This window comes from Gossypium arboreum, chromosome 4 (assembly GCF_025698485.1).
Source record: "Gossypium arboreum isolate Shixiya-1 chromosome 4, ASM2569848v2, whole genome shotgun sequence".
NCBI lineage: Eukaryota > Viridiplantae > Streptophyta > Magnoliopsida > Malvales > Malvaceae > Gossypium > Gossypium arboreum.
The window spans coordinates 56,725,512-56,797,600 of record NC_069073.1 but is presented as its reverse complement, the minus strand read 5'-3'; positions in this window follow the sequence as shown (position 1 = coordinate 56,797,600).

Below are 72,089 nucleotides of genomic sequence, written 5' to 3'. Positions count from 1 at the left end.
GTAGCTAGGTCACATGTGTGATACGAGATGTATCCCATGTAGACAAGAGAGCTACGTGAAAGATAAATGTAGCTAGGTGCATGCGTGATTCCAAGTGAAGGACACCATGTAGACAAGAGAGCTACGTGAAAGATAAATGTAGCTAGGTGCATGCGTGATTCCAAGTGAAGGACACCATGTAGACAAGAGAGCTACAAGACAAATCGGTTGGGTCGCATGAGTGGTACTAAGTGTTCACCATGTGTACAAGAGAGCCGAACTAAGCGAAGTATGATGGTGGGGTGTGTCTTTGAAACCATTAAATATCGAGATTGATCCAAATTGTTCAGCAGGATGGTTTTGTGGTGATATTGTGGTTTGGACCTACACTTATGGTGAATGAAATGTGGTGAAAATGATTTGTGGTATATACATATATAAGATAAAATGAGGTTAGCATAAAGAATGTGTGAAAGAGTGAAATTAGCATTAAAACTGTTTTTAGATGGTAGCAGTGATGTGATTTTGAAAAATCACCAAAAATAGGAGGAATATAATTAGAGGTTGAATGAGATGTGAAATTAAAGTTTAATGAGTCTACTTTCATATAAAAGAAACAGAGCAAGCAAAGGAATTCTATATTTTGAGATATTTACAATTGTATGTGACTTGCTCAGGATGAATACGTGATCCCCTGTTCCAACTTTGAAAAATCATTAAAAATTGTACAAAGCAAATTAATAAATATAGTTTACATTCCTAAATTCCTTATTGAGACTAGTTTTAAATGAAACAGACTTCAGGGTTGTTTGAATTGGGTATTGAGAGAAATTCAATTTGTAGTGAACAGAGGTCAGATCAGTCGAGCTGTGTAACAGAAACTTTAACTAAAAACTGTGCTAATCGGCTGAACCAAAAATTATAGAAAAAATTAGCAAAAAGCTTTATGAGTCTAGATTCAGGAAATTTTACGGATTTGAATTTCGAGTTTTGTAACTCGAGTTATGATTTATTTAGTGAATATGACGCAGCAGAGACAGCTTAAACAAAGTGGAATGAATAGTGAAGTTAAAGTAGATATACTTGAATTGTTGTGTAAACATGTTAGATTTTTTTAATTAGTATTTACATACTTACTTACTAAGCTATAAGCTTACTTTGTTTCTCTCTTTTGTCTTATAGTGTTCTTGACTTGCTCGGGAGTTAAGGATCGTGAAGATCTACCGCACTATCATACTTTAGGGTATTTGAACTAAGCGTTTTGAATTATGGCATGTATAGTAGGCTTAATTATTTTGTTACGTGTCATATTTGTCTAGGTTTAAAATATTAGTTCTGATACTCGACCAGCTAATTTGTACAAGCCATTAAAGTTGGCTAATATTGTTCAAGACATATATTATCGATGCACTATCAAATTGGATGACATATTTATATTTCGGTTATGTTTAATGGTATGTGTTATGTTACGGTAATACCTTGTATCTGTTCGGTGATGATAGCGGGTAAGGGTGTTACATTTAGTGGTATCGAGCTATGGTTTAGTCGGTTTTCGGACTAATAAAGTGTGTGTAAAAGTCTAGCTATACATGCCATAAAAATATTGTGATAGTGTGGTGACTCTGATTATTCTAAAGCGTGTTTTGTTTTAATATAGTAATGGATCTGAAGGGCTGCGGTGATGATCTTGCTAGTAATGTGCGGCTCCCACAAGGACCGCGCTTTGTGGAAAATAGACTGAGACATTGAGACGAGGAGATGAGGCTCGGGATGCCTTTCTCCAAATGATGAACAATTGGTATCTTGAATTTATTGAGCAAATCCAAATGCTCAACCTCCTCCACCCCTCCTATGCCTCGGGCGATTCTCAGGCTGCTCAAGGTATAGATTTGGTAAGAATGAACAAGCCTCCGGTTGACAAGATTCGAAAACAAGGGGCGAAGAGTTTAGAGCAAAGGTCGATGATGATCTGAAAGCGGAATTCGGCTTGAAAATTCTACCCGTGTATTTGATGAGCTCTCATGTACACCCAAGGAATGCTTAAAGTGTCTTTGTATCACTTTTGAGAGATTGACTTACTTTGGTGGAAGACTTTGGTTGCGATGGTGCCAAAAGAAAAAGTTACTTGGGATTTCTTCGGGAAGAATTTAGAAAGAAATACATAAGTCGGCGATTTATTGATCAAAAGCGGAAGGAGTTCCTTGAATTGAAGCAAGGGAAAATGTACATAGCGAGTATGAGCGAATTTGTAAGACTCGACAAGTATGCCCGAGAATGTGTGTCCACCGAGGCCATTATGTGTAGAAGATTTGAAGATGGGCTGAATGAGGACATTAAAGTGCTTGTAGGAATTTTGGAGTTGAAAGAATTTGTAGTATTGGTTGATCGAGCTCTTAAAGCGAAGAATTGAACAAAGAAAGAAGAAAAGCGCTATTGAGGCCGAGATGTCGAGAAAAAGCGGATAAGCAAGCCATTTCAATCTCAACCTAAGAGGTCCAAAGAGACAAACCCTCGAATGACAGTTTCAATTAGGGATTCACGAGAGATCGTGGTAGAGCATATTCGGGGTCTAAAGCTCAAGCTACTTGGTGGCAAGTGTGGGTAATGTGCGACCTAGAAAGCCGAGTGTCGACAATGTGGCGAGCAACATTATGGTGAGTGTTGGGGACCGAAGCGAGCTTGCTTCAGTCTTGTTCTCATGAGCATTTTATTAGAGATTGTCGGAGAAAGTTAAAGAAGAAAGATTTGAGTGCTAGAGAATACCACCGCTAGTAGAGGTAGACCACCAAGAAATCTTGGAGGTGGGACTAGTAGTAAAGCGTGATGAAAGATTTAACGGCAAGATCGAAGCTAGAGCACTGCTAGAGCTTATGCTATCGTGCGAGAAGATGCATCATCTCCGATGTTATTCTTGGTACATTTTCTCTCTATGATACTATTGTTATTGCATTGATTGATCCGGGTCCACTCATTCCTATATTTGCATGAATTTAGTATCCAATAAAAAGTTGCTGTTGAATTCTTGAGTTTACGATTAAAGTGTCGAACCCTTAGGCCAATATGTGCTAGTTGACAAGGTTTGCAAGAATTGCCCATTAATGATTCAAGGTCCTTTTTTCCGGCCAACTTGATCTTGTTACCATTTGGTGAGTTTGGCGTTATCTTGGGAATGGGTGGTTAACATTGTATGATGCTAAGGTAGATTGTAAACAAAAGACACTAGAGTTGAAATGTGAAAATGGAGAAATTACGTGGGTTGAAACGGATGAATCAAATAAATTGCCTATGGTGATTTCGCACATGTCTGCGCGAAATACATGAGAAAAGGGTGTGAAGCTTATAAAGCTTATGTAATGAATATTGAGTTGCCTCAACTGAAATTTGAATCGATCCGATAGTCTGTGAGTTTCGGATGTATTTCTGAGGAATTGCACAGGTTGCCTCCGACAGAGAGATAGATTTTGCCATTGATTTGTTGCGGGGTCTGCACCGATCTCGATTGCTCCATATAGAATGGCTCGTGAATTAAAAGAATTGAAGGCTCGATTCGGGAGTTAACGAGACAAGGGATTTGTGAGACCGAGTTTCTCTCCTGGGTGCTCTGTATTATTAAGTAAAGAAGAAGGATGGTTCAATGAGACTTTGCATTGATTACCGTCGACAATAAGGTGACTATAAAGAACAAGTACCCGTTCGAGGATTGATGATTTATTCGATCGGTTAAAGGGGCCACAGTGTTTTCAAAGATTGATTTGAGGTGCGGTTACTACCGGTGAGAGTTAAGGAGTCGGATGTGCGAAAATCGCCTTTAGGACAAGGTATGGACATTATGAGTTTCTTGTGATGCCTTTCGACAACAAATGCTCGACTATATTTATGGACTTAATGAATCGGATCTTGACCATATTTGGATAAGTTTGTAGTAGTGTTTATAGATGACATTTTAATTTATTCTCGAGATGAGTCCGAACATGCGAACACTTGAGAACTATATTGCAGATCTTGAGAGAAAAAGCTGTTTGCCAAGTTTAGTAAAAGTGAGTTACGGCCGTGAAGTCGGATTTTTGGGGCATATAGCCTCGGTGATGGTATTGGTGGATCCAAGCAAGATTTCTGCGATCGTTGATTGGAAACCGCCCAAGAATGTATCGAGGTTAGAAGCTTTTAGGCTTAGCGGGTATTATAGGCGTTTTGTTGAAGGATTTTCGATGATTGCCTCTCCTATGACTAAGTTGTTGCAAAAGAATGTTAAGTTTGAATGGGTGATAAATGTCAACAAAGTTTTGAAAAATTGAAAGCACGATTAGTGAAGCACCAATTTTAGTACTGACCGAGTCGGGAAAGGAGTTAAGTAATTTATAGTGATGCATCATTGTGGGCCTTGGATGTGTGTTGATGCAAGAGGGTAAAGTGGTAGCTTATGCTTGAGGCAGTTAAAACCGCATGAGAAGAACTATCCTACACATGATTTGGGCTGGCATTGTTGTTTTTGCCTTGAAGATTTGGCGACATTATTTATGCGGTGAAAATGCGAATTTTCTTGATCACAAAAGTTTGAAGTACTTGATGAATCAAAAGGATCTGAATCTGCGGACGGCGAAGATGGCTTGAATTATTAAAGGATTATGATTTAGTGATTGATTATCATCGGGAAAAGCAAATGTAGTTCTTGCGCCTTGAGCGAAAATTTCTTTTTACTTTGTGAGCCATGAACAGGGGTTAGCATTGTCGATGATGGGTCAATCTTAGCGAGAGATGAGAGCTAAACCGTTATTTATCCGATTGATTTGTGATGCTCAAAAGAATGATAGTGAGTTGCGGATCAAGAGAACTCAATGCGAATCGAGTTCGACTCAGATTTTTGAGTTGGACGGATGAGTATTTGATGTTTGAGACGGGATATGTGTCTTGAAAAGCGATAAATTGATTGAGAAAATATTACATGAGGCGCACAATGGCATTTATCAGTTCATCTGGTAGCACAAAATGTATAATGATTTAAAGAAGTTGTATTGGTGGCGGTATGAAAAGGGACATTTTGAATTTGTAACCAAGTGTTTGATCATCAACAAGTAAAAATTTGAACATCAAGTGCCTTGAGGATTACTTCAACGGTAATGGTGCACGAGTGGAAATGGGACAAGATTACCATGGATTTTGTAACCGGTTTGCCTTTAACTCCTAAAAGAAGGATCTTTGTTTGGGTAGTGGTTGATAGATTAACAAAGTCAGCCCACTTTATACCGAGACGTCCGATTACTCACTTGATAAATTAGCGAATTATATATTCTGAAATTGTGAAGTTGCACGGAGTACCTATGTCTATAATATCGAGATAGAGATCCAAGATTTACCTCGAGATTTTGGAAAAAGTTACAAGAAGCTTTGGGTACAAAATTGAACTTTAGTACCGCATTTCATCCACAAGCAGATGGTCAAGCGGAAAGAGTAATCCGGTACTCGAAGATATGCTTAGATCTTGTGTTTTAGAATTTGGAGGTAGTTGGGAGAAATATCTATCTTTGATTGAGTTTGCCTACAATAACAGATTATCAATCAAGTATACAAATGGCACCGTCTGAAGCCTTGTATGGTCGTAAGTGTCGAACTCCTTTATATTGGACCGAGCTTAGTGAGAAAGCAGATTCATGGAGTTGATCTAGTTAAAAAAGCGAAGAGAAAATAAAAGTAATTGGGATTGCTTGAAAGTCGCTTCGGATCGACAAAAGTCATATCTGATTTAAAAGAAAAGAGATTGAATTTCGGTGGGTGATAAAGTGTTCTTGAAGGTGTCACCATGGAAAAAGATTCGAGATTTAGTCGAAAAGGCAAGTTGAGTCCGCGTTTTATTGGGCGTCTGAGATTCTTGAGAGAATTGGACCGATGGCATATCGGTTGGCCTTACCGGTAGAGTTAGAAAGAATTCATAACGTGTTTCATGTATCAATGTTGCGGACGTTATCGTTCGATCCTTCACATGTGATTTCCCCAACGAAATTGAGATTCGATCGGATATGACCTATGAGAAGAAACCAATAAAGATTTTGGCTCGAGAGGTTAAGCAGTTAAGAAATGAAAGTATAGCTTTAGTGAAAGTATTGTGGCACGGACATGGGATAGAAGAGGCTACGTGGGAACACGAGGAAGCTATGAGGAAGCAGTACCCAAACCTCTTTCTAGGTAAGATTTTTGGGACGAAAATCTCAAAAGGGAGAATTGTGACAACCGAATTAGGGCCTAATCGAATAGTGGTTTCGTGACCACAAATCCGAGATAGAAATAATTGTTTTATAATTATTTTGGGGTTTATGATATGATTGCATGATTGTGTGAAAATTTCGTGATGAAATTCTATGCCTAAAGTGCTTAAATTGAAAGTAGGGATTAAATCGAATAAGTTGCAAAATTTGCATCCCGAAGTTTTAGTATGAAATTGTTTTGGAATATTAATTAGGAGGTCTTAAATAGCAATTTGACCAATTTTAAGTTCATGGACAAAATTAGGACATGGAAGGAATTTTTGAAAGTTTAGTAAGGAGGGCATTTTGGTCATTTGGATATTAAATGAAATAAAATGGGAAAAATAACACAAAATTGATCATCATCCTCCTTAGTTGCTGCGAATTCTCCCTCTCTCCATAGCTAGGGTTTCTTCAATTTTCAAGCTCCATAGTAAGTGATTCCAAGCCCGTTTTAATGTTCTTTACGTTTTGGAATCCGGAAGCTCGATTAAGCTTATGCTAGTAATAATTTAACCTAGGGTTCACATTTGGAAAAATACCCATAGGTGAAATTTGTGTATTTTGATGTTTTATGATAGAATATGAGGTTTTAAATTATGTTAAATAACTTGTGCTACTCGATTTTAAGTGAAAGCGAGTAAAAGCAGCATAATCGGTAAAAATACCTATTGTTCATAACTATATGATAGAGTGAGAATTTGATGTTGTTGTAGAGAGAAAAATGTTCAGCATATCATAAAATATAAGAATAAGGGCTGAAATTAAATTCCGAGCCTAGGGGCAAAATTGTAATTTTAAAAAGTTAGGGGCAAAATGTAATTTTTCCATGATGTGATTTTGGATTGAAATAAATAGTATGAGTATTAAATGAGCTAAATGTGTTATTATAGATCAAGAAAGGCGCGAATTGATCTCGAGCAGGGGAAGGAAAAAGTTTTGGACTAAATTGCAAAATTTCCACATTTTGCACCAAGGTAAGTTGTATGTAAATATTACAATAATTTCATGTACATTCTTATATTTCAGCCTATTATATAAATATGCTAGCTGATGTTAAAATATAAATCGACTATTGGAAGAATGGAAATAAATATAGAGAGAGATCCGGTTGAACATTGGAGAGATCGAATGAAATAGTGGGGCGTAGCTAGGTCACATGTATGATCTTTGAGTGCACATCATGTACAAGAAAGCTACGAGACACCTGTAGTAGCTAGGTCACATGTGTGATACGAGATGTATCCCATGTAGACAAGAGAGCTACGTGAAAGATAAATGTAGCTAGGTGCATGCGTGATTCCAAGTGAAGGACACCATGTAGACAAGAGAGCTACGTGAAAGATAAATGTAGCTAGGTGCATGCGTGATTCCAAGTGAAGGACACCATGTAGACAAGAGAGCTACAAGACAAATCGGTTGGGTCGCATGAGTGGTACTAAGTGTTCACCATGTGTACAAGAGAGCCGAACTAAGCGAAGTATGATGGTGAAATGTGTCTTTGAAACCATTAAATATCGAGGATTGATCCAAATTGTTCAGCAGGATGGTTTTGTGGTGATATTGTGGTTTGGACCTACACTTATGGTGAATGAAATGTGGTGAAAATGATTTGTGGTATATACATATATAAGATAAAATGAGGTTAGCATAAAGAATGTGTGAAAGAGTGAAATTAGCATTAAAACTGTTTTTAGATGGTAGCAGTGATGTGATTTTGAAAAATCACCAAAAATAGGAGGAATATAATTAGAGGTTGAATGAGATGTGAAATTAAAGTTTAATGAGTCTACTTTCATATAAAAGAAACAGAGCAAGCAAAGGAATTCTATATTTTGAGATATTTACAATTGTATGTGACTTGCTCAGGATGAATACGTGATCCCCTGTTCCAACTTTGAAAAATCATTAAAAATTGTACAAAGCAAATTAATAAATATAGTTTACATTCCTAAATTCCTTATTGAGACTAGTTTTAAATGAAACAGACTTCAGGGTTGTTTGAATTGGGTATTGAGAGAAATTCAATTTGTAGTGAACAGAGGTCAGATCAGTCGAGCTGTGTAACAGGGGAAACTTTAACTAAAAACTGTGCTAATCGGCTGAACCAAAAATTATAGAAAAAAATTAGCAAAAAGCTTTATGAGTCTAGATTCAGGGAAATTTTACGGATTTGAATTTCGAGTTTTGTAACTCGAGTTATGATTTATTTAGTGAATATGACGCAGCAGAGACAGCTTAAACAAAGTGGAATGAATAGTGAAGTTAAAGTAGATATACTTGAATTGTTGTGTAAACATGTTAGATTTTTTTAATTAGTATTTACATACTTACTTACTAAGCTATAAGCTTACTTTGTTTCTCTCTTTTGTCTTATAGTGTTCTTGACTTGCTCGGGAGTTAAGGATCGTGAAGATCTACCGCACTATCATACTTTAGGGTATTTGAACTAAGCGTTTTGAATTATGGCATGTATAGTAGGCTTAATTATTTTGTTACGTGTCATATTTGTCTAGGTTTAAAATATTAGTTCTGATACTCGACCAGCTAATTTGTACAAGCCATTAAAGTTGGCTAATATTGTTCAAGACATATATTATCGATGCACTATCAAATTGGATGACATATTTATATTTTGGTTATGTTTAATGGTATGTGTTATGTTACGGTAATACCTTGTATCTGTTAAGCGATGATAGCAGGTAAGGGTGTTACATTTAGTGGTATCGAGCTATGGTTTAGTCGGTTTTCGGACTAATAAAGTGTGTGTAAAAGTCTAGCTATACATGCCATAAAAATATTGTGATAGTGTGGTGACTCTGATTATTCTAAAGCTGTGTTTTGTTTTAATATAGTAATGGATCTGAAGGCTGCGGTGATGATCTTGCTAGTAATGTGCGGCTCCCGCACAAGGGACCGCGCTTTGTGGAAAGTAGACTGAGACATTGAGACGAGGAGATGAGGCTCTGGGATGCCTTTCTCCAAATGATGAACAATTGGTATCTTGAATTTATTGAGCAAATCCAAATGCTCAACCTCCTCCACCCCTCCTATGCCTCGGGCGATTCTGTAGGTTGCTCAAGGTATAGATTTGGTAAGAATGAACAAGCCTCCGGTTGACAAGATTAGAAAACAAGGGGCGAAGAGTTTAGAGCAAAGGTCGATGATGATCTGAGAAAGCGGAATTACGGCTTGAAAATTCTACCGTGTATTTGATGAGCTCTCATGTACACCCAAGGAATGCTTAAAGTGTCTTTGTATCACTTTTGAGAGATTGACTTACCTTTGGTGGAAGACTTTGGTTGCAGTGGTGCCAAAAGAAAAAGTTACTTGGGATTTCTTCGGGAAGAATTTAGAAAGAAATACATAAGTCGCGATTTATTGATCAAAAGCGGAAGGAGTTCCTTGAATTGAAGCAAGGAAAATGTACATAGCGAGTATGAGCGAATTTGTAAGACTCGACAAGTATGCCCGAGGAATGTGTGTCCACAGAGGCCATTATGTGTAGAAGATTTGAAGATGGGCTGAATGAGGACATTAAAGTGCTTGTAGGAATTTTGGAGTTGAAAGAATTTGTAGTATTGGTTGATCGAGCTCTTAAAGTAGAAGAATTGAACAAAGAAAGAAGAAAAGCTGCTATTGAGGCCGAGATGTCGAGAAAAAGGCGGATAAGCAAGCCATTTCAATCTCAACCTAAGAGGTCCAAAGAGACAAACCCTCGAATAGCAGTTTCAATTAGGGATTCACGAGAGATCGTGGTAGAGCATATTAGGGTCTAAAGCTCAAGCTACTTGGTGGCAAGTGTGGGTAATGTGCGACCTAGAAAGCCCGAGTGTCGACAATGTGGCGAGCAACATTATGGTGAGTGTTGGGGACCGAAAGCGAGCTTGCTTCAGTCTTGATTCTCATGAGCATTTTATTAGAGATTGTCGGAGAAAGTTAAAGAAGAAAGATTTGAGTGCTAGGCGAATACCACCGCTAGTAGAGGTAGACCACCAAGAAATCTTGGAGGTGGGACTAGTAGTAAAAGCTGTGATGAAAGATTTAACGGCAAGATCGGAAGCTAGAGCACTGCTAGAGCTTATGCTATCGTGCGAGAAGATGCATCATCTCCGATGTTATTCTTGGTACATTTCTCTCTATGATACTATTGTTATTGCATTGATTGATCCGGGTCCACTCATTCCTATATTTGCATGAATTTAGTATCCAATAAAAAGTTGCTGTTGAATTCTTGAGTTTACGATTAAAGTGTCGAACCCTTAGGCCAATATGTGCTAGTTGACAAGGTTTGCAAGAATTGCCCATTAATGATTCAAGGTCCATTTTCCGGCCAACTTGATCTTTGTTACCATTTGGTGAGTTTGGCGTTATCTTGGGAATGGGTGGTTAACATTGTATGATGCTAAGGTAGATTGTAAACAAAAGACACTAGAGTTGAAATGTGAAAATGGAGAAATTACGTGGGTTGAAACGGATGAATCAAATAAATTGCCTATGGTGATTTCGCACATGTCTGCTGAAATACATGAGAAAGGGTGTGAAGCTTATCGGCTTATGTAATGAATATTGAGTTGCCTCAATGAAATTTGAATCGATCCGATAGTCTGTGAGTTTCGGATGTATTTCTGAGGAATTGCACAGGTTGCCTCGAGCAGAGAGATAGATTTTGCCATTGATTTGTTTTGGGTCTTGCACCGATCTCGATTGCTCCATATAGAATGGCTCATTGAATTAAAAGAATTGAAGGCTCGATTCTGGGAGTTAACAGACAAGGGATTTGTGAGACCGAGTTTCTCTCCACAGGTGCTCTGTATTATTCGTAAAGAAGAAGGATGGTTCAATGAGACTTTGCATTGATTACCGTCGACAATAAGGTGACTATAAAGAACAAGTACCGTTCTTGAGGATTGATGATTTATTCGATCGTTAAAGGGGCCCACAGTGTTTTCAAAGATTGATTTGAGGTGCGGTTACTACCAATTTGAGAGTTAAGGAGTCGGATGTCGAAAATCGCCTTTAGGACAAGGTATGGACATTATGAGTTTCTTGTGATGCCTTCGACAACAAATGCTCCACTATATTTATGGACTTAATGAATCGGATCTTAGACCATATTTGGATAAGTTTGTAGTAGTGTTTATAGATGACATTTTAATTTATTCTCGAGATGAGTGCGAACATGCGAACACTTGAGAACTATATTGCGAGATCTTGAGAGAAAAAAAGCTGTTTGCCAAGTTTAGTAAAAGTGAGTTACGGCCGTGAAGTCGGATTTTTAGGGCATATAGCCTCGGTGATGGTATTCGGGTGGATCCAAGCAAGATTTCTGCGATCGTTGATTGGAAACCGCCCAAGAATGTATCCGAGGTTAGAAGCTTTTTAAGGCTTAGCGAAGGGTATTATAGGCGTTTTGTTGAAGGATTTTCGATGATTGCCTCTCCTATGACTAAGTTGTTGCAAAAGAATGTTAAGTTTGAATGGGTGATAAATGTCAACAAAGTTTTGAAAAATTGAAAGCACCATTGGTGAAGCACCAATTTTAGTACAGCTAGAGTCGGGAAAGGAGTTAAGTAATTTATAGTGATGCATCATTGATGGGCCTTGGATGTGTGTTGATGCAAGAGGGTAAAGTGGTAGCTTATGCTTGAGGCAGTTAAAACCGCATGAGAAGAACTATCCTACACATGATTTGGGCGGCATTTGTTGTTTTTGCCTTGAAGATTTGGCGACATTATTTATGCGGTGAAAAATGCGAATTTTCTTGATCACAAAAGTTTGAAGTACTTGATGAATCAAAAGGATCTGAATCTGCGACAATGAAGATGGCTTGAATTATTAAAGGATTATGATTTAGTGATTGATTATCATCAAGGAAAAGCAAATGTAATTCTTGGCGCCTTGAGCGAAAATTTCTTTTTACTTTGTGAGCCATGAACACGGGGTTAGCATTGTCGATGATGGGTCAATCTTAGCGAGATGAGAGCTAAACCGTTATTTATCCAGTTGATTTGTGATGCTCAAAAGAATGATAGTGAGTTGCGGATCAAGAGAACTCAATGCGAATCGAGTTACGACTCGATTTTTGAGTTGGACGGATATTTGTTTGATGTTTCGAGACGGGATATGTGTGCGAAAAGCGATAAATTGATTGAGAAAATATTACATGAGGCGCACAATGGTACATTTATCGGTTCATCTGGTAGCACAAAAATGTATAATGATTTAAAGAAGGCTGTATTGGTGGCGGTATGAAAAGGACATTTCGAATTTGTAACCAAGTGTTTGATCATCAACAAGTAAAATTTGAACATCAAGTGCCTTGAGGATTACTTCAACCGGTAATGGTGCACGAGTGGAAATGGGACAAGATTACCATGGATTTTGTAACGGTTTGCCTTTAACTCCTAAAAAGAAGGATCTTTGTTTGGGTAGTGGTTGATAGATTAACAAAGTCAGCCCACTTTATACCGATGCGTACCGATTACTCACTTGATAAATTAGCGAATTATATATTTTTGAAATTGTGAAGTTGCGGAGTACCTATGTCTATAATATCGGATAGAGATCCAAGATTTACCTCGAGATTTTGGAAAAAGTTACAAGAAGCTTTGGGTACAAAATTGAACTTTAGTACGCATTTCATCCACAAGCAGATGGTCAAGCGGAAAGAGTAATCCGGTACTCGAAGATATGCTTAGATCTTGTGTTTTAGAATTTGGAGGTAGTTGGGAGAAATATCTATCTTTGATTGAGTTTGCCTACAATAACAGTTATCAATCAAGTATACAAATGGCACCGTCTGAAGCCTTGTATGGTCGTAAGTGTCGAACTCCTTTATATTGGACCGAGCTTAGTGAAAGCAGATTCATGGAGTTGATCTAGTTAAAAAGCGAAGAAAATAAAAGTAATTCGGGATTGCTTGAAAGGCGCTTGGATCGACAAAAGTCATATCTGATTTAAAAAGAAAAGAGATTGAATTTCGGTGGGTGATAAAGTGTTCTTGAAGGTGTCACCATGGAAAAAGATTCGAGATTTAGTCGAAAAGGCAAGTTGAGTCCGCGTTTTATTGGGCGTCTGAGATTCTTGAGAGAATTGGACCGATGGCATATCGGTTGGCCTTACGGCGAGAGTTAGAAAGAATTCATAACGTGTTTCATGTATCAATGTTGCGGCGTTATCGTTCGATCCTTCACATGTGATTTCCCAACGAAATTGAGATTCGATCGGATATGACCTATGAGAAGAAACCAATAAAGATTTTGGCTCGAGAGGTTAAGCAGTTAAGAAATGAAAGTATAGCTTTAGTGAAAGTATTGTGGCACAGACATGGGATAGAAGAGGCTACGTGGGAACTGAGGAAGCTATGAGGAAGCGATACCCAAACCTCTTTCTGGGTAAGATTTTCGGGACGAAAATCTCAAAAGGGGAGAATTGTGACAACCGAATTAGGGCCTAATCGAATAGTGGTTTCGTGACCACAAATCCGAGATAGAAATAATTGTTTTATAATTATTTTGGGGTTTATGATATGATTGCATGATTGTGTGAAAATTTCGTGATGAAATTCTATGCCTAAAGTGCTTAAATTGAAAGTAGGGATTAAATCGAATAAGTTGCAAAATTTGCATCCCGAAGTTTTAGTATGAAATTGTTTTGGAATATTAATTAGGAGGTCTTAAATAGCAATTTGACCAATTTTAAGTTCATGGACAAAATTAGGACATGGAAGGAATTTTTGAAAGTTTAGTAAGGAGGGCATTTTGGTCATTTGGATATTAAATGAAATAAAATGGGAAAAATAACACAAAATTGATCATCATCCTCCTTAGTTGCTGCGAATTCTCCCTCTCTCCATAGCTAGGGTTTCTTCAATTTTCAAGCTCCATAGTAAGTGATTCCAAGCCCGTTTTAATGTTCTTTACGTTTTGGAATCCGGAAGCTCGATTAAGCTTATGCTAGTAATAATTTAACCTAGGGTTCACATTTGGAAAAATACCCATAGGTGAAATTTGTGTATTTTGATGTTTTATGATAGAATATGAGGTTTTAAATTATGTTAAATAACTTGTGCTACTCGGTTTTAAGTGAAAGCAGTAAAAGCAGCATAATCGGTAAAAATACCTATTGTTCATAACTATATGATAGAGTGAGAATTTGATGTTGTTGTAGAAGAAAAATGTTCAGCATATCATAAAATATAAGAATAAGGGCTGAAATTAAATTCCGAGCCTAGGGGCAAAATTGTAATTTTAAAAAGTTAGGGGCAAAATGTAATTTTTCCATGATGTGATTTTGGATTGAAATAAATAGTATGAGTATTAAATGAGCTAAATGTGTTATTATAGATCAAGAAAAGGCGGAATTGATCTCGAGCAGGGGAAGGAAAAAGTTTTGGACTAAATTGCAAAATTTCCACATTTTGCACCAAGGTAAGTTGTATGTAAATATTACAATAATTTCATGTACATTCTTATATTTCAGCCTATTATATAAATATGCTAGCTGATGTTAAAATATAAATCGACTATTGGAAGAATGGAAATAAATATAGAGAGAGATCCGGTTGAACATTGGAGAGATCGAATGAAATAGTGGGGCGTAGCTAGGTCACATGTATGATCTTGAGTGCACATCATCTGTACAAGAAAGCTACGAGACACCTGTAGTAGCTAGGTCACATGTGTGATACGAGATGTATCCCATGTAGACAAGAGAGCTACGTGAAAGATAAATGTAGCTAGGTGCATGCGTGATTCCAAGTGAAGGACACCATGTAGACAAGAGAGCTACGTGAAAGATAAATGTAGCTAGGTGCATGCGTGATTCCAAGTGAAGGACACCATGTAGACAAGAGAGCTACAAGACAAATCGGTTGGGTCGCATGAGTGGTACTAAGTGTTCACCATGTGTACAAGAGAGCCGAACTAAGCGAAGTATGATGGTGAAATGTGTCTTTGAAACCATTAAATATCGAGATTGATCCAAATTGTTCAGCAGGATGGTTTTGTGGTGATATTGTGGTTTGGACCTACACTTATGGTGAATGAAATGTGGTGAAAATGATTTGTGGTATATACATATATAAGATAAAATGAGGTTAGCATAAAGAATGTGTGAAAGAGTGAAATTAGCATTAAAACTGTTTTTAGATGGTAGCAGTGATGTGATTTTGAAAAATCACCAAAAATAGGAGGAATATAATTAGAGGTTGAATGAGATGTGAAATTAAAGTTTAATGAGTCTACTTTCATATAAAAGAAACAGAGCAAGCAAAGGAATTCTATATTTTGAGATATTTACAATTGTATGTGACTTGCTCAGGATGAATACGTGATCCCCTGTTCCAACTTTGAAAAATCATTAAAAATTGTACAAAGCAAATTAATAAATATAGTTTACATTCCTAAATTCCTTATTGAGACTAGTTTTAAATGAAACAGACTTCAGGGTTGTTTGAATTGGGTATTGAGAGAAATTCAATTTGTAGTGAACAGAGGTCAGATCAGTCGAGCTGTGTAACAGGGGAAACTTTAACTAAAAACTGTGCTAATCGGCTGAACCAAAATTATAGAAAAAATTAGCAAAAAGCTTTATGAGTCTAGATTCAGGGAAATTTTACGGATTTGAATTTCGAGTTTTGTAACTCGAGTTATGATTTATTTAGTGAATATGACGCAGCAGAGACAGCTTAAACAAAGTGGAATGAATAGTGAAGTTAAAGTAGATATACTTGAATTGTTGTGTAAACATGTTAGATTTTTTTAATTAGTATTTACATACTTACTTACTAAGCTATAAGCTTACTTTGTTTCTCTCTTTTGTCTTATAGTGTTCTTGACTTGCTTGCTCGGGAGTTAAGGATCGTGAAGATCTACCGCACTATCATACTTTAGGGTATTTGAACTAAACGTTTTGAATTATGGCATGTATAGTAGGCTTAATTATTTTGTTACGTGTCATATTTGTCTAGGTTTAAAATATTAGTTCTGATACTCGACCAGCTAATTTGTACAAGCCATTAAAGTTGGCTAATATTGTTCAAGACATATATTATACGATGCACTATCAAATTGGATGACATATTTATATTTGGTTATGTTTAATGGTATGTGTTATGTTACGGTAATACCTTGTATCTGTTAAAATGATAGCGGGTAAGGGTGTTACATTTAGTGGTATCGAGCTATGGTTTAGTCGGTTTTCGGACTAATAAAGTGTGTGTAAAAGTCTAGCTATACATGCCATAAAAATATTGTGATAGTGTGGTGACTCTGATTATTCTAAAGCGTGTTTTGTTTTAATATAGTAATGGATCTGAAGGAAGGCTGCGGTGATGATCTTGCTAGTAATGTGCGGCTCCCGCACAAGGACCGCTTTGTGGAAAGTAGACACTGAGACATTGAGACGAGGAGATGAGGCTCGGGATGCCTTTCTCCAAATGATGAACAATTGGTATCTTGAATTTATTCGAGCAAATCCAAATGCTCAACCTCCTCCACCCCTCCTATGCCTCGGGCGATTTCTGTAGCTGCTCAAGGTATAGATTTGGTAAGAATGAACAAGCCTCCGGTTGACAAGATTCGAAAACAAGGGGCGAAGAGTTTAGAGCAAAGGTCGATGATGATCTGAGAAAGCGGAATTACGGCTTGAAAATTCTACCCGTGTATTTGATGAGCTCTCATGTACACCCAAGGAATGCTTAAAGTGTCTTTGTATCACTTTTGAGAGATTGACTTACCACCGGTGGAAGACTTTGGTTGCGATGGTGCCAAAAGAAAAAGTTACTTGGGATTTCTTCCGGGAAGAATTTAGAAAGAAATACATAAGTCGCGATTTATTGATCAAAAGCGGAAGGAGTTCCTTGAATTGAAGCAAGGAAAATGTACATAGCAGTATGAGCGCGAATTTGTAAGACTCAACAAGTATGCCCAGGAATGTGTGTCCACCGAGGCCATTATGTGTAGAAGATTTGAAGATGGGCTGAATGAGGACATTAAAGTGCTTGTAGGAATTTTGGAGTTGAAAGAATTTGTAGTATTGGTTGATCGAGCTCTTAAAGTAGAAGAATTGAACAAAGAAAGAAGAAAAGTGCTATTGAGGCCGAGATGTCGAAAAAAGCGGATAAGCAAGCCATTTCAATCTCAACCTAAGAGGTCCAAAGAGACAAACCCTCGAATAGCAGTTTCAATTAGGGATTCACACGAGATCGTGGTAGAGCATATTCGGGTCTAAAGCTCAAGCTACTTGGTGGCAAGTGTGGGTAATGTGCGACCTAGAAAGCCCGAGTGTCGACAATGTGGCGAGCAACATTATGGTGAGTGTTGGGGACCGAGCGAGCTTGCTTCAGTGCGGTTCTCATGAGCATTTTATTAGAGATTGTCCGGAGAAAGTTAAAGAAGAAAGATTTGAGTGCTAGAGCAGAATACCACCGCTAGTAGAGGTAGACCACCAAGAAATCTGGAGGTGGGACTAGTAGTAAAGCTGTGATGAAAGATTTAACGGCAAGATCGAAGCTAGAGCACTGCTAGAGCTTATGCTATACGTGCGAGAAGATGCATCATCTCCGATGTTATTCTTGGTACATTTCTCTCTATGATACTATTGTTATTGCATTGATTGATCCGGGTCCACTCATTCCTATATTTGCATGAATTTAGTATCCAATAAAAAGTTGCTGTTGAATTCTTGAGTTTACGATTAAAGTGTCGAACCCTTAGGCCAATATGTGCTAGTTGACAAGGTTTGCAAGAATTGCCCATTAATGATTCAAGGTCACTTTCGGTTTTAAGTGAAAGCAGAGTAAAAGCAAGCATAATCGGTAAAATACCTATTGTTCATAACTATATGATAGAGTGAGAATTTGATGTTGTTGTAGAAGAGAAAATGTTCAGCATATCATAAAATATAAGAATAAGGGCTGAAATTAAATTCCGAGCCTAGGGGCAAAATTGTAATTTTGAAAAGTTAGGGGCAAAATGTAATTTTTCCATGATGTGATTTTGGATTGAAATAAATAGTATGAGTATTAAATGAGCTAAATGTGTTATTATAGATCAAGAAAGACGCGGAATTGATCTCGAACGGGGGAAGGAAAAAGTTTTGGACTAAATTGCAAAATTTCCACATTTTGCACCAAGGTAAGTTTGTATGTAAATATTACAATAATTTCATGTACACTCTTATATTTCAGCCTATTATATAAATATACTAGCTGATGTTAAAATATAAATCGACTATTGGAAGAATGGAAATAAATATAGAGAGAGATCCGGTTGAACATTGGAGAGATCGAATGAAATAGAGGGCGTAGCTAGGTCACATGTATGATGCTGAGTGCACATCATGTGTACAAGAAAGCTACAAGACACCTGTAGTAGCTAGGTCACATGTGTGATACGAGATGTATCCCATGTAGACAAGAGAGCTACGTGAAAGATAAATGTAGCTAGGTCGCATGCGTGATTCCAAGTGAAGGACACCATGTAGACAAGAGAGCTACGTGAAAGATAAATGTAGCTAGGTCGCATGCGTGATTCCAAGTGAAGGACACCATGTAGACAAGAGAGCTACGAGACAAATCGGTTGGGTCGCATGAGTGGTACTAAGTGTTCACCATGTGTACAAGAGAGCCGAACTAAGCGAAGTATGATGGTGGGGGCGTGTCTTTGAAACCATTAAATATCGAGGATTGATCCGAATTGTTCAACGGGATGGTTTTGTCGTGATATTGTGGTTTGGACCTACACTTATGGTGAATGAAATGTGGTGAAAATGATTTGTGGTATATACATATATAAGATAAAATGAGGTTAGCATAAAGAATGTGTGAAAGAGTGAAATTAGCATTAAAACTGTTTTTAGATGGTAGCAGTGACGTGATTTTGGAAAATCACCAAAAATAGGAGGAATATAATTAGAGGTTGAATGAGATGTGAAATTAAAGTTTAATGAGTCTACTTTCATATAAAAGAAACAGAGCAAGCAAAGGAATTCTATATTTTGAGATATTTACAATTGTATGTGACTTGCTCAAGATGAATACGTGATCCCCTGTTCCAACTTTGAAAAATCATTAAAAATTGTACAAAGCAAATTAAGAAATATAGTTTACATGCCTAAATTCCTTATTGAGACTAGTTTTAAATGAAACAGACTTCAGGGTTGTTTGAATTGGGTACTGAGAGAAATTCAATTTGTAGTGAACAGAGGTCAGATCAGTCGAGCTGTGTAACAGGGGAAACTTTAACTAATAAACTGTACTAATTGGCTGAACCAAAAATTATAGAAAAAAATTAACAAAAATCTTTATGAGTCTAGATTCAGGGAAATTTTACGTATTTGAATTTCGAGTTTTGTAACTTGAGTTATGATTTATTTAGTGAATATGACGCAGCAGAGACAGCTTAAACAAAGTGGAATGAATTGTGAAGTTAAAGTAGATATACTTGAATTGTTGTGTAAACATGTTAGATTTTTTTTTAATTAGTATTTACATACTTACTTACTAAGCTATAAGCTTACTTTGTTTCTCTCTTTTGTCTTATAGTGTTCTTGACTTGCTCGGGAGTTAAGGATCGTGAAGATCTACCGCACTATCATACTTTAGGGTATTTGAACTAAGCGTTTTGAATTATGGCATGTATAGTAGGCTTAATTATTTTGTTACGTGTCATATTTGTCTAGGTTTAAAATATTAGTTCTGTGACTCGACCAGCTAATTTGTACAAGCCATTAAAGTTGGCTAATATTGTTCAAGACATATATTATACGATGCACTATCAAATTGGATGACATATTTATATTTCGGTTATGTTTAATGGTATGTGTTATGTTCTGGTAATACCTTGTATCTGTTAAGCGATGATAGCAGGTAAGGGGTGTTACATGAGAGATCATATTAAGTTAGATTTTGATATGTTGGTTGGTGTTAGATTGTGTTACAGGGTGGCAAAGGCTTCGTAGATAGCCTTATATTGTCCACAAGGGTAGACACACAGGCATATGTCTAGGCAGTGTGTGACACACAGTCAGTTCCATGGGCGTGTTATTCCGCCATGTGTCCCCCGCACGTAAAATTTGCAAGTCAGTATGCATGGTAGTAAACACATGGGCAGAGACACAGCTGTGTGTCTTAGCCGTGTGGAGGACACGGCCTCTGGCTACGGGTGTGTGCCTTCACCGTGTGCCCCTTATTGGATGCTAGTGTTAGAAACAGAATGTCAAGGTTTTTAGACACGGGCTAGAACACGGGCGTGTCATGGCCGTGTAAGGGACACAGGCCTTAGACACGGGCGTGTGTCAGGTCATGTGGAAACCCCTGTAGGTTCGAATTTAGAATTTAATTCACACGGGCATGGGACATGGACGTGTCCCTAGATCTTAGAACGTGTGTGTCACACGGGCCATCAATACGGCCTTGTTATAATGACCACACGGGCGTGTACCTTGTTTCAAGGATCATTTTTATTAAGTCATTTTAAGGACCTGAGTTGGTTCCGAATGGCTTCCAATGAATGTTTGAGGCCTCGTAGGCCCATATTAAGGAGATTTAACAAAGTTTAATTTTTTTTTTAAATTTGATCATGTCTTGGTGGCTGGAAAACATTTAACTGCATGTGTTTAAGTTTAGTAACGCCTCGTATTCCGTCCTGACGTAGGGCACGGGTGTGGGGTGTTACATGTATAGCTAGACTCATACTCATGCTAGGCTATCCCTAGAAGTGACTAAACCATAACTCTGATACCACTAAATGTAACACCTCACACCCGTGCCCTATGCCGGGATGGAATACAAGGCGTTACTAAACTTGAACACGTACATATCACATTCTCGAGTCACCAAGTCTCGCTCAAATTTAAAACTTTTTCAAACTATGTTTAAAATTCCTTAACATGGACTTACGAGGCCCCAAACATTTATTGGAAACCACTTGGGACCAACTTGGGTTCTTTAACCAATCATATAAAAATGACTTTTGAAACAGGGCACACGTCCGTGTGGCCACTATGACATGGTCGTGCTGAGGGCCCGTGTGGTTCACACAGCCTAAGCATAAGAGGACACGCCCGTGTACGAAGTTGTGCAAATTAAATTCCAAATTTGAACCTACAGGGGTTTTCACACGGCCTGACACACGCCCGTGTCCATGGCCCATGTCTCTCACACAGCCATGACACGCTTGTGTTGTAGCCCGTGTCTAAAAACCTTGATATTCTGTTTCTGACGTCAGCAACCAAATAGAAGCACACGGCCAAGGAACACGCCCATGGCCAGAGGCCGTGTCCTCCACATGGCTGAGACACACGGTCATGTCTCTGCCCGTGTGTTTACTACCATGCATACTAACTTGCAAATTTTACGTACAGGGGACACACGGCCGAAAAACACGCCCTTGGGGCTAACTGTGTGTCACACATGGCCCAGACACACGCCCGTGTGTCTACCCGTGTGGACAATATAAGGCTATCTACCAAGCCTTTTGCCACCCTGAAACACAATCCAATACCACCCATCACACCAAAGTCTATCTGTAACATTCCTAACTCGTATCCGTCGCCGGATTGGGGTTACAAGGTATTACCGGACGAGGCACAAATTCTGAACAATCGTATGCATGCACTTGCTCAAACTTTTAAACCAATCAAATGTTAACATATATAACTAATTTAAATTCTTTATGAATCATAACATAACAATTTAAATATATTTTCAAAGAACACCAAATAATCTATCCATTAAAATACATACAAAAATTCACAAATCAATTCCATAAGGAAAGTCAAATTTCACATATAAATAATAAAAGTGATATTCTTATTTGACTGAATAATAAGCTTAAAAATCAATCAACTTATACTCATCATTTAACGACTAACCTATACACTACTCAAATATCAAATTTTAACCAAGTAGGACATATATACACCACATAAAACTCATATAATCCTTTTGTTTAACCAATGCAAGACATATATACACCACATAAAACTCATATAATCCTTTTGTTTAACCAATGCCCAAATCATTATTCATTTGGTCATTTTTCAATATATTAGCCGAATGTAATCATGCTAAAACATAGCTTTATTCAATGCTTAAATTTTCATCATTTTCAACCTATCACTTTATACACATAACCATTCATAGAAACAAATCAGTATACATATATATATCAACCATAATTTGCACATTAAGTCAAACATATTACAAATATATTTCAACTAATGTATACTTATTAAATCACTACATAATCGAATGCCAATTCATACATGCTAAAATTTCACAAGAAAACCTTGCTTAATTTTATTTTATTTTCAATGAAATCCCTAAACTTAAAATCATTCAAAATTACTTAACAAAATATTTCTATTTAACAACCAAACATGGTAATTCACTATTACACTTTAAGAACACACAAAATTCATCAATGGTATCTACCAAAACGTTTAACAATTTTATAAATTAACCCTGGGTTAGTTAGATATGACTAAAACGATCTCAAAAACATAAAATTTGTGAAAAATGGGTATTAAATACACTTACATGCTAGAGAGACAAGTGACCAAATCTTCAAGCTATAACAATAGGGTTTCGATTGATGGAAAGGCTAAATGGAGAAGATGATCACTTGTTTTTCCTACTTCTCTATGATTTTATTTATTTATTTACCATATTACCTTAGTAATTTAATAAGAATTTCACTAAAAACATGCATGAACCGTCCACCCAGTACAAAATATGGCTAATTTCCATATAAACCCTTCCAATCAGGTTTTTATATTCATTTTACACTTATAGCTTAATAACAATTAAGTTTTATAACTTTTATAATTTAGTCCTTTTTCTTTAATTAACCTAACAAACATTAAAATTTCTAAACCAATTTTTAACACGACAGTAATTTCCTCGTAATTAATAAATAATAATATATAGGGGCTGAAATGTCAGAATTATGGTTTTGAAACCACTGTTTTTGACACCACTGGAAAATGAGCTGTTACATTTTTCTTCTTTTTGTTATTTGCTTTAGCTTTAAAGATTTAAATATTCTCTTCTTCTTTGCTAAATTTGAAGATATGGTTTCTGGGATTATCGGTGAAAGTTTTAGCCTCGTGGTAAGTCTAGTAACTCTACAGGTTAGGATTTTGAAAGAGTAAGGATGTAACCAGTATATAAATAGTATGATATGAATAAGAGGCCCTGTATAGGGGTCGTCTAAAATTGAGATGTTAGAATTTTGTTTGTAAATGAGTTTTTAATGGTTATTCCCTATTTCTTTAAACATTTGTTGCTATTTTTTGAGAACGAAGATCGAGTTTTGATCTTCGAGCTACAATATGGTGAGTATCAGGTGAGTCTTTATTCTAGCTCCTGCGTGTTAACTGTTCAAGTAGAAATTTGTGTGATGATAACATCTTGGAAACCTGGTGAGTATATATGGGTTGTAGTATCATAAAGATGGTGCATGTCTATAAATGAGAATAAGATAATGTATGGTAAGTTGGCATGAAAATTTTGATATGAGAGAGTATGGATCTATTAATCAGGCATGTGACCAAATTAGGGTGAGTGCATTTTGTGTTAGTTAAACAAACATACATTTGTGATAACTCAAATATGGAAGGTATATTGCTAACCAAATAAGAAGATCACGGTGACAATAAGAACACTCACGGTGTGACCTCTGATGAGATGTAAATCAAACTGGAAGAATGCGACATGAGGATGAAGTGTGTAAAGACCATGTGGTAGAGACCCATGACATTATACGATAAAAAAAATACTAATGGTGATGCATCTAGTGAGATGTGGACTAGATTGGTAGATCACAACATGAAAATATGCATAAGACCATGTGGGAGAAATCCCATGGAATCTTCTAAGTTAGTCCGATAGGACAGTAAACACGTAATTCTCTATGACGCCTTTGTGGCATGTTCTATAAGGCCTTTTTAGCATATACGGTGGAGTTTGTGTGGCATATTCTATGACATTCATGTGACATATTCTACAATGCCCTAGAGGCGTAGTCTAGAGCAATATTTATGGATCATGATTAGGATAAATTCTTAGACTTTTCAACTAATTGATACTATTATAAAGATGTGGTAAGTGTAAAGGTATCTCTATTTGGTTAGCCTTATGGCAGAATTTGAATATGACCTAAGGGGTACTTCTGAGAGAGTTCTTAAGAGCGTTATCTGAAGGGTGAATCTACCATAGTAGTCTATCAGGATAAGTGATTTGGTGTGTTCAAAGTCATGAATAGTCTAATAGTTGCCAGATTTGAATTTGCCTATGATATGTAAGAATGTAATTTGAGTTATCTTGATGTGATCATGTCTTTTAAATCAAAGGACTTAAGATTAGCCCAAGTGAGAGGGCCCAAAGTTAAAATAAACTTCTTTAAACGAGTGTTTTTTCTAATATTTTAATGATTTGATGTTTTAACATGACTGGGTGTCGAGTTACTATTATTTTGTTTTATCCACAGATTTTTCATGCATTATATGTTTATATGTTTCATAAGTTTTAGCATGAGTTGTGTTCGTATTTACATGCGCATGGAGTGTTTATCTTATGTTATTGATTTTATAGTATGATGTAAATTATTTTAGCATTCGTTCATATGTGTCATATGCATATGTGTCTAGAGTCTAATTCGAATGTCTAGTTTAGTTAAATGTCTTAACTGATTGTGGATGGTGATTATAGCAAATGACTAATTTCTATTTATATGTGTAGGTCACCATTCATATGGACCATTAAGTGACCATTCATTTTCCAAATTCATGCACAAAAGAAAGCTCCTAGAAGCTCCTAGAACCTTCAAGAATCAGCTTTCATTGTGGGTGCATTTTGACCATTCAAATGGTGCTCAAGTTCATGTTCCATGAATTTGTTATGACGGAAGGATTTATGAACATCCAATGAGGGAAATGCTAAATAAATTCAACATATTGAATTCTTAATATGCATGAACAAAATGGAAGACGAATTTCCAAGATACATGCTGTAAATTCATGAACAAGCCAATCATTAATAGACATAATTAGGGGATGCATGTCCCATGCAAGAAGCATTCGACCAAAGGGGAATGGAAAACATTAATCACCGAACATTCAAGGAACATGGAGTTTTCTTCTTAACTAAGCAAGCATGAATGCACCAAGGGAAACAATATGTCTATTCAGCCAAAGCATGCACCAAACCTTAAAAGCATGAACCGAATTTATTAATTGTGTGTAAACATATTGATTTTAAGTTTGAACATTTTTATGATGTGTGTGAACACAATATGTAACACCCCTCACCTGTATCCGTCGCCGGAGTAGGGTTAAGAGGTATTACCAATCAATTCACAACATATAGCATACATTTATCAAGCATAAAGCATTTATTCTCATAAATCGTTCAACACAATCACATTGCCTCTTATAAGGGCCTACGAGGCCTTAAACATGATTCAGAAGTGATTCGGGACTAAATCGATAAAAAATGAAAATTTTTGGAAACTTAGAAAAATTTCAACCATACAGGGGTCCACGCCCGTGTGAAAAGGCCGTGTGCCTACACGGCTCCAGACACACCCGTTGCACTGGCCCATGCCAAACCTTTAGGGTATACTGACTTATGCAACACGGCCAAGTCACACACCCATGTGCTAGGCTGTGTGCAAATTAGGGGGTATACTGACTTGTACCACACGGCCAATCACACGCCCGTGTGTGAGACCATGTGAAACATACTAACTTCTATTCAATTTCAACACCAGGGGACACATGGCCATGTAACATGACAGTGTGTCACACATTGTTGAGACACACGCCCGTGTAGACAAAAATAGACCATTTACCAAGCCATTTTGCCACCCATTTTGGACATACCTATGCAGGATCAATTGGTACCATTTCAAGACACAAATATGCAGCCAAAAGTCATCAACCGATACACAATCATACTATATCCATTTCAAACATTTCAATACTCAATTCAATCTCATTTACCTATTCAATTACCTATCAACTTAACTTGTTTTACCACACATAATTCACATATATAATTCATATGGTTAAACCATTCCAACATGCATTATCAATTCAACTTCATTAACTCAATATAGGTCAATTACCTAAATCAAAACAAAGCCATTTACACAACTTAATACGTTAACAAATTCATTATCACAAGCCAACTCAAATGGCCTAGAAACACAAGTTCATCAAACATACTCAAAATGAATCAAGCCTATGCATGCCATATACCATATATACATAACTTCAAAAGTACCAAAATAGATGTTCGATAGTACGATGAAGTCTCTGACGATCCCTGAATCTGAGCTAGCTTCGATGTCACTATAAAACACAGGAAAATACACAAAGTAAGCTAATAAGCTTAGTAAGTTCGTATGATATAAACTTAACAAATCACAAATACAACATTCATCAATATAAACATATTATCATGTACTTTATGATTACTAACAAACCTTTCACCTGCTTATTCATAAGCTTATATACAAACTTTATAACTTCTTCAATTTTAAGCTCATAATATGCAGGTACATACCTGTACGAATCTATAACAAGTTTATACATACACAGAATGTCGTTGAATACTCAATGCCTCGCACACTAAGTGCCATACTTGATATCTCGCACATTAAGTGCCACATTCGATATCTCACAAACTAAGTGCCGTACATAGCCGATGCTATCTCAAATCGCACTCTAAGTGCCATATATAGCCAAAGTTATGTCGAATCGCACACTAAGAGCCACAAATAGTCGATTTGTCATCAAACATAACTATAGTCCCGTATATACAATTTATGCAATATCAAAGCACTAAAAGCATAATATTTAGAATGCTTAATACATACGAACTTACCTCGGATGCTAAAACAGCGAATTGAGTCGATTAGTTGATAACTTTATCTTTTCCCGAATCCAAGTCCGTATTCCACTTTTCTTGATTTAATTATATTCAAAATTAACTTATTCAATCATCTATTCATTCAATTTAGTCCAAAATACACTTTAAAACACATTTACACTTTTGCTCCATAGATTTCACGTTTTTACAATTTAGTCCTTATTTCACAAAATCACAAATTAATGAAATTCAAGACTAACCCATGCTAGAAGAATTACCATAGTGCCCCTAGTAGCTCATAATTTTCATTTATTAACACTTTTAACCACTACATTTCACATTTTCTCAATTTAACCCCTTTTTGGCATTTTTGTCCAAAATCGCTTTACAAAAACTATTAATCTAACATTAAACCTTCCAAATCTATCATCAATCATCAAATTACTCAAACATTCAACAATGGAAACATGTTAAATCTTTAACAATTTCAAAATTTAGGGTACGAGCTAGCTAGAATATGAAGCAATGATCTCAAAAACGTAAAATTCATTAAAAACCGAACAAAAATGGACTTACTTGCTTGAGATTAGTGTAGCCGAATGTTAAAGCTCGTTCAATGGAGTTTTCCACCCTTATTTTTGGTAGAAATATGAACAAAAAAAATTGATTCTTTTGTTTTCTATATTTTATTATCTTTTATTTATAAACTACCATATTAACCTTAATTAAAAACCACCAAATTTCATGATATTATGCCCATTATTGTTCACTCAATTTAATTATTGTCTAATTACAACATAATAACCTGTAATTTAATGATCCATAGCTATTTAATGCCTTTATCTAATAGAACTCAAGTTTTACACTTTACACAATTTAGTCTTTTTTACTAAATTAACCATTCAAATAGTAAAATTTCTTTACGAAAATTTCACACATACATACTATCATGCTGTAAACACTTGAAATAATATTAAATTATTTTTTTCAACCTTGTATTTTTGGTTTCAAAACCACTATTCTGATTTAGCTAAAATTGAACTGTTACAATTCTCCCCCTTAGGGATTTTCATTCCCAAAAATCTTACCAATGAATAAGTTTGGGTACTATTTTCTCATAGCATCCTCGTGTTCCAGTGTAGCTTCTTCAACCCCGTGTCGATGCCATAATATTTTCACTAATATGATTCTCTTATTCTCAATTCTTTGATCTCACGAGCTAAAATTCGAATATGTTCTTCAGCATATGACATACCAAACTGAATTTCAACCTTGGTCAGGGAAATGACATGTGAAGGGTCAGATCGATATCGTCGAAACATCAACACATGAAAAACATTAGGTATCTTTTCTAACTCAGACGGTAAGGACAGCCGATATGCCAGTGGTCCAACTCGCTCAGCAATCTTATATGGTCCGATGAATCGCGGAGTCAATTTCCCTTTCCGACCAAATCGTAATACCTTTTTCCACGGTGACACTTTCAAAAACACTTTATCCCCGATCTAGAACTTAATATCTTTTTGTTTCAAGTCTGCGTACGATTTCTATCGATTTGAACCTGCTTTCAAACTATCGTAAATTACTTTCACTTTTTCTTCAGTCTCTCTGATCAGATCAACCCCGTGAATCTTATTTTCGCGAAGCTCACTCCAGTACAACAGTGTTCGACATTTACGACCGTATAGAGCTTCGTACATTCCATATTTATACTCGATTGGAAACTATTATTGTAAGCAAATTCAATCAACGGTAGATATTTCTCCCAACTACCTTCAAACTCAAGAATGCAACAACGCAACATATCCTTAAGTATTTGAATAACTCTTCGGATTGATCATCCATTTGTGGGTGAAATGCAGTGCTAAAATGCAACTTTGAACCCAAAGCTTCTTACAATTTCTTCCAAAGTTGCAAAGTAAATATTGGATCTCTATCCGAAACAATCAATAGGGGAACACCATGTAATCTCACAATTTTGGAAATATATAACTCAGCTAATTTATCAAGTGAGAAATCTATACGTACTGGAATGAAATGAATTGATTTTGCTAATTTGTCAACAACAACCCAGATCGCATCTTTCCTTTTCGGAGATAAGGGCAAACCCGATACAAAATCCATTGTTACTCTATCCCACTTCCACTTAGGAATCATAATAGGCTGTAATAAACCTGACAGCAGTTGATGCTCAGCTTTGACTTACTGACAAATCAAACATTTCGAAATAAATTCTGAGATATCTCGTTTCATACCGTACCACCAATAAAACTTTTTCCAATCGTTATACATTTTTGTGCTTCTAGGATGTACTAATAAATAACTATTGTATTCTTCATTTAGAATTTACCGAATAAGTTTAGAATTTCTTAGTGCACATATTCTATCACGAAACCTCAAACAGTAATCAAACCTTACTTGAAACTCTAAATCTAAAGTCAACTCACACTGAGCTCATTTCGCTTGTAATTCATTATCAAATTTTTTAGCCTCACAAATCTGCTGTAAAAATAACGGTCTCACTTTCAACTTAGCTACTATCAAACCGTTGTCAGACAAAGCTAATTATGTGTTCAAAGAACGTAAAGAAAATAAACTTTCGACTCAAAGCATCAGCAACTACGTTCGCTTTCCCTGGATGATAGTCAATCACTAATTTATAGTCTTTTAACAATTCTAACCATATCTGCTGTCACAAATTCAAATGTTTCTGAGTCATCAAATATTTCACGCTTTTGTGGTTGGTATAAATATGGCATTTCTCACCAAGCAAGTAATGACGCCAATTTTTCAATGCTTATACTATCGCGGCTAACTCTAGATCATGCGTCAGATAATTCTTTTCGTGCGGCTTCAATTGTCTCGAGGCATAAGATACAACTTTGCCTTCCTACATCAAAACACAACCCAGGCCATTTAACGATGCATCACTGAAAACTACGAATTCTTTACCTGACTCAGGCTAAACTAACACTAGTGCCTCTGTCAATAGCGCTTTCAATTGTTCGAAGCTCTGTTGACACTTTTTTTACCACTCAGATTTAACATCTTTTTGAAGTAATCGTGTCATTGGAGTCACAATCATCGAGAAGCCTTTCATAAATAGTCTATAATAGTCAGCTAGTCCCAGAAAACTATGGACTTCGGATACATTTCTCAGAGACTTCCAATCTATAATCGCAAAAATTTTTCTCGGGTCAACTCGGATACCCGCGGCTGAAACTATATGTCCTAGAAAACTAACCTCTCGTAGCCAAAACTCACATTTTCTGAACTTTGCAAACAACTGCTTATCTCTCAAAGTTTGTAACACAATTATCAAATGCTCGGCATCTCAGATTCATCACGAGAGTAAATCAAAATGTCATCAATAAATACAACTACGAACCGTCTAAGTACGGCCTGAAAATCCAGTTCATCATGTCCATAAAAACAACAGGTGCATTTGTTAGCCCAAAAAGCATAACAAGAAATTTGTAGTGTCCGTACATTGTTCTAAATGCAGCCATTAGTACATCTGAGTCTTTAACTCGCAACTGGTAATAACCCGATCTCAAATCAATTTTCGAAAACACTGTTGCCCCTTTAAACTGATCAAACAAATCATCTATTCATGGAAAAGGGTATTTATTCTTAATTGTCACTTTGTTGAACTATCGATAGTCTATACACGTTCTCATCATGCTATCTTTCTTTTTCACAAATAATACCTGTGCACCCTTGGTCTAGCAAAACCTTTATCTGTCAACTCTTGCAACTGAGCTTTCAATTCTTTTAACTCAGTTGGAGCCATTCTGTACAGAGCTATCAGCATTAGCGTTGTTCTCGGAAATAATTCAATACCAAACTCAACCTCTCTGATAGGTGGTAAACTCGGTAACTCTTCGAGAAATACATTTGGATACTTGCACACAACTGGTACTAATTGAATCTTTGTTTCTGTCACTTTCATATCAAGTACATAAGCAAGATAAGCTTCACACCTATTTCTCACAAATCTTTAAGCTAACATGGACGAGATCACAACTGGCAAACTATTCAAATCATCAAATTCAATTCTAATAGTCTCATTATTCTGATATTTCAGTTTAATTGTCTTTCATCTACAATTCACTATAGCATCATGCATCGTTAGCCAATCCATACCTAGAATCATGTCAAACTTATCACATGGTAGAAGCATCAAGCCGACCAGAAAACAATAACCTCGAGTCATCAAAGGATAATTCTTACAAATTTTATCAACTAAAACAGACTTGCCTAAGGGTTTCAATACTTTAATTACAAATTTTGTAGACCCGACATGTAAACTCTTTTTAAATACTAAATTTATACAAATATATGAATGGGTTGATCTAGGATCTATCAACGCAACTATATTAGTATCAAAAAGAGAAAAAGTACCAGTAATAATGTCTGGTGATGATGCCTCCTCTTATACACGAATAGCATAAGCTTGGGTAGGAGCTCTTACCTCAGATCTCACAACAGAATCTCTCATCACACCTCTACCACTAGATACATTTCCTGTATTTCTTGGCGGTCTCCCTTTCATTGTTGTATTGCTCGATCTTGCATGCTAAGATTTATCTTTTTCATTTAGCTCGAGACAATCTCTGATAAAATGATCTCACGAACCTCAACTGTAACAAGCTCTATTATTATTTTTCATCCAACAATCTCCAAAATGCCTTCTTCCACACTGTTGACGTTTGGGTTTAACATCTTTCACGTTGCCAACACTTGATACCGATGTAGCTTAAGCTTTAGGGCTGGTGTATTTCTTTCCACAATCTCTATTTGAATATCCCATTGAAGTGATCTGCCAATTAAAATAATCTCTGGGTTTCTTCGACGAGGAATGATAAGGTTTACTTATCGATCTCTTTCTAGAATCTCTTACCTCTGAATCAGCCTTTCTCTTTTCTTTGCTAAGTTCCTCAGCTTTGCAAGCTCCGTCTACTAAAACAACAAATTTCTTCAATTCTAAAATTCCAACGAGAAGTTTAATGTCTTCATTCAACCCATCAACAAACCGCTTGCACATTATTTCTTCAGTAGACACATACTCTCGAGCATGCTTGCTTAACCGTAAAAATTCTCTTTCATATTTGGTGATAGTCATGCAGCCCTATTTTAACTCTAGAAGCTCTTTATGCTTTTGATCTAGAAACTGTTGACTGATGTATTTCTTTTGAAATTCAATCTGAAAGAATTCCCACGTAACTTTCTCCCTCGACACCACCGATACTAATGTACTCTACCATTGATATGCGATATCTCTCAAAAGGGATATAGCACACTTTAAACATTTAGTTGGTGTGAAAGAAAGTTCATCAAACACTCGAATCATATTTTCAAGCCAGAATTTAGCTTTCTTAGCATCATCATCAGCATTAGCTCTAAACTCTTCAACCTTGTGTTTGCGGATCTTGTCAACTGGAGGCTTATTCAACCGTATCCAATCTATAACTTGAGGAATAATAGGGATTTGCTGAAGAATAGGTGGGGTGGAGGTTGTTGAGCAGCCCGGTTCGTACGAATGTATTGACTGAACCATTCGTTCATCATTTGGAAGAAGGCTTATTTAACCTTTCTTCCCTGGCTACCAGTCGCGAGCCTAGAATCAGATGGCACTGTCCCTTCCACGAGAGCAGGCGCATTACTCTTAACCTCATTGGCTATAGCTCGATTGGGATCCTTTACTATATGAAAACACAATTTTAGACGTCAAGAGTCATCACTCTATCTCAATTTATATATATGGCATGTATAGCTAGATTCATATACACTATGTTAGTCCTAGAATCAACTAAACTGTAGCTCTGATACCAAAAAAATGTAACACCTCTAACCCGTATCCATCGTCGGAGTAGGGTTAAGAGGTATTACCGATCAATTCACAACATATAGCATACATTTATCAAGCATAAAGCACTCATTCTCATAAATCATTCAACACAATCACATTATCCCTTATAAGGGCCTACAGCCTCAAACATGCTTCAGAATTAAATTGGGGCTAAACCGATAACATATGAAAATTTCTGGAAACTTAAAAAATTTCAGCCATACAGAGGTCACACACCCGTGTGAAAAGGCTGTGTGCCTCATACAGCTCCAAACACACCCGTGTCATTGGCTTATGCCAAACCTATAAGGCATACTAACTTATGCAACACGACCAAGTCACATGCCTGTGTGCAAATTAAGGGGTATACTGACTTGTACCACACGGTCAGTCACATGCCCGTGTGTGAGACCGTGTGGAGCATACTGAATTCAATTTTATTTCAACACTAGGGGACACACGACCATGTAACATGACCATGTGTCACACATGACTGAGACAAACAATAACAACCCGGTTTAGACCCTAGTCGGAACAGTAGTTTCGAGACCACAAATTCGAGTTAGAAAAATATTTTAATATTATTTTCCATGCTTGTAATATGTGAATTAATATGTGTGAAAATTTTTTATGAAAATTCAATCATTTGTGTCCTTAATTTGCGAAAAGGACCTAATCGCGTAAAATGTAAAAGTTGCCTGCTGTTTGTTAAAGTGCATATTTGTTATGTCTTCTTAAATAAGAGGTCCTTATGTTACAATTAGACCATTTTAAGAGTTAATGGACATTAATGATCATTTATTATGTGTTTATTATATGATTAAATAAAGCTTAAATTTGTAAATATGTAAATAAACTTATTATAAAAAAACATGTTAATGGATGATTTATTCATCAATGGTTGTCGAAATTATCAAAGAATAAGAAGAAATAAAAGCATTTAGGGTTCGACTGAGATATTTGATAATTATGGTATGTGTTTTGATCCGTTTTTTATAATTTCTATGTTTTTGTGATCGTTGCTCTGTATTCTATCAAGCCCATGTCTCAATTCTTGATTTTGTTGATGATTTTGAGTTATGCCATTGTTGATAATGTGAGATTTATGAAGTTCGACGATAGTAAATGAAAAATATGTGTTAGATTATTAAGATTTGTATTGGAATTTTTGATGAATTTGAGTATTTTGGGCTAAATTGTAAAAATGAGATTTTGAGGGGCTAAAATGTGAAATAAATAAATTATTTGGGCTTACATGAACACTAAGAAAATTCAGCTAAGCATGGGTATATGGAAGTTTTGTATATTTTGTGATTATTGCGATTAAGGACTAAAGTGTTAAAATGTGAAAATGTGAGGGGCAATTTGTAAAATGCCCTAAATGTGTGTTTATGGACTGATTTGAATGATTTTTTGAATGAAAGAGTTAAATTTGATTTTATTTAGATCAAGAACAAAGAAAACAAAATTAGATCGGGGGAAGTCAAAAGTCGTCGAGTAGTCGACTTCGTTCGTTCGAATCCATACGAGGTAAGTAAATATATAAATAAACATGTTTAAGTTGATTTATTTACGTTTATATGACATTGAACTTTAATGAATGGTTATATGAGACCTAAAAATATGATATCCCAGAAAGTTCTGATAATGTGAGGACATCTGAAAAGCCCCGTATGAACCATAGGAATAGTTAGGATACATATGTCAAGACATAGGATACGATATGTGTTTTCGTGTAAGACCACATCTGGGATGTTGGCATCGACTTATGATTTACGTGTAAGACCATGTATGGGACATCAGCATCGTATTTGATTTCATGTAAGACCCTATCTGGGACAATGGTATCGATATTTGATTACATGTAAGACCACGTTTGGGATGTTGGCATTGTACGAGCTTTACGAGCTATCCTGGTGTGAGTGTGCCCATGAAGACTATGGAATTGCCATCGGGTCTAATTACTTGAGCCCATGCCAAGAGGTTCCAAGAAGCCATAGCAAGTTACATTGCTTGAGTTTGGATGGAAGGCATGGCCGAACATCAAGTGACCAGCCTAAGTAGCTCCATCTGCAACGTTGTTCACGTTGATTTAGCTCGTACCAGCTCCAAGGAGTTCATGACGCCTTAAGCAATCTCATTGAGTTGATTCAATTTATTTTTATGCATTTAATTGTTGGAATAAAGTCAAATTAGTTAAATTAGTTAGCTTCAGTTTGCTTATTTAATTAAAATATGAACATTTTAATTTTTACAAATTAAATGAGTTTAAATTAGGACATCCATTAAATATGTCTAGCTTGAGACAACTTTTAAATATGTCTTGTTTAGGACAAATTAAATTGCTGTTGAATTAATTTATGTCCAGCCAAATATTTAATTTGTCTTTAAACTAGTCCAGCTGAATTTAACGTGTCTTGTTCAATTAATTACTGCCGAATTAATGTGTCTTAACCTTTTAATTGCTACATTATTTTGCAGTAAATGTAAGCATGTTTCAGCCTAGGGAAGAGTTGAATCAACATCACTTTGCTGCTGCCTTTTCGTGTACACCAATGGCCATGAGGATTAAATTCAGTAGCAGCCTTTTTCCTTTCTTCAAGGTGACGCATGGGGCACTCCAATAGCCATGTTTCTTCCTTAAGAAAATCAGCTGAATAATGCTGACCATTGAAGTCTCCCAAGTTGAAATTAAGAGCTCTCATGATCGTTTAGCTCACCGAAGCATCACCAACAGCATGCATTCATTCAGCTGAATTTTCCAAAAGGAATATTGGGTTCATTTATTCTTTCAGCTGATGAGGAAACTTCAAAGACACTTCCTTGGCACTTTCCAGCATTTTCCAGCTCATTTTGAGCTGATTTAAAGTGACCAACGTTGAACCCTTCAGCCTAAGAAAACAACTCATTAATTAGCTAAGTTGGCACATTAAATAGTTGCCATTGCCGTCCCCAAGAAGGCTGATCACTTTGCATTTAATGTAAAGGTTTTTAGCTACATGGAGACACCTAGAAGCTGCCCAAATTCGTCCTCAAGGCTGGAGAAACATCCTAGAATTTTCTTGAAACGTTCTGGAATTTTTAGCACATTTAAAGGCTAAATTAAGTGACCATTCAACTAGCTTTTGAGTCCATTCAGCTACACCTAGCTTAGGCAATAAATATGTGCTCATTTTTTTTAGTTTAGAGGATAATGAGCATTTTATGAATTTTATCAACTTTGTGAGTTTGTTCTCCAAAGACTAGTTTGACTTATCAAGAATCCTTGTGGCGTCATTCTATCTTTTTTTCTGAACTTATCACTTTGATTCCCAAAGTGTGGAGTTCTAAGATATACCGAGGTTCCTATCAACTTTGATAGTGGGTCGAGGTCCTACACTAATATCCAACCTTATTTATATACCATTATTTTTGAATTAAGTGTTCGTATAAGTAACGGGTTCACACATTCATATTGTGTTAGTTCTTGCTTGAACCTTAACCGAATTCCCAATTTCCATTCCTTAAACTTTTCCCAATCCATTGTTAACCCATTTGAGCCAAAATCTCTTTCTTTTCCATCACACTTTGAAACACCCTAACTTACTCGATTTACGATCGGGCAATCCTTACGTCATGAATCTCATCCGAGGCAAGTGCGTGTCAAGTTGGTATCAGAGCTAGTTAAAATCGAGGTAAGTTTTTACATTTTTAACCTTGGGATCGTATATTAGTAAAAAAAAGAGTAAGAAAAAAAAATTATTTTGTGAAATTCAAGTATTGCATTGAAAGTATCATTTTGTAGTTAAAAAAAATTCGAACTTGAAAAAAAATTGAAAAAAAATAGTGATTGGAAGTTGTATTTAATTTTCTCTAGTAATTCCTGATCCTCAAAGTTCTATGCTACCTTCGTACACACCAACACCACACTAAATCGATACTCTACTTTACTTCAGCTTACCCTTAACCCACATTATTCCTCACCTAACCACATCAATTTTGTAAACCGACCCAAAGGTTTTATTTGATTTGTCTACATAGTTTGCGAACAATTTCGAGAGACAAAAATCGAGTGGTAAAAGGCAAGATAGTGGTGAGACCATCCGAGAGGGATAAAAGCCAAAAATTGAGTGCTTTCTTTCTTTTTGAGTGACATGTGAGCTCTTTTGTTGTATGCTTAAAATTTCCATGTCTAGAAGTCCTGAGAGAAATCAAATGGAGGGAGGAGGCTTGTGGCCCATTTGTAATATCGCGAGTGGAGGAGTATCGATTAGGAATGTTGCTCAAGGTGGCAGGGTCCCTAATTTAGGCCAACAAGCCATGATCCGAGAATTTCAACGTATGCTCCAATGCAAGACCAATTGGATCAATTAAATGAGGAGGTACAATGAGTAAGGGAGCCACAAAACCAATGGCAAGAACGTGGACGTCCTAGGCAAGAACAAGACGATCTATACGAGCCTAGTGAGGCTGAAAGTGATCATTCATCCGTTCAAAGTGTTAGGCAACAAGAACGTCGAAATCGTGGACAACGAGGTCGAGATCATCTTGATGACAATCTCAAAAACATTAAGATGTCAATTCTATCGTTTCAAGGAAAAAATGACCCGGAGGCGTACCTAGAGTGGGAAAAGAAGGTCGAACTCGTCTTCGAGTGTCAGAAATACTCAGAGATCAAAAAGGTTAAACTTGCAGCTATCGAGTTTTCAGATTACGCCCTTGTATGGTGAGATCAGCTAGTGACTAGCCGACGGAGAAATGGTGAAAGGCCTATCTCTACTTGGGCCGAAATGAAGGCTGTCATATGGAAGCACTTTGTTCCTTCCTACTATCACCGGGAGTTGTATCAACGGCTGCAAAATCTCACTCAAGGCAACCGAATCATCGAAGATTATTATAAGGAGATAGAGATTGCAATGATAAGAGCCGACGTGGAGGACGATGGAGAAGCGACGATGGTAAGATTTTTAGCCGGTTTGAATCGAGATATAGCTCATGTTGTGGAACTTCAACACTACGTTGAAGTAATGGATATGGTTCATATGGCGATAAAGGTTGAAAAGCAATTGAAGCGAAAAAGTGTCAACCGAACCTATCTAACGTCTTCTACCAACAAATGGACTCAAGGTACGAGCAAAACTCCTATTCGGCCTAAGGAACCATCCATTGCTGATAAGCCCAACCAACCAAGCGGTGACACTGGTAATAGTAGAAATGAGCTCGTTCCTAATAGAGCTCGTGACATAAAGTGTTTTACGTGTCAAGGTCAGGGCCATATTGCTAGTCAATGCCTTAACCGTCGAGTGATGGTGGTGCGATCAAATGGCGAGATCGAGTCCGAAGATGAGCAAGAAGATGAACCTGAAATACCATCAAAAGAAGATGATGAAATTGAGATACCGGTCGAGGGAGAGATACTCGTTGTAAAACAAAGTTTGAATATTCAAGGTGTCAAGGAAGAACAACAACGAGAAAATATTTTTCACACCTACTGTCACGTTCAAGGCAAGGTGTGCAGCTTGATAATCGATGGAGGTAGTTGCACCAACGTCGCGAGCACCATGCTTGTTGAAAGACTTGGCTTGGCCACGATGAAGCATCCGAATCCTTATAAGTTGCAGTGGCTAAATAATGGAGGAGAACTCAAAGTTACTAAGCAAGCAAAGGTGGCATTTTCTATAGGAAAATATCAAGACGAGGTGATATGCGATGTTGCTCTGATACATGCGGGACACCTTCTATTAGGTCATCCTTGGCAGTTCGACCGTCGGGTAGTCCATGATGGCTACACGAATCATTATTCATTCAAGCATCTCGGAAGGAATGTCACACTAGCCCCTCTCACACCAAAGCAAGTAAATGAAGATCAAATCAAATTGAGGCAATCCATTGAAAGAGAAAAATAAAAAGAGAAAAATAAAAAGAATGAAAAGAAAAAGAGTGGAAAAAGTGAAGAAAGCAAGTTAAAAACATGAGTGGAAAAAGAAAAGGAAAATGAGAGTGAGAATGAAAAAACTGTTTTTGCAAGAAAGTGAGATATTCAAAAGTTATTGTTGGCAAAGCAACCCATTCTTGTACTTATGTACAAATAGTCCTTGTTGGCAACTAACGAGATAGAAAAATCATTGTCGTCTCCTATTGTTTCTTTGTTGAAGGAGTTTGGAGATGTGTTCCCCGAAGAAGTACTGAACGGGTTTCCTCGTATTTGAGACATCAAACACCAAATCGACTTTGTGCCGGGAGCATCTATTCCAGATAGACCGGCCTATCGGAGTAACCCTGAAAAAATAAATGAACTACAAAGTCAAGTAGCCGAGTTAATGGAAAAGGGCTACATTCGCGAAACTTAAGTCTATGTGCAATGCCGGTGTTGCTAGTGCCTAAAAAGGACAGTTCAGTCTGTTGCGCCATGAACAAAATAACCGTTAAATATCGACACCCTATTCCCCGCCTTGATGACATGCTCGATGAACTTAACGGAGCCCAAATCTTTTCAAAGATTGATCTAAAGAGTACCTACCATCAAATCTAAATGCGGGAGGGCGACGAATGGTAAATCACATTCAAGACGAAATATAGTTTGTACGAATGGTTGGTAATGCCATTCGGCCTTACAAATGCCCCTAGTACTTTCATTCATTTGATGAATCATGTTTTGCGTGCGTTTATTGGAAAATTTTGTGTTGTGTATTTTGATGATATTTTGATTTATAGTAAATCATTGGAAGACCATGTTTAGCATCTACGAGTGGTGTTGGAAGTACTACGAAAAGAGGTACTTTATGCCAACTTAAAGAAATGTTCGTTTTGTACTAACGAGGTTGTATTTTTAGGTTTCGTGGCAAGTGCTCATGGCTTGCAAGTTGATCAAGAAAAAGTCAAAGCAATCAACGAGTGGCCGCGACCAACGAACATCAGCTAAGTAATGAGTTTTCATGGGTTGGCAAGCTTTTATTGGAGGTTTGTACCTAATTTTAGCTCTTTAGCCGCCCCCTTAACAGGTATAATTAAGAAAAACTCGCTGTTTGTTTGGACTGATGATCAAGAAAATGCCTTTGTTAAAATTAAGGAATGTCTTACTAATGCCCCATTATTATCATTACCTGAATTTAACAAGACATTTGAGATTGAATGTGATGCTTCAGGAATCGGCATTGGCACTGTTTTAATGCAAGACAGACGACTCGTAACGTACTTTAACAAGAAGTTGAACGGGGCCACGTTAAACTATCCAACGTATGACAAGGAGTTGTATGAGCTGATCCGAGCCTTAGAGATGTGGAAACACTATCTATGGCCAAAGGAATTTGTAATCCACTCAGACCACGAGGCTGTAAAACACCTCAAAGGTCAAACAAAGCTCAATAAACTTCATGTGAAGTGGGTAGAATACTTGGAGTCATTTCCGTACGTGATAAAGTATAAGAAAGGTAAGGAAAATGTTGTTGCCAATGCATTATCGCGAAGGTATGCGCTTGTTAACTTGTTGGATTCTAAGTTGATTGGTTTTGAATTTATGAAAGATTTGTATCAAACTGATGCCGATTTTTAGGAAATCTATAAGATTTGTTTTCATGGTGTGATTGACAAGTATTTTCAGCATGAAGGCTACCTTTTTCTTGAAGGTAAGATGTGTATACCTCAAGGCTCTATCAGGGAGGTACTTGTCAATGAAGCCCATAGTGGTAGACTTATGGGTCATTTTGGAGTTGCGAAGACTCTAGCAATATTGCATGAACACTTTTACTGGCCTAAAATGAAGTGTGATGTCATAAGGAAATGCGAACGATGCGTCATCTGTAAGAAAGCAAAATCACGCATAAAGCCCCATGGTTTGTACACCCCGTTGCCTATATCGAATGGACCGTGGGTCGATATTTTGATGGACTTCATTCTAGGCCTTCCTAGAACCAAAAGAGGGAAGGACGCAATATTTTTTGTTGTGGATCATTTTTTGAAAATGGCACATTTCATTCCTTGTAATAAAACTGATGATGCTACTAACATTGCTAATTTATTTTTCAAGGAAGTTGTCAGGTTGCATGGAATACCTTGCACCATCGTTTCTGACCATGAAACAAAGTTTCTAAGTCATATTTGGAGAATGTTGTAGGGTAAGTTAGGAACAAAGTTGCTATTTTTGACGACATGCCACCCTCAAAGGGATGGCCAAACTGAAGTGGTTAACCGAGTGCTATCGACCTTGCTTCAGAGCCATCCTTCTGAAGAATTTAAAGTTATGGGAAGAATGCCTACCTCATGCGGAGTTTGCTTACAATCGAACGATTCATTCAGCAACCAAACATTCTCCTTTCAAGGTAGTATATGGCTTTAACCCTATTACTCCCCTTGATTTGGTATGCCTGCTAATGAGCTAGTACATGTAGATGGCAAAAAGAAAGCTGAATTTATTAAGCAGCTGCATAAGAACGTCAAAGACAACATCGAGAGGAGAACCGAACAATATGTTTGATGAGTGAATAAAGGGCGCAAGTGAATTGTATTCGAACCCGGTGACTGGGTTTGGATCCACATGCACAAAGAGAGATTTCCTGAGCAAAGGAAATCAAAACTTCTACCAAGGGGTGATAGGCCATTCCAAGTAGTGGAGTGAATCAACGATAATGCCTACAAACTTGATTTACCCGGTGAGTATGGTGTGAGTGCAAGCTTTAATGTTGCTGACCTTTCTACCTTTGGTGTAGGTGACGATTCGAGGACGAATTGCCTTGAAGTGGGGGAGGATGATGCAAGTGCACCCATGAAGACTAGGGAATTTCCATCGGGTCCAATTACTTAAGCCCGTGCCAAGAGGTTCCAAGAAGCCGTAGCAAGTTACATGGCCGAACATCAAGTGACCAGCCCAAGTAGCTCCATTTGCAACGTTGTTCACGTTGATTTAACTCGTACCAGCTCCAAGGATTTCATAACGCCTTAAGCAATCTCATTGATCTGATTCGATTTATTTTTATGCATTTAATTGTCGGAGTAAAGTCTAATTATTTAAATTAGTTACTTTCAGTTTGCTTATTTAATTAAAATCTAGACATTTTAATTTTTACAAATTAAATGAGTTTAAATTAAGACATCCTTTAAATATGTCTAGCTTGAGACAACTTTTAAATATGTCTTGTTTAGGAAAAATTAAATTGCTGTTGAATTAATTTATGTCTAGCCAAATATTTAATTTGTCTTTAAACTTGTCCAGCCGAATTTAATGTGTCTTGTTCAATTAATTGTTTTCGAATTAATGTGCCTTAACCTTTTAATTGTTGCTTTATTTTGCAGTAAATGCAAGCATGTTTCGGCCTAGGGAAGAGTTGAATCAATATCACTTTGCTTCTGCCTTTTCATGCACACCAATGGCCATGAGGATTAAATTCAACAGCAGCCTTTTTCCTCTCTTCAAAGTGACGCATGGGGCACTCCAACAGCCATGTTTCTTCCTTAGGAAAATCAGCTGAATAATGCTGACCATTGAAGTCTCCCAAGTTGAAATGAAGAGCTCTCATGACCGTTCAGCTCACCGAAGCATCACCAGCAGCATGCATTCATTCAGCTGAATTTTCCAAAAGGCATATTGAGTTCATTTATTCTTTCAGCTGATGAGGAAACTTCAAAGGAACTTCCTTGGCACTTTCCAGCATTTTCCAGCTCATTTTGAGCTGGTTTAAAGTGACCAACGTTGAACCCTTCCAGCCTAAGAAAATAGCTCATTAATCAGCTGAGTTGGCACATTAAATAGTTGCCATTGCCGTCCCCAAGAAGGCTGATCAGTTTGCATTTAATGTAAAGGTTTTTAGCTGCATGGAAACACCTAGAAGCTGCCCAAATTCGTCCTCAAGGCTGGAGAAACATCCCAGAATTTTGCTTGAAACGTTCTGGAATTTTCAGCACATTTAAAGGCTAAATTAAGTGACCATTCAGCTAGCTTTTGTGTCCATTCGGCTACTCCTAGCTTAGGCTATAAATATGTGCTCAATTTTTTTACTTTAGAGGTTAATGAACATTTTATGAATTTTATCAAATTTGTGAGTTTGTTTTCAACTCTCAATCTTCTCCAAAGACTAGTTTGACTTATCAAGATTCCTTATGGTGTCATTCTATTTTTGCTTCCGAACTTATCACTTTGATTCCCAAAGTGCAGCGTTCTAAGATATACCAAGGTTCCTATCAACTTTGATAGTGGGTCAAGGTCCTACACCAATATCCAACCTTATTTCCATACCATTGTTTTTGAATTAAGTGTTCGTATAAGTAACGGGTTAACACACTCATATTGTGTTAGTTCTTGCTTAAACCTTAACCGAATTCCCAATTTCCATTCCTTAAACTTTTCCTAATCCATTGTTAACCCATTTGAGCTAAATTCTCTTTCTTTTCCATCACCCTTTGAAACACCCTAACTTACTCGATTTACGATACGGCAAATTCTTACGTCACGAATCTCATCCGAGGTGAGTGCGTATCATATCCGAGTATCCTTATTGATTTTGGACGGTTCAATAGGCATTCTAAGAAATGAATGAATAGGAGAATGAGTAACCAAATTCAAGTACGTTTGAAATGTACATTATGATTAAGAAGGAAAGGTAAGTATATGTTTATAAGTATATGTTTATATGTGGACATATGAAATATGTATGAATTATATGAGTATGAAATGTCTTATGTATATGTGACTTATGAACAATTGAGTTATATGAGAATTATGGATATGTAGTTATGTTTTGCCATGAATTACATGAATGAAATGGTTTAGAAGTGTGTTATGTGATGAGTTTCTTTGTGTATGGCTTTCTAAGCTTTTGAAAGCTTACTTTGTGTGTCTTTCCTTTATTTTATAGATATCAAAGCTACTGGGAGCTCAGGGATCATCGAGAATCATCACCACATTATCAAACTCTATTTTGGTACCTGTTGAAATTGTATATATTGAAGTATGGCATGTATAAGCTAGAAGTTGGTGAATATGTTTGGTAATGTGTATATCTAGTCATGTGATATGACTTGGTTTTTGTTAAAATTATGAATGTCTTTTGAGCATAAACTATGTGATGCAATAATATTCATATGATGTGTTCATGAATGACCTAGTGATAAATGGTCAGTTTGGTATGTTGGTAATGTGATTTTGTTGTGGAAATGTTATGATTTTGGCATGAGATTAGATGTGAAATATTAAGATAAGGATATGTTAGAATGAATGAGTTTTCTATGTGATTTTTGGTATGTTTTGAATTGGTTAAAAAAGATGAAAATTGTTCTTAATGAAATGGCATGAATGTTGTAAGTTTTGGTTGTGAATTGGTTGATAATTTGGTACAAAATTTTTGGTTTTGATGCTTGTAGGGAGGACCCTTTATGGCGTGACATTTTGGCGTTGTAAATGGCCTATTTTTTCCCACACGGGCGTGTGCCACTACCGTGTTGCTTAAAGGCCATTTCGAAATGAGCCTGGGTAGACCACACGGTCGCACACACAAGCGTGTGCCAAGCCGTGTGGCCAAGTCAGTTTCAAGCATGAGCTAGACACACGGGCGTGTGACTTGTGACAGCCCTAAAGTGACCCTAGTCGGAAAGTGGTTTCGGGACCGCTAAACTTAGTCACCAAATTATTTGGATGTGATATTTATGGTATAAAATATGTGAATATGAATGTGCGAAAATCTTAAGCTTCGATTTAGTAAATTGCATGTGAATTTAGTCAAAAGGACTTGTGTGACACTTTTGAAATGTGATAGGCTAATCTACAAGGATCTAATAGTGCATGTAAACAAAAAGAAGGACTTGCATGTCAAATTCCCCTTTTAATTGCTAGTGGTGGCCATGACAAAGGATGATGGGCAAAACATGTCATAGACATGTTTTGTTGGTGCATCATGGGTGGAAAAATAAATTAAAGAGCATGGGCAAAGAAAGAAAAAAAAAATGGTCTCATCCATGCTCCCCCCCTTCCCTTGCCGTGAATGGAAAAAAAGAAAACAAAGAAGAAAAAAAAATGTTCATCCTTTGATTCATCTTTTGGCCGAAAATTTGAAGGAAAAAGGGAAGAAGGAGTGAAGCATTCGGCTATCCTAGGTCACTATTAAGGTAAGTTTGATGTTTTGCCATGAGATTCATGTATATTTTAGTAGTTAGCTTGAGTTCTAACTAGCCATGGTTCCAATCCTTACTATGTCATGGAGATGATATTGGCTAAGGTAAGATTGTGTTGATATCATTTGCATGCTAAAAGTGAAGCTTTGTAATGGTGCATGTGATGGTGTATTGATGATGAATGTGTTATGGAAAGAAATCGTTCTTCCTAAGAATATATTTGTGAATGTTTATATTAGTAATAGCGAAATTAAAGAGGTTTGATGTCTTGAACAAATGTTGATTATATGATTGAAAATGAGATATGTCAATGATGAAGTATAATCGGCCATGGAGGTAGCTCATTTTGGAAGTGTGATTGTGGTATATTTTCTTTGTGATTGATTATAAAAAATTTGGCTTAAGTGAGGTAATTGGTAAAAGATGTGTTTATGATGTAATACATATGTTCTCATAAGCTAAGTTATGTATATGTGATATCTTGCATATTGGTTGTTATGGTAAGGTTTGAGATATTGACGTATGAATATGTTTTGTTTGTGGTTCGGCAACTAATGGTTAAGTTGTTAAGTTACATGCTTGAGTAGTAAATATGTTAAGAATGGTTCTAAAATGTATATGGATGCCGTGTGATGGTGTTTGATTGGGAAGTAAATTGTTTGATTTAGCTCAAGAGCCTAGAGGATCAAAGTCGGATAAGGGAAAAGAGGAAGTAAACGAATAGCCGTGGATATCTAGTCGTCGACCACTTTCGAGGTAAGGTTTAAGCGATAAATCGTTGAGTAAATTCAATCATAATAGGGCATAATGAGTTGATTTGATAAGATATGATGTGGCCATGATATGTCTTAAACCCAAATGGTAAGTTCATAAGTGTTTGGACTTGGAAATTTAAGAGCAAATTGTAATAAATTGCTAGGACAGCAGCAGTAAGGTGATTTTAGAAAATCACTATAAATTGTTGGTGTGGAATTATAGGCTGAATAAAATATGTAATCAAAGCTTAGTTGGTCTAGTTTCTTATAAAAGAGACCCTGGAAGCAAAGAAATTTCCTATAAAGAGATATTTAATGTTGTGCGGGACAGTGTCGGAATGACTCCGAAATCCCCTGTTCTGTTTTTGGAAAATCATTATAATTCGTACAAAAATGGTTATGAGATAACATTTATATGCTTAGACTCCTTAATGAGTCTAGTTTCAAATGGATTCAAATAGAACACATTATGAATTCTGTACAATGAAAAATTTGATTCGTAATGAAGAGTGGTCAGATTAGTCAAACAGTGAAACAGGGGAAACTTTAAGAAAAATCTGGTATTGATTGGCCAAACCTAAAATTCTGAAAATTTTATGCGTGGAAGATACATGAGTCTACATTCGGGGAAAATTAACGGCAATTGATTTTGAGTTTTGTAGGTCCAGTTATAAACAACTTAGGGACTATTGGTCAGAAAAACTGCTTGTAGTGAATATGTGATTTTGTTGTAAACTTTAATGAAACTATTTGAGTTGCTTATAAGCTATTGCTGAAATTGATGTACAAGAAAAATATGAAATATGTATGATATACATATATGTGTGATAAGGCCGAATGGCCAATGCGATGAATGTGAAAGTGTATGTATATGTGATAAGGCCTAATGGCCGATGTGATGAATGTGAAAGTGTATGTATATGTGATGAGGCCTAATGGCCGATGTGGTGAATGTGAAAGTGTATGTATATGTGATAAGGCCTAATGGCCGATGTGGTGAATGTGAAAGTGTATGTATATGTGATAAGGCCTAATGGCTAATGTAAAATATATGTGTGATATGCATATGTGGTAAAGCCGAATGGCTAATGTGAATGTTGTAACATGTGATTAAATGTACATGAAACTTGGAATATGTTCCGGGTGAGACCGATGACTACGTGTGGAGATTATGACCGGTAAGACCCGATGACTACGTGTGGAGATTATGTCCGGTAAGACTTCTTTTATAAGAATTGCTTATAAAAAAATACATAATGCGAAAGGTTAAGCAGTATGTACTCCAAGCTTATATGTGAGCTTGATTTAAACTAAACCATAAGGTAGTTATGTGATGTATACGAGAGCAATCTATGAGACTATTCCTATGATTATGATGAGATGTGCATATTTGGATAAAGGGGTGGTATGCTCGAAGGAAGAGTGAAATAAAATACGAACAACTATGTTATAACTTGATTGTTATCTGTTGACACTACTTGAAACTTACTAAGCATTGTAATGCTTACTCAGTGTACTTTGTTTCCTCTGTTTTATAGATCTCATTTGGAAGCTACAGGCTCGGGGATCGTCGACAACTAGTCACACTATCACTATCCACTGTTTGGTACTGCTATGTTTTGGAATATCTTATGGCATGTATAGAATAGACTAGTAGTGAGAGGATATCTTGGTTAATGTATAGGACTACCCTTTTGGTGTAGGTCATGTACCCTTCGGTTTTGTGTAAATTCGGATAGCCATTCGAAAATGGCTTAGATATACTTTGATCATAGCATTATAATCATTGTATGTTGTTTGTCAAGAGGTATGGAAATGTTGGTAACGGTTAGCCATGGGAATGGTCATTCATGATCACCTTTGGTATATGTATGACAAACTCTAGTTGATCCATGGAGGATCATGAAATAGGTAAAGTTTACCTTAAAAATAGATGCTAGTAGCAGCAGTGATGTGAATGTGAAAAATCACTAAAAATAGTAGAAAGGGAATTAAATAGTTAATAAATTATGTAGTCGAACCTTGATGAATCTATTTTCGTAGGAAAGTAACGAAACAATCATATGAACAGTATGTTAAGAGATATTTAAGTTTTCGTGAGACAGGGCCAGAACGGTTTCTGGATTCCCTGTTCCAAATTTGGAAATTCATTGTAAATTATCCAGAGATAATTAGGAGTCATGCCATATATGTATAGATTCCTCTTTGAGTCTAGTTTCTATAGAAAGAAACGGAATCAGTATTGAAGCTCTGTACAGGGAGATATCCAATTCGTAACGCACGAAGGTCAGTGTAGTCGATCCCTGCAACAGGGGAGAATTTAACTAATAAACTGTACTAATTGGCCTGACCAATAATTCTAGAAAAAAATTTGTAGATGCATATATGAGTCTAGTTTCAGGGAAAAATTATGAAACTGGTTTTCGAGTTTTGGAACTCAAGATATGATTTTTAAAGTGATAGTGACGCAGTTAGCTAACTGCCTGGAAAATTTTTAAAATGGACTGTGAAAGTGAATGGTTTAAGCCGTTAACCCTCGTGTCGATTCGGAAGCGGACTCGGGAACGGGGTGTTACAATTTTATTGGTATCAGAGCTACGGTTTAGTCGATTCTAGGACTAACGTAGCAGCGTGAGTCTATTTATACATGCCATAAAGTGATAAAATGATAGTGTGATGATTTTGACTATTAAAATGTGGTTCTTTGTATTGTAATGAATCTTGATCCCGATCGATTTGTAGCAAGCTTCGACTATGAGAATTTGTGATATAACTTCACTTAGATACGCCTAAATTATTAAGTTGATCAGTACGTATCATGTACTCGTATTTGAATTTCGATTTGGATTGAACTAAGGGTATAAGCGATGCAATGTTGAAAGAGTTTTATGACTATAAATGTGATTTTGTATGTGGCTATGGAACCGGAAGTTGAGTGGTCGATAAGCATGTTGTGTTTGTATTCAAGTAATGTAAATGATATACAAATGTGTATTGCTATATGTGTATATGTACATGAGAATTGAGAGTGATGTATCCGGTCTAAGTTCAAGAGCAATCATACTAGTGCGTGTATTCAGGCCTTCGTGCCTAGTAGGCTTCGTCTTGGTAATTTGAGCAAAGTTTAAGTGTTCATTTCTATCTGAATTCAAACTTAAATGAGATGATATGTTTAAAAGTGTACATATATGATGTTTTATAGACTTGGTTAAGTCCTTTCAATGGGTAGTAACGAATGAATATGGGCATTACGTGTGCGAGATCAGTAATCTAGGCACTATGTGTGCGAGATCGATGTCGAGGCACTATGTGTGCGAGATCGATGTCGAGGCACTATGTGTGCGAGATCGATGTCGAGGCACTATGTGTGCGAGATCGATAATCAAGGCACTTGTGTGCGAGTTTTCAACGAGCACTAAGTGTGTGAAATGAGACTCATGTAAGACCTGCAGGGACGAAGGCATTGATTTGAGATAATGTGTAAGACCATGCAGGACATGGCATCGGCTCGAGATGTGAGAATATGTAAGACCATATCTAGGATATGGCATTGTAAAGCTATATGTGCTTGAATTAGTTGAGCCCTTACAAGTAAGTATTCGCTCAGTTGATAAAGCGAGCTCTAGGCCTTTGGCTAAATTGATCTTTTGTGTATGAACATAAGGGTTGGTAATGTGAAGTAAGTTCTTGAGTGAATAGAGCTTAAATTATGATTTGATTAGATCATGTTTTAAGCAAATCGAAATCACGCTCTTGGTGTGTGGCTATTGAGCGAAATTGTAAATATGATGAGTGTCTTGTGTTGGAGCTTTGGTAATGAGAATGTAATAAGAATGTGTATTGATTTGTTGATATATGTGCTTGGTTATTCGAATGGCATCCGGGCTAAGTCCCGAAGGCTTTTGTGCTAAGTTACTAAATCCGGACTAATTCCCGAAGGCAATTGTGTGAATAACTATAACCGGGCTATGTCCCGAGGACAATCGAGCGAGTCGCTATATCCGGTTAAATCCCGAAGGGACGTGATTCGGAAATGAGCAATCTTGCTGTAAAAATTTCAATTAATACGCTTGCAAAAATTCCAGCAATGAGGTATGTTCGATTGTGCTGAATGAATTAAATGTTCAGGTGTGTGGAAGTTGAATATTGAGATACGACGGAGTTATAAAGGATATTTATTGGGATGTTTGAGTATATGTGTATTTTCGGCCGAGTTCTGACTTATACATGGATGAAAATGTGGGTTACAAATATGTGGGTTGATGATGTGAATTATACATGTTAGTATGTGCTTGATATGTGTTTGAAATGCAATTGTGAATTAAATTAAGTGATTATTGCTTGTGAAATCAAGGAAATGAGATATATGTGCATACTTGTAGAAATGTTTATGTATTTGTTTTGAGATAAGAAAATGATTTTATAGATCGATGTGAAATCAATAATGAATTACAATTGCTATCGATGAGCTAATGTTTATATGAATATAATTCAATAAGAGGACGTTATTCTAAACTATGCATCAGTAGAAATTTTAGGGACGAAAATTTCTTAAGTGAGGAGAGTTGTGACAGCCCTAAAGTGACCCTAGTCGGAAGCGGTTTGGGACCGCTAAACCGAGTCACCAAATTATTTGGATGTGATATTTATGGTATAAAATATGTGAATATGAATGTGCGAAAATCTTAAGCTTCGATTTAGTAAATTGCATGTGAATTTAGTCGAAAGGACTTGTGTGACACTTCTGAAATGTGATAGGCTAATCTATAAGGATCTAATAGTGCATGTAAACAAAAGGAGGACTTGCATGTCAAATTCCCCTTTTAATTGCTAGTGGCTGGCCATGACAAAGGATGATGGGCAAAACATGTCATAGACATGTTTTGTTGGTGCATCATGGGTGGAAAAATAAATTAAAGAGCATGGGCAAAGAAAGAAAAAAAAATGGTCTCATCCATGCTCCCCCCTCCCCTTGCCGTGAATGGAAAAAAAAGAAAACAAAGAAGAAAAAAAAAATGTTCATCCTTTGATTCATCTTTTGGCCGAAAATTTGAAGGAAAAAGGGAAGAAGGGAGTGAAGTATTCGGCTATCCTAGGTCACTATTAAGGTAAGTTTGATGTTTTGCCATGAGATTCATGTATATTTTAGTAGTTAGCTTGAGTTCTAACTAGCCAAGGTTCCAATCCTTACTATGTCATGGAGATGATATTCGGCTAAGGTAAGATTGTGTTGATATCATTTGCATGCTAAAAGTGAAGCTTTGTAATGGTGCATGTGATGGTGTATTGATGATGAATGTGTTATGGAAAGAAATCGGTCTTCCTAAGAATATATTTGTGAATGTTTATATTAGTAATAGCCGAAATTAAAGAGGTTTGATGTCTTGAACAAATGTTGATTATATGATTGAAAATGAGATATGTCAATGATGAAGTATAATCGGCCATGGAGGTAGCTCATTTTGGAAGTGTGATTGTGGTATATTTTCTTTGTGATTGATTATAAAAAATTTGGCTTAAGTGAGGTAATTGGTAAAAGATGTGTTTATGATGTAATACATATGTTCTCATAAGCTAAGTTATGTATATGTGATATCTTGCATATTGGTTGTTATGGTAAGGTTTGAGATATTGACGTATGAATATGTTTTGTTTGTGGTTGACAACTAATGGTTAAGTTGTTAAGTTACATGCTTGAGTAGTAAATATGTTAAGAATGGTTCTAAAATTTATATGGATGCCGTGTGATGGTGCTTGATTGGGAAGTAAATTGTTTGATTTAGCTCAAGAGCCTAGAGGATCAAAGTCGGATAAGGGAAAAGAGGAAGTAAGCGAATAGCCGTGGATACTAGTAAATCGACCAGTTTGAGGTAAGTTTTAAGCGATAAATCGTTGAGTAAATTCAATCATAATAGGGCATAATGAGTTGATTTGATAAGATATGATGTGGCCATGATATGTCTTAAACCCAAATGGTAAGTTCATAAGTGTTTGGACTTGGAAATTTAAGAGCAAATTGTAATAAATTGCTTGGACAGCAGCAGTAAGGTGATTTTAGAAAATCACTATAAATTGTTAATGTGGAATTATAGGCTGAATAAAATATGTAATCAAAGCTTAGTTGGTCTAGTTTCTTATAAAAGAGACCGTGGAAGCAAAGAAATTTCCTATAAAGAGATATTTAATGTTGTCCGGGACAGTGTCGGAATGACTTCGAAATCCCCTGTTCTGTTTTTGGAAAATCATTATAATTCATACAAAAATGGTTATGAGATAATATTTATATGCTTAGACTCCTTAATGAGTCTGGTTTCAAATGGAGTCAAATAGAACACATTATGAATTCTGTACAATGAAAAATTTGATTCGTAATGAAGAGTGGTCAGATTAGTGAAACAGTGAAACAGGGGAAACTTTAAAAAAATCTGGTATTGATTGGCCAAACCTAAAATTCTGAAAATTTTATGGGCGTAAGATACATGAGTCTACATTCGGGGAAAATTAACGACAATTGATTTTGAGTTTTGTAGCTCCAGTTATAAACAACTTAGTGACTGTTGGTCAGAAAAACTGCTTGTAGTGAATATGTGATTTTGTTGTAAACTTTAATGAAACTATTTGAGTTGCTTATAAGCTTTTGCTGAAATTGATGTACAAGAAAAATATGAAATATGTATGATATACATATATGTGTGATAAGGCCGAATGGCCAATGCGATGAATGTGAAAGTGTTTGTATATGTGATAAGGCCTAATGGCCGATGTGGTGAATGTGAAAGTGTATGTATATGTGATGAGGCCTAATGGCCGATGTGGTGAATGTGAAAGTGTATGTATATGTGATGAGGCCTAATGGCCGATGTGGTGAATGTGAAAGTGTATGTATATGTGATAAGGCCTAATGGCCGATGTGGTGAATGTGAAAGTGTATGTATATGTGATGAGGCCTAATGGCGATGTGGTGAATGTGAAAGTGTATGTATATGTGATAAGGCCTAATGGCTAATGTAAAATATATGTGTGATATGCATATGTGGTAAAGCCGAATGGCTAATGTGAATGTTGTAACATGTGATTAAATGTACATGAAACTTGGAATATGTTCCGGTGAGACCGATGACTACGTGTGGAGATTATGACGGGTAAGACCCGATGACTACGTGTGGAGATTATGTCCGGTAAGACTTCTTTTATAAGAATTGCTTATAAAAAAATACATAATCTGAAAGGTTAAACAGTATGTACTCCAAGCTTATATGTGAGCTTGATTTAAACTAAACCATAAGGTAGTTATGTGATGTATCTGAGAGCAATCTATGAGACTATTCCTATGATTATGATGAGATGTGCATATTTGGATAAAGGGGTGGTATGCCCGAAGGAAGAGTGAAATAAAAATCTGACGACTATGTTATAACTTGATTGTTATCTGTTGACCTGCTTGAAACTTACTAAGCATTGTAATGCTTACTCCGTGTACTTTGTTTCCTCTGTTTTATAGATCTCATTTGGAAGCTACTGAGGCTCGGGGATCGTCGACAACTAGTCACACTATCACTATCCTTTGTTTGGTACTGCTATGTTTTGGAATATCTTATGGCATGTATAGAATAGACTAGTAGTGAGAGGATATCTTGGTTAATGTATAGGACTACCCTTTTGGTGTAGGTCATGTACCCTTCGGTTTTGTGTAAATTCGGATAGCCATGCGAAAATGGCTTAGATATACTTTGATCATAGCATTATAATCGTTGTATGTTGTTTGTCAAGAGGTATGGAAATGTTGGTAACGGTTAGCCATGGGAATGGTCATTCATGATCACTTTTGGTATATGTATGACAAACTCTAGTTGATCCATGGAGGATCATGAAATAGGTAAAGTTTACCTTAAAATAGATGCTAGTAGCAGCAGTGACGTGAATGTGAAAAATCCTAAAAATAGTAGAAAGGGAATTAAATAGTGAATAAATTATGTAGTCGAACCTTGATGAATCTATTTTCGTAGGAAAGTAACGAAACAATCATATGAACAGTATGTTAAGAGATATTAAGTTTTAGTGAGACAGGGCCAGAACGGTTTCTGGATTCCCTGTTCCGACTTTGAAATTCATTGTAAATTATCCAGAGATAATTAGGAGTCATGCCATATATGTATAGATTCCTCTTTGAGTCTAGTTTCTATAGAAACAAACGGCATCAGTATTGAAGCCCTGTACAGGAGATATCCAATTCGTAACGCACGAAGGTCAGTGTAGTCGATCCCTGCAACAGGGAGAATTTAACTAATAAACTGTACTAATTGGCCTGACCAATAATTCTAGAAAAAATTTGTAGATGCATATATGAGTCTAGTTTCAGGGAAAAATTACGAAACTGGTTTTCGAGTTTTGGAACTCAAGATATGATTTTTAAAGTGATAGTGATGCAGTTAGCTAACTGCCTGGAAAATTTTTAAAATGGACTGTGAAAGTGAATGGTTTAAGCCGTTAACCCCTCGTGTCTGATTCCGGCAGCGGACTCGGGTACGGGGTGTTACATGACTAGCCATGTGACTCAAGTCAATAGCCTCCCTAATTTTGACATAACCTGGCACATGGGCGTGTCTTGTGGTCATGTGGACAAGTCAATATGTATGCCCTGTTTTACCACGGCCTAGGCACACGGGCCTTTCTAATACCGTGTGAGGCAGATGGCTTGTTCACACGGGCGTGTGACCTTTATAACTTTGAAAAATGTTTAAGTTTTGAAAAAAAATTGTATGTGCTTGGTTTATTCCCGATCTTTTTTTAATGCTTGTTTAAGGTCTCATTGACCTAAGAAAGGGACTTAATATTGATATTTGATTATGATATGACGATGTTTGACTTTTGAATGTGAAATGTTTTTGAAATGTTCTGTTATGTCTGGTAATGCCTCATAACCCTAGTCCAGTGATGGATACGGGTAAGGGGTGTTACATTTGGTTGGTATCAAAGCTACGGTTTAGTTAATTCTAGGACTAACATAGCATTTGTAAGTCTAGCTATACATGCAATATTTATGAACTGCAATAATGTGATGAATCCTAACAATGAAAATGTGCTTTTATAAAATAAATGGATCCCGAACGAGCCACAGCTGACGATGTCGAGAGTAACGCATCTGCTCCGGCTCAAGGGATAGCGCCATTCGAATCTAGACCTACTAAGAGTAGCCACGAGGGAGAGGCTAAGAAAGTTTTTTACCAAATGATGAACGATTGGTTCAAACAATATATGAGAACTAATCCGGTTGTGTCACAACCTTCACCCCCGCTAAATCCTCCGCAAGTCCCTGTTATGCCATAAGCTAATCTGATTCAGTTGAATAAGCCTCTGGCTAATAAAATTAGAAAATATGGGGCCAAAAAATTCTGTGCTACTACTAATGATGATGCTAAGAGAGCCGAGTTCTGGTCAGAGAATACAATTCGAGTGGTCGATGAATTGTCATTGACTCCAGACGAATGCATAAAATGTGTCGTTTCACTTTTGAGAGATACAGAGTATCATTGGTGGAAGGCATTGATATCTGTGGTTCCGAGGGTACAAGTCACCTGGGATTTCTTTCAAGCTGAATTTCGAATGAAATACATCAGTCAGAGATTCATCGATTAGAAATGCAAAGAGTTTCTTGAATTAAAACAAGGTCGTATGTCTATTACAGAATAGAAGCAAAAATTTGTGAGACTGAGTCAGTATGCAGAGAATGTGTTTTGACTGAAGTAATCATGTGCAAGAGATTCAAGGATGGTTTGAATGAAGATATCCGTTTGTTAGTCGGGATTTTAGAAATAAAAGTGTTTGTTGTACTTGTTGACTGAGCATGTAAAGCTGAAGAACTTGGGAAAAAGAAAAGAAAACCTATTCAAAAGCTAAAGACGTGAGAAAGAGATCCGTAAGTAAATCATTTTAGTATGTGTCAAAGAAATCTCGAGATGATTATAGCAGTTAAAAGGTTAATATGGGGCATTCAAGTAGAGGTCGTGCTAGATCTCATTTGAGCTTTAAAACTCCAGCTACTTTGATTGCTAGTGTCGACAATGACAGATCTGATTGACCTGAGTGTAAACATTATGGTAAAAGACGTCCCGACAATTGTAGATGGTATGATCGGGCTTGTTTCAAATGTGGATCTTTAGATCATTTTATTAGTGATTGTCTCGAGTCTTTTGAGCAAGAGATTATGCAAAATCTGAGACAGAGTAACACCTCAACTCTAGGTAGACCGCCCAGAAATATGGGAAATGTGAGTGGTAGTCAAAGAGTAACTAAAGATATCATCGTATGATCCGAGGCTAGAGCACGTGCCAAAGCCTATGCCATTCGAGCTCGTGAAGAAGCTTTATCTCTAGATGTTATAACTGGTACTTTACTCTTTACAATACATCTATGATTGCATTGATTGATCCAGGACCAACACATCCGTATATATGCATGAATTTAGTATCCAGTAAGACTTTTCCTATAGAGTCTACTGAATTTGTGATTAGAGTATCGAACCCCTTAGGTAAGTATGTTTTGGTAGACAAAGTGTGCAAGAACTGTCCGTTATGTTTCGATACATTTGTTTTCCGGCTAATTTGATGTTATTACCTTTCGATGAGTTTGATATAATTTTGGGTATGGATTGGCTAACTTTGCACGATGTATTGTGAATTGCAATAGAAAACTATTGATTTGAGATGCAAGAATGATGAAATAGTCTGAATTGAATCTAGTGACTTAAATGGGTAGCCGGCTGTAATATCTTCGATGAAAGCTCTGAGTTTGGTGCAAAACAGTTGTGAAACCTACTTTGCTTATGTGATTGATTCAAAAGTATCTGAAAAGAAAGTTGAATCAGTGCCTGTTGTCTGTGAATTCCTTGATATGTTTCCTGACGAGCTTTCGGGATTACCTCCGATTCAAGAAGTTGAATTAGGTATTGAGTTAATGCCGAGAACTACTCCAGTATCGATAGCACCATATCAAATGGCTCCGATAGAATTAAAAGAATTAAAGTCTCAGTTGAAAAAGTTGACCGATAGAGGATTTGCACGATCGAGTTTCTCACCTTGGGGTGCTTCTGTTTTGTTTGTGAAAAAGAAAGATGGCATGATGAGAATGTGTATTGATTACCGCCAGTTGAACAAAGTGACTATCAAGAACAAATATCCTCTGCCCTAAATTGACGATTGGTTTGATCAGCTAAAAGGAGCTACCGTGTTTTCAAAGATAGATCTGAGATTAGGTTATTATCAGTTGTGAGTAAAAGATTCAGACATTCTAAAAACTACATTCAGAACAAGGTACAGACACTATGAGTTCTTAGTTATGCCTTTCGGACTAACGAATGCACCTGCTATTTTTATGGATTTGATGAACAGAATTTTTAGACCGTATTTAGATTGATTTTTGTCATATTCATTGATGACATTTTGATTTATTCGTGTGATGAAAATGAGTATGCTGAACATCTAAGAGTAGTGCTACAGACTTTGCGAGATAAGCAGTTGTATCCGAAGTTTAGCAAATGTGAGTTCTGGTTACGCGAAGTTGGACTTCTGGGGCATATTGTGTCAGCATCAGGTGACCGAGTTGATTTGAACAAGATTTTAGCTATTCTGGATTGGAAACCTTCGAGAAATGTTTCTGAAGTCTGCAATTTTCTGGGACTTGCTGGTTATTACCAAAGATTCGTAAAAGGCTTTTCTATGTTTGCAACTTCATTGACGAAACTAATTCAGAAAGATGTGAAATTTGAATGGTCTGAAAAGTGTCGAAAAGCTTTGATCAGTTGAAGGCTCTATTGACTGAAGCTCCGATGTTAGTACAACCAGAATTAGGTAAAGAATTTGTGATCTACAGTGATGCTTCGTTGAACGGTCTGGGCTGCGTTTTGAGGCAGGAAGGCAAAGTCGTAGCCTATTCTTCGAGACAGCTAAAGTCGCATGAAAAGAACTATCCGACACACGATCTGGAATTGGAAGCTATTGTGTTTGCGTTGAAGATTTGGCGCCACTATCTGTTTGGTGATAGAGAAGATGGCTAGAGTTGCTAAAAGACTACGAGCTTGTTATTGATTATCATCTGGGAAAAGCAAATGTAGTTGCTGATACTTTGAGTCAAAAGTCACTGTTTGCATTACGTGCGATGAATACTCATTTGGTTTTGTCTGATGATGGTTCAATTTTAGCCAAATTGAAAGCGAGACCATTGTTTTTACAACAGATTATTGATGCTCAGAAAGTTGATAATAAGATAATAGCAAAGCGAGCTCAGTGTGAATTGAATTCTGATTCAGAATTTAGACTTGATGATGATGATTGTTTGAGATTCTAAGATCGGATTTGTGTTCTGAGAAATTCAGAGTTGATTCAAATGATTTTGAACGAAACTCACAATAGTTGATATTCTGTACATCTGGGAAGTACGAAAATGTATAATGATTTGAAACACTATTACTGATGGTCTGGAATGAGAAGAGATATCTCTGACTTTGTTTCGAAATGTTTGATCTGTCAACAAGTTAAAGCTTAACATCAAGTGCCATCTGGTTTGTTAAAGCTGATTATGATTCCAGAGTGGAAATGGGATAGAGTGATGATGAATTTTGTATCGGGTTTGCCCCTATCTCTGCAAAAGAAAGACACAATCTGGGTTGTGGTTGATAGATTGACGAAATCAGATCATTTTATTCCGGTACGATCTGATTACTCACTTGATAAATTAGCTGAGTTATACATTTATGATATTGTAAGATTGCACAGTGTGACATTGTCCATTTTGTCAAATAGAGATCCAAGATTTACTTCACGATTTTGGAAGAAATTGCAAGAGGCTTTAGATACGAAATTTCACTTCAGTACAGGTTTTCACCCGTAAACAGATGGTCAATCCGAGCTGATTATTCAGATACTCGAGGATATGTTGAGATATTGCATTCTTGAGTCTGAAGGTACATGAGAACATTATTTGCTATTGATTGAATTTTCCTATAATAACAGTTTTTAATTGAGCATTAAAATTGCACCGTACAAAGCCTTATATGGTAGAAAATGTCATACACCGTTGTATTGGTCAGAGCTTAGTGAGAATAAGATACACAGGCTCGATTTGATAAAAAAGACTAAACAGAAAGTAAAAGTGATCCGAGATAGTTTAAAAACAGTTTCTGATCGTCAAAAATCTTACGCAGATTTGAAACAAAAAGATGTTGAATTTGAGATCGGTGCTAAAGTATTTTTAAAAGTATCCCCACGGAATAAAGTACTCTAATTTGGAAGAAAAGGAAAATTGAGTCTGAGATTCATCGGGCTGTATGAGATTATCGAGCGTATCAAACTGGTTGTATGTAGATTGTTGTTGCCACTTGAGTTAGAAAAGATTCACAATGTATTTCACGTATCAATGCTTCAACGATACAGATCCAATCCCTCACATGTGATTTCTCCGTCTGAGATGGAGATTCAGTCTGATATGACCTACGATGAAGAATTGATCCATATCTTAGCACGAGAGGTTAAAGAATTGAGAAATAAGAAAATTCGTTAGTAAAAATAATGTGGCATCGACACGGTATTGAAGAGGATACGTGGGAGCCTGAAGATGCTATGAGATAGCAATATCTAAATTTGTTCAACGGTAAGATTTTCGGGGATGAAAATCCCTAAGGGGGGAGAGTTGTAACAACCTGATTTAGACCCTAGTCAGAACAGTGATTTTGAGACCACAAATTCAAGTCAGAAAAATATTTTAATAATATTTTTCGTGCTTATAATATGTGAATTAATATGTCTGAAAGTTTCGTATGAAAATTTGATCATTTGTGTGCTTAATTTGTGAAAAAGACCTAATCGCGTAAAATGTAAAAGTTGCCTGCTGTTTGTTAAAGTGCCTATTTGCTATGTCTTCTTAAATGAGAGGTCCTTATGCTGCAATTAGACCATTGAAAGGGTTAATGGACATTAATGACCATTTATTATGTGTTTATTATATGATTAAATAAAGGTAAAATTTGTAAATATGTAAATAAACCTATTATAATAAAACAAAACATGTTAATGGATGAGTTATTCATCCATGGTTGCCGAAATTATCAAAGAATAAGAAGAAATAAAAGGTTTTAGGGTTCGACTAAGAGATTTGATAATTAAGGTCTGTGTTTTGATCCGTTTTTGATAATTTCTACGTTTTTGTGATCGTTGCTCTGTATTCTATCAAGCTCATGTCCCAATTTCTAATTTAATTGATGATTTTGAGTTATTCCATTGTTGATAATGTGAGCTTTATGAAGTTTGATGATAGTAAATGACAAATATGTGTTAGATTATTAAGTTTAGTATTGGAATTTTTGATGAATTTGAGTATTTTGGGCTAAATTGTAAAAATGAGATTTTGAGGGGCTAAAATGTGAAATAAATAAAATATATGAGCTTATATGAACACTATGAAAATTCGGCTAAGCATAGGTATATGGAAGTTTTGTATATGTTGTGATTTTTCTGATTAGGGACTAAAGTGTTAAAATGTGAAAATGTGAGGGCTAATTTGTAAAATACCCTAAATGTTGTTTATGGATTGATTTGAATGATTTGTTGAATAAAATATTTCAATTTGAATTTGTTTAGATCAAGAACAAAGAAAACAGAATTAGATCGGGGGAAGTCGAAAGTCGTCGAGTAGTCGACTCTGTTCGTTCAAATCCGTACGAGGTAAGTCAATATATTAATAAACGTGTTTAAGTTGATTTATTTATGTTTATATGACATTGAACTGTAATGGATGGTTATATGAGAGCTAAAAATGTGATATCTGAGAAAGTTCTGATAATGTGATGACGTCCAAAAAGCCCCGTACGAACCATAGGAATAGTTAGGATACATATGTCATGACAGAGGATCCGATATGTGTTTTCGTGTAAGACCACGTCTGAGACATTGGCATCGACTTATGATTTACGTGTAAGACCATGTCTGGGACATTGACATTGTATTTGATTTAGTGTAAGACCCTGTTTTGGACAGTGGCATCGATATTTGATTACATGTAAGACCACGTCTGGGACATTGGCATTGTACGAGCTTTCTAAGCTATCTGAGTATCCTTATTGATTCTGAATGGTTCAATGGGCATTTTGAGAAATGAATGAATATGAGAATGTGTAACCAAATTTAGGTATGTTTGAAATGTACATTATGATTAAGAATGAAAGGTAAGTATATGTTTATATGTGGACATATGAAATATGTATGAATTATATGAGTATGAAATGTGTTATATGTAAATGACTTATGAACAATTGAGTTATATGAGAATTATGGATTTGTAGTTATGTTTTTCCATGAATTACATGAATAAAATGGTTTAGAAATGTGTTATGTGATGAGTTTATTTGTATATGGCTTACGAAGCTTTTGAAAGCATAATTTGTGTGTGTTTGCATTGTTTTATAGATATCGAAGCTACTGGGAGCTCGACATGTATAGGCTAGAAGTTTGTGAATATGTTTGGTAATGTAACACCCCAAACCTGGCCCAGACATTATGGCCGAATCCAGCGTGTCACGTTGAAGCGTTACTAAAAAACTCATATTTTATCTAAAATCTTTCTTAGCGTTAAGAGTATTTTCGTTTTAAGTTAAAGTGATGGAAGCTGTACACCAGGTAGGATACCGGAAAAGAGGAGGTGAGTCTATCGGACTGCTTAAGTACCAAGCTCCTTTCGGATCCAATCCTAGACATGCACACCACCATTGCCACACCTTAACTTAGTGTATGTTCTTAGGAAACCAATTCAATTAAGTCCAGTTTAAGGAAAAAAGATTAATTTTGGAAAATGTTTCGTTGTAGAAGTTTTGCTTTGTTGTCGTGATATTTTAAAATCAATTACTGTTTTTGAAAACGCACCCTAAAACTAATCAGTTTCAGCGATTAAGATGATATCATACCTATTTTATAAAACATATTAAAACCATTTAAAATCATTAAAGAGACCTTATTACAACTGAAGACCCAAATCATGAAAGTAAATGAAAACTAATTAAATTATAAGAAGAAAATCAAGTTTTGCAGTATGTGTGGCCACTCCGAATCCCTCACAGCTCCAAGTCCACTATGGTTGGGGGTTACCTGCATGAATAAAATTAAGGGGTGAGTTTGGGAAACTCAGTGTGTAAATTAACCCAACCATAGTCCAGATCAGTTCAAACCATAGAAACAGATTACGTTGGGCCTTAGCCCTATACAGAATTCGGAATGAAGCCCATAAGCCCATAACAGAAACAGAACAGATATCATGTATGCAGAATATCCAACCCATATCCATCCATATACACCCCTGTGCCAACCTTACACCATGTGGGGAGACTACTCGACCCACCTATCCGTCTACACGTTACAAATATGCAGCATGGCTGCGGAAGCGAATATTGTGTGAGTCACCGATCTGAATAATTGTGGCAGGGCCACCAGGAACAGATATTTGTGGCAGAGCCACCAGAAACAGATATTTGTGGCAGAGCCACCAGAAACAGATATTTGTGGCAGAGCCACCAGAACGCTTCCTCCATCATTATAACCCATATCCCATGCAACAGATATACATGTCATGGCACACAACAAACAGAATCAGAATATCATGCATTTCAGTCAAAATCAACCCTAAGGATATAATGGTCATTTTGCACCTAGGGGTATAGTGGTAATTTTCATACTTAGGGTATTTTAGTAAATTTACCTATTTTAGGGTTTACATACATACTAAGCCATTGTCGCATCAACAGAAACACTTATCGAGTGTTCTTACCAAATTGGGCCTGTTGGCCCATTATCCCATTTTCGGCCCGTTAAGCCCAAATATACCGAAGTGCACGAAATTCTGCACTTTGCAATCCTATCACTTGAGATTACCAGGAATAGCAATTCAAACCATCTCACGAGCGCTCGCACGCTCGCAAGTCCCAAAATACTGACTTTTCGGCATTTCGGCTTTTCAGCTTTTGCCGATCTAGTCTATGAGTGAGTGTCGTTTACACACCTATTTGTGACAAGACATTGATGAGTTCACACACACCAGCTGCCTACAGTCAGTTACCAATACGTTAACTATGAATCCATAACAACTTGTATACAAAACTCTTTACCCAAAAGTCAGCCATCAACACTTTAGGCACTAGAGACCCTACCTTTCCTGAATCTAGCGACTAGGTTTAGATCCAGTCGTTCCACTTGTCCAAGCCTATAATCAGCAGCCTCTAGATCACACTATCATCACAATAAAACAATTGTCACAACCCTAAGAGCCATAAGGCCCAATCGACAGCCTCCCTAAGCCTCTAGGGGTTTCGGCTTTTCTAAAACCCGAAATAAAGAATAGATTTGAAAACTTACCACCGTTCCTTCAGTCAACGATTCCACTTTAGTTCCTATTCGATTCTAATGCAGATCTAACCCCTCAAATGTTAGTAGAAATCCAATCTTTAAAGATCTAAAGATTCGGCTATGCCCCTAAAACTATGGGGTTTTTGGCTTTTTTTGAAATAGTGAAGAGAAAGATGAAATATGAGGGTTTTTCAGTGGTTTTGTCGATAGGACTTTGGGGTTCAGAGGATGAGAGAATCAGCCAAAAAGATGGAGAAGAATCAGAGGGTTTGGATAGGAGAAATCGGCACAGAAGAAAAACAGGCTTTCGGGATTTCAGCTTTTATGGCAATTGGCTATAAGGCTTAGAAACAAATGGTAAGGAAAAGGAGTGGAGTAGAATGATAGAAAGATTCGGCTATAAAGGAAAAGAAGATGAAGAGAAAATAGATGAAGAGAGGAGAAAAGAATTGTCAGAAACGACACCCCCTACCCAAAAAGAAAAAAGAAAAAATAAATCCTAAAGGCCAAAGATATATGGCACTTATTAGCTATGGCCGAAAGAGTGCATATCGGGCATAGGAATTCTTCCTAAATTCCATTTTGTAACACCCCGAACCCGAGACCATCGCCGGTGTCGGACACGATGGGTTAACAAGCCAAGTTCACATATTTTGCCCACCAATTTGACATTTCCAGTCAGGCTGGAAAACTGCGTCACCGTCGCCTTAAAAATCATATCTCGAGTTTCAAAACTTGGAAACTGGTTTCGTAAATTTTCCCTGAATTTAGACTCATGTATACATCCATGGATTTATTTCTAGAATTTTTGGTCGGGCCAATTGGTACAGTTTATTAGTTAAAGTCACCCATGTTACAGGGATCGACTGCTCTGACCTTCGCGCGTTGCAACTTGAATATCTCACTGTACAGGACTTTAATACTGGTGCCGTTTGTTTCTAATGAAACTAGACTCAAAATGGAATCTGTACATATAAGGAATGACTCCTAATTCTTTCTCGATAATTTATAGCAAATTTTTAAAGTTGCAACAGGGGACCCAGAAACCGTTCTGGCCCTGTCTCACAATAGCTTTAATATCTCTTAACATGTAACTCCTATGACCATTTCGTTTCTTCCATATGAAAAAAGACTCATCAAGGTTCATTTACATAGCTTATTCACTAATTAATACCATTCCTACAAATTTTGGTGATTTTTCACATTCACGTCACTGCAGCTGGCAGCACCTGTTTTTAAGGTAGGTCTTACCTATTTTGTAGTCTCCATGAACCAACTAGTCTTGCCATACATAGGTTCATATATGATCATTTTAACCATACCAATGGCTGATCATGTGACCAACACTCCCATTTCCAATCCATAATCACATCATGACACCATATATATACATACAAACCACAAATAGTCTAAGTTCATGCTTCCTTTTACGAGCCATTTTCGCATGGCCGTATACATATACATCACCACATTTTTAAACCAACAAGGGTAGTCCTATACATGCCATTTCAAAGTTCAACCAAAATTTATACCAAAATAGAGGCGTTGATAGTGTGGATGACTTGACTTTATTGATCCCGAATCCGATTGCTATCGAGCGAAATCTATAAAACAGAGAGCCAAAGCAACGGGGTAAGCATTTTATGCTTAGTAAGTCTCAAGGAATATAATCAGCTTTAATTAAAGCAATACATTCACATAACCAAATACATCATTCCATTAATACTCATTCACATAGTCATTCTTACTTCACACTTCATCATTATATACTTTCACAAAGTATCGATCAATTCAATAGCTGAAATTCATTAGTCGATTGAGCGAATGTTGCTCAAACATGTCGACTTTCCAATGCACATATAAACGTACCTTATTCTTTGGGCTTTTGAGCGTACTAATTGAATTTATTACAGCAATCAACACTCACCTCCAGCCCAAGATTCTTCTGAATATAACCGGATATAACCACGTGCACAAATGCCTTGGTCTTAGCCGGATAGAATGTCTCGCATACGAATGCCTTGGTCTTAGCCCGGATGTAGCCACTAGCACAATTGCCTTGGTCTTAACCGGATATAATTTCAGAATAATTGTCTTCGGGCTTAGCCCGGATATCATTCAATTTCTCATGCACACATACATCAATAATCATTGGACATACATATTTCATTTTCGTTACTAAGGCTCAAACACAATTATAATCACTAGCATAATCGCCGGACTTAGCCGGGTATTATTCAATACTCATACACACATAAATCAATAATCAATACATCCATATTTCATTCCACATAATTCAAGTAAGGTCACTTCTTGAGGACTTACCTCGGATGTTGTCGAACGGCTTTTACGGCTATTCGATCACTTTTTCCTTCCCTTGTCCAATTGTGGCCCTCTTAGCTCTTGAGCTAATTCAAACAAATTCAATTTATTAAAACCTCATTGTGCTAGCTTATGGCGAATATGACAAGGAGTTTAAATGGTCATATGGCCACTCTTTAGCTTGAATACACAATGGTCATGCACATTTTATACTACATCAAGGAATTCAATACAATTTATTCGAGCATCAAGGAAAAGCTAAGGCCTTCAATAGGCTACCCAAGGCGAATATTCATGTACATGTTGAGGCCAATTATGCACTTAATACCTCACAAAAACAGCATGCATTTTACTAGTTAATGCTTCGCATATTGTAGCTCAAAACTTATAATATAGCATCAAGCACTCATATGTGTGCTAGGCCGAATGTGCTTGCAATTTCACAATCATTCTTCAACATCTTCTTCTTTAAACAAACATATTCATCACTTAGTTCATAACCAAAACATCATGTGCAAACATATATATACATATATGAGCATGGCCGAATTTCAAGGTGTCCATAGCCATCCAAAACACAAATTTTAACTAACATGCAAGAAGCATGAACCATGCTCATGAATGCATCATGGCGAATATGACAATCATGCCCCTTTTCAACTTCAATCATGATTAAACAAAAAGAAAACTCAAAATCTTACTCAAGAGTAGACAATCCATCATTGCATGCATCATCATCAAGCTTCACACTTAGCATGCAATGGCTTTATCACCATAACAACTTTGGCCAAATACCATTTCCATGGCATAACAAAGATTTGAGCCATGGTTAACATGCACATCAAGTTAGCAACCAAAACATGCATGAAACTCCTAACACAACCTCATACATACCTTAATCTTGATGCAAACTTAGCCAAATCTCCTTCTAGATCTCTTCCAAACCAAGCATGAAGCAAAAATCCTCCCCTTTTCCTTAGTATTTTCGCCAAGAAGTGAAAATGGATGAACACAACAATTTTTTTCTTCCTTCTTTCTCAACTCACGGCAAGGGGGAATGCTACTCTCTCCCACACATTTTTTTTTCATTCTTTTCTTACCCATGCTTATTTGTTTATTATTTCTCCCTAATGCCCAACAAAACATGTTTCATGACATATTTAGCCCATATCTCTTTGTCATGGCGGCCATCACTTGTAAAAGGGAATTTGACATGCAAGTCCATTATTTTGCATGCATGCTTTAATTAGTCATCACACATTTCCCTATCGTACTTTCAAAGTTCACTACTAAGTCCTTTCTAGTGGAATTCACCTTTATAACACTAAATCAATCATCATAAAATGTCATACATGAGTACACACATACTATAGGCATCAAAAAAAATTTTAATTATTTTTTATGCCTCGGTTTTATGGTCCCGAGACCACATTCCGACTAGGGTCAATTTTGGGCTGTCACACATTTCCCCGAATTGCTCCTTGATTTTTGGCCAACCTTAATGTTTGAATTTCATTCAAACTCCTAACCGATCAGCCCACCGCTTGCACCACTACTAAGTCCTTTCTAGTGGAATTCACCTTTATAACACTAAATCAATCATCATAAAATGTCATACATGAGTACACACATATTATAGGCATCAAAAAAATTTTTTAATTATTTTTTGTGCCTCGGTTTTATGGTCCCGAGACAACATTCCGACTAGGGTCAATTTTGGGCTGTCACAACTCTCCCCCACTTAAGAAATTTTCGTCCCCGAAAATCTTACCGGTAAATAGGTTTGGATATCGCTCTTTCATAGAGTTCTCGGTCTCCCAAGTAGCTTCTTCTATCCCGTGCTTGAACCATAACACTTTCACTAGCGGAACCCGCTTGTTTCGCAACTCTTTCACTTCTCGTGATAGGATACGAATCGGTTCTTCCTCATAACTCATATTAGCTTGAATTTCAATTTCTGATGGACTAATCACGTGCGATGGATCGGATCTATAGCGTCGAAGCATCGAAACATGAAAGACATCGTGAACCTTTTTGAGTCCAGAGGGCAAAATCAAACGATATGCCATGGACCGACTCGCTCGGATATCTCATATGGCCCAATGAACCTCGGGCTCAGCTTGCCCTTTACCGAATCGAGTATCTTTTCCAAGGCAATACCTGAGAAACACTTTATCACCCACGATACTCGATATCCTTACGCTTCAGATCCGCGTCGACTTACGACGATCGGAGGCTATCTTCGACTTTCACGGATTACTTTCACTTTCGTTCAGCATCTCTAATCAAATCCACCTCAAGATCTTGCTTTCACCAAGCTCGGTCAAAACAATGGTGTACGGCATTTACGACCGTCTGAGCCTCGTAAGGTGCCATCTTAATACTTGATTGAAAGTTGTTGTTGTGGCGAATTCAATCAACGGCAAATACCGTTCCCATGAACCACTAAACTCGAGGACGCAACATCTCAACATATCCTCAAGTATCCGAATTATCCGCCGGATTGACCATCGGTTTGGGGTGAAAGGCGGTGCTGAAATGCAACTTGGTACCCAAAGCTTCTTGCAACTTTTTCCAAAATCGCGAGGTAAATCTCGGATCTCTATCCGACACGATGGAAATAGGCACCCGTGTAATCTCACAACTGAGAAACGTACAATTCGCTAGTTTGTCCATTGAAAATCCGTGCGACGGGGACAAAGTGAGCCGACTTAGTCGATCTATCTACCACGACCCAAACCGCATCCTTCTTACTTCGACAATGGCGGTCCGGATACAAAGTCCATTGTGACTCGATCCCATTTCCACTCGGGTATCGTGATTGGTGAAGTAATCTCAAGGCACCGATGTTCCGCTTTCACTTGTTGACATATTAAACATCTCAAAACAAAGTCGGAGATGTCTCGTTTCATACCATGCCACCAAAATCGACGTTTCAAATCGTTGTACATCTTCGTACTCCCGGGTGGATTGCCATTCGGCTACAATGGGCTTCATTCGAATTATCGAAATGAGTTCAATTCTTTGGAACACACAGACGACCTTTGAACCTCAAACAATCGTCATCATCGATTTGAAACTCCGAGTCCTTGTTCGAACACACTCGGCCGTTTTGCGACCAACTCGTCGTGGACTTTCTGAGCTTCTCGAATTTGATGTGTCAATAAGGGTTTGGCTTTCAATTCAGCCACTAACACATTGTCGGATCGAACAGACAAGTGCACATTCATCGCTCGTAAAGTGAATAATGATTTACGACTCAAGGCATCCGCAACCACATTCGCCTTTCCCGGGTGATAGTCAATGACCAGCTCATAATCCTTTAACAGCTCGAGCCAACGTCTTTGTCGCAGATTTAAGTCTCTTTGGGTCATCAAATATTTGAGACTTTTGTGATCCGAGTACACATGGCACCTTTCACCAAATAAGTAATGTCGCCAAATCTTTAAGGCGAATACGATGGCGGCCAATTCGAGATCATGGGTCGGATAATTTTTCTCGTGTGGCTTTAATTGCCTCGACGCATAGGCCACAACTCGACCTTCTTGCATCAATACGCAACCTAACCCAAGGAGGGAGGCGTCACTATAGATGACAAACTCTTTGCCGATTAGGTTGCACTAAAATTGGGGCTTCATCAAATAAGTTTTCAGTTGATCGAAACTTTTTGGCATTTCTCATCCATTCGAACTTAACATCCTTTTGGAGAAGCCGTCATCGGCGTAGCTATCGTTGAGAAGCCTTTACAAATCGTCGGTAATAAAGCAAGCCCCAAAAAGCTTGAACCTCATTAATATTTCTGAGGCTTCCAATTAAGTATGGCTGAAATTTTATTGGTCGACTCGAATACCCGATGCAGATACCACATGACCCAAGAAGCTAACCTCTCTTAACGAACTCACACTTTTGAACTTAGCGTATAATTGCTTCCGTAAAATTTGCAGCACTAACCGCAGTGTTCAGCATGTTCGGTCTCATTTCTTGAATAGACCAAGATGTCATCAATGAACACGACTACGAATCGATCCAAATATGGTCTCAAGATCCGATTCATTAAATCCATAAATACCGTAGGGCATTAGTGAGCCCAAACGGCATCACTAGGAACTCATAGTGACCATATCTCGCTCAAGGCGGTCTTGGTACGTCCGAATCTCGGATTAGCAATTGATAATAGCCCGATCTCAAATCTATTTTCGAGAACACCGAGGCTCCCTTCAGTTGATCGAGCAAGTCATCAATACGTGGCAACGGATATTTGTTCTTTATCGTCGCTTTATTAAGCTGACGATAGTCGATGCACAGCCGCATGGTTCCATCCTTCTTCTTCACGAACAACACCGGCGCACCCTAAGGCGAAAAACTCGGCGAGCAAAACCTCTATCCACCAATTCTTGCAATCGAGCTTTCAACTCCTTTAATTCCGTTGGTGCCATACGATACGGAGCTATCGAAATTGAGTGGTACGGTACCAATTCGACGCCAAATTCTATTTCTCGAGCAGTGGTAAACCGGCAATTCTTCGTGGAAAACATCCGGTATTCACAAACCAACGACACGATTCGGGTTTCTTTTCGATTCCTTGTCATCGAAAGCACGACGCAAGGTACGCTTCGCACCCTTTTCTTACATATTTTCGGGCCAACATTGCCGATATTACGGTGGCAACCCTTTAAGTCCGTAGACTCAACCGAATTATCTCATTATTCGCAAGACCTCAAATCGATAGTCTTGCTTTTGCAATTTACAACCGCATCGTGCATGGTCAACCAATCCAAACCAAGAATAACGTCAAACTCATCGAACGGCAAAAGCATCAAGTCCGGCGGAAAACAAGAACCTCGAACACTAGGGGACTTTTCTTGCACACTTTGTCGACAAGCACGTAATGACCCAAGGGTTTGACACCAATTACAAACTCGGAGAGACTCAATAGGCAAAGTCTTCTTTGGATGCTAAGGTTTCACATATATATGAATGAGTAGAACCGGGGTCAATCAAAGCAATCACATTTGTATTGAAAAGAGTGAAAGTACCGTAATGACATCCGAGAGGCAGCATCCTCACGTGCGCGTATGGCATAAGTCCTTGCAGAACACGAGCCTCGGATCGATGGTAGCATCTCTAGATCCTCTCGACCGCCTTGTCATTGCCCATATTTCTAGGTGGCCTACCTCGAGCGTTGGTAGCACCGGGTTTCCACTCGACTTACATTCTGCTCATGCATCCTCGGGCAATCCTTCATAAAGTGGTCGGCCGACCCACACTTATAGCAGAGCGATCACGAAACCAACAGCTCCCGAATGCCATTTGCCACAATGTGGACACTCCGCCCTCTCTCGGCGATCATTTCCACCATCTGGCGATCAAGTGACTCGTGTGGTCACGGGGGTCGATCGCGTCCTCGTCTAGAAAAGCCGAAATGCCTCTAGACCGGCTCGCATCATCTCAAATCTCTTTGATGCTTGTTGAAGAGACTTTCCGAGGACCTCTTCGAATTCTCCGGTTCCCACATCGCTTTTTGTTTCTCCTTTCTAAGCTCTTTGGCTTTACAAGCTCGCTCAACAAGTACTACGAACTCTCGTATCTCGAGAATGCCAACGAACATCCTTATATCATCATTCAGCCCATCCTCAAGCGTTTACATAATGGCTTGGACGAAATGCATTCTCGCGCGTCTGGCTAAGCCTCACAAATTTTCGTTCGTAGTCGATGGCGACATAGAACCTTGCTTAAGGTCAAGGAATTCCTTCGCTTTTGGTCGATGAATCTCTAAGCGATATACTTTTTTGAACTCGGTTTGAAAGAATTCCCAAGTCACTTGCTCTCTAGGTACCACAGAAGTCAAAGTACTCCACCAATAGTAGGCGGACTCACGTAGCAAGGAGATGGTACACTTTAAGCACTCATCGGGTGTACTGGATAGCTCATCGAGCACCGGATAGTGTTATCCAACCAAAATTCAGCTCGCTTCGGCATCATCATCATCCGTAGCCTTAAATTCAGTGGCCCCATGTTTTCGAATCCTATCGATTGGGGCTTACTTGACCTTATTTGGTCGATCACCGGAGGTATTGTAGGTGCGGGGTTGCATTTGTCGGGAATGGAGGTTGTGGAACAGTGTGTTAGTTCGAATGTATTGATTAAACCATTCGTTCATCACACTATAAAAGGCTTGCCTAGCCTCGTCATTCGGATTCTTGGCCATAGGTTGAGAGTCCTTGGCGCTGTCCCTTGCGCTTGGAGCAAAGCGCCACACTCTCCACATCATCAGCTATCGCTCGGTTGGGATCGGATCCATTGCTATAAACAAACACAAAGTCAAATTGTCGAAATCACCACACTATCGATTCATCATTTAATGGCATGTATAGCTAGACCCCAAACACATCACGGTAGTCCTAGAATCGACTAAACCGTGGCTCGATACCAATAAATTGTAACACCCGAACCCGAGACCATCGCCGATTGTCGGACACGAGGTTAACAAGCCAAGTTCACATATTTTGCCCACCAATTTGACATTTCCAGTCAGGCTGGAAAACTGCGTCACCGTCGCCTTAAAAATCATATCTCGAGTTTCAAAACTTGGAAACTGGTTTC